The 50,744-nt window shown below is 38.8% G+C and overlaps 1 long non-coding RNA gene across 2 annotated transcripts; it reads right to left on the reverse strand.

Moving 5' to 3' along the window:
• Positions 1–14,992: 14,992 nt before the first annotated feature.
• On the reverse strand, positions 14,993–35,340 carry LOC123806886. Of its 2 annotated transcripts, XR_006783543.1 has the most exons (5): positions 35,041–35,340; positions 34,423–34,486; positions 26,732–26,827; positions 24,476–24,597; positions 14,993–17,113 (listed from the first exon to the last, which is right to left on the reverse strand). It is a non-coding gene; the product is annotated as an uncharacterized LOC123806886 (long non-coding RNA). The 2 variants fall into 2 exon arrangements; XR_006783544.1 differs by lacking the exon at positions 34,423–34,486.
• Positions 35,341–50,744: the final 15,404 nt, after the last annotated feature.

The following is a 50,744-nucleotide window of genomic DNA, read 5'->3' on the forward strand; positions in this document are numbered from 1 at the left end:
ATATCAATATGATATATAACACAGTCTTATCTCTTATTTTCCCTTTCATTGCTTTCTCTAAAAATGGCAAATGCAATTCCAGAGATGAAGGTAGGTATGTGCAGTATTAATATTAGGTAGTTTAAAAGAAATTCACTGTAAAATTCTTAGAGTCATATGTACAAGAATTGGTAATGTAACTCTTCTTTTGTTTTTACTTTAACAGCATTACTTCAGGTGCTGTGTTTTCCAGAAATATAGTTATATAGAAAAATTATAATTTATTTACAAAAGGCAATTTTAAAGAAATTGAAAGACATGGGGAGGGATGATACTTACAGAGACATAGGAATGTTGTATTTGAATCAATATAACAAATTGATTATAAGGAAACATTAGTGAAAAATAATTTTCTTTTTTTAAGTGTATCTTATTGATTATACTATCACAGTTGTCCCATTTTTTTCTCCCCTTTATTGACCTCCATCCTGTACTCCCCTTCTCTCTAGCATTCTGCCCCCTTAGTTCATGTCCATGGGCCCTACATATAAGTTCTTTGGTTTCTCCACTTCCTACACTATTCTTACCCCCCCCCATCTATTTTGTACCCACCATTTATGCTTCTTATTTCCTGTACCTTTTCCCCTTGCTCTCCCCTTCCCCTCCCTGCCGATAACCCTCCACATGATCTCCATGATTCTGTTCCCGTTCTAGTTGTTCAGTTTATTTTTGTTGTTGTTTTTTTAGGTTCAGTTGTTGATAACTGTGACTTCCTCATCATTTTACTGTTCATAGTTTTGATCTTCTTCTTTTTCTTAGATAAGTGCCTTTAATGTTTCATATAATAAGGGCTTGGTGATGATGAACTCCTCTAATTTGACCTTATCTGGTAAGCACTTTATCTGCCCTTACATTCTAAGTGATAGCTTTGCTGGATAGAGTAATCTTGGATATAGGTCCTTGTTTTTATGACTGAATACTTCGTTCTAGCCCATTCTTGCCTGCAAGGTTTCTTTTGAGAAATCAGCTGATAATCTTATGCGAACTCCTTTGTAGGTAACTCTCTCCTTTCCTCTTGCTGTTTTAAGATTCTCTCCTTGTCTTTAATCTTGGGTAATCTAATTATGATGTAACTTGATGTGCTCCTCTTAGGATCCAGCTTGTTTGGGACTCTCTGAGCTTCCTGGACTTGTGTCTCTATTTTTTCTGCCAGTTGGGGAAGTTGTCTTTCATTATTTTTTCAAATAAGTTTTCAATATCTTGCTCCATTTCTTCTCCTTCTGGAACCCCTATGATTCAGATGTTGAAATGTTTAAAGTTGTCCCAGAGGTTCCTATGCCTCTCTTCAATTTTTTTTTTAATTCTTCTTTCTTCATTCTGTTCTGGTTGAATGTTTATTTCTTCCTTTTGCTCCAAATTGTTGGTTTGAGTCGTGGTTTCCTTCCCTTCACTATTGGTTCCCTGTATATTTTGCTTTATTTCACTTTGTATAGCCTTCACTTCTTCCTTCATTTTGCAACCAAAGTCAGTCATTTCTGTGAGCATCCTAATTACCAATGTTTTGAACTCTGCATCTGATTGATTAGCTATCTCCTAGTTGCTTAGTTCTTTTTCTGTAGTTTTAATCTGTCCTTTCATTTGGGCCAAATTTCTTTGTTTCAGCACACCTGTTACATTATAAGGGGTGGAATCTTAGATAATAGCCAGGGTGGAGAAACTCACAGTTGCTGCACTGTGGTGCTGTATGTAGGGGAGAGGTCAGAGAAGGACCAATACCACTTGCTTGGCTCTTGCCTTGCTTTCAAAAGACTGGCAGTTTCTCCCACCACCACAACCCCCACAGGTTTTTATATCCAGAAGTTCAGAGGCTTTATTTTGCCCATGCTGGAATCCTGGGTTTCATGGTCTGTCTCGCTCCCTAATTGTTCTCCCTCGTTTATCTGCACATGAATGTGGGACCACTGGGTCTGCCTGCTACTGGTTTGCACACCTGGTCCACCAGCTCCTGCCTTCCCTCATGTCCTCTCTGCCTGGCTGCCCATCTCTGCCCCTCCTACCAGTCTGGATGAATGTCTCTTCTTTACTCCTTGGTTGTCAGGCTTCCATACAGTTTGATTTTCTGGCAGTTTCTTTGAAAAAATTATTTTTTTCCTTTTTTTGGTTTTGTGAGGAAGTGAAGTATATCTGCGTACGCCTTCATCTTGGCCAGGAAAAGATTTTCAAGAGTGATAAAAAATCACCTGTGACAAACTAAAAATCACATTTCCAAAGTCAGTTCAAAGAATGATAATGCTACTCCTATTATAATCCCCATGTTAAACCACAGGAGGGTGACTCAATTCATTTACTATAGTTCTGCCTAAAAACAAATTCCATAATAAAAGATAAAAAAATACACTACTACCATAGGATTTTAAACAGAAACAGGGATTCCTAATTCAATATGGTGAATATGAATAGATGTATCAATTCCATTTTCTCTTGAATGCCTATAAAATGACAATACTAATATTTAAAATGTATAGGCCTTAAAGATGTCTAAAAAAAAAAACAGAAAAAAAACCCAAAAGGCATAGGAAATATCAACATGTTTTGGAGGGTAGACAATTTATGACTTGGGAAAGCAGAGGAAACTGAACCTAAGTTTCTTCAGAAGAAGGAAGATTCTGCAAAAGCTCAAAAAATGGGCTTAATATTTTATAAGTAGGCAAGACAGTGGTGAAGTAGGAAGATCTGTCTCATGCTGCATCACAGGACCAAACTGGAAATAAAAATAAAGAAGGGAACAGTCACTCAAAATAAACAACTGAAGACTACTAAAGAGGACTCTCTTGATTAAGGATGGGCGGAAACCATCTCAAGACCAGTAGGAAGGGGAGGATGCAAAAGAGTCCAGCACTGATACTATGGACAGCAAGCTGAGGTTACAACAGGGCTGTGGGAGCTTCCCCGCTGCTCAGAGGAGTGAGGTCTGGACCCCAGGCAGGGCTCCCAAGCACAGAGCAACAGTGCTGGGATCAGTTGCCTATTTAGCAACTGACAGTGAAAAGGCTGTGGAGTTTTTCTGTGCTTGGGAGAGAGGGAGCCTGCTAGTGACAAAGTCACTATTTTTTTCTTCCTAAGGGGAGAAAGCAGAGGCTTCTTATTCACAGCCACTCATCTTGGGCTAAGGCAAAGCCAGGGCAGCATGGACTGGAGTCATCTAAGGATAGTCTGGAGTGGGAAGCTTTGGGGAGAGACTTGGGGGAATGGCTGCTGGGTTCCCTCTGCCAGGATTTACCTCAATACCACAGCAGCTACTTTTCTTGAGAAGAATAAGCCTCTCCCAGGGGAAAAAAACAATTAAACCACCCTGTGGGAAACCACTCACCCCACCCTCTGGTATCCTGATCTCTCCACCCTGCATCTATTTTTTTCTTACTTTCCCTTGCCCTGCTTCTTAACCCTTGCTGAGGAGACAGCATAGGCAGACAGAGGGGGTGTCAGAGACTGGCTTTAGGGTACTGCCATCCCATACACTGTCCTGGGAATGAGACTGGCTCTTTCTCCTCACAGGAAAGCCATAGAAACACCCTACTGTTTCTAGTAGACCCAAATTCTGGGCTCTGGTGGCCCCACCTGCTTTCCTACAAGGAGTGCTGCCCTGCCAAATTCAGGGCAATAATCTGGGACAGACTCAGACTTGTAGCTCAGGGACAGGGGAACACATCCACCATCTTTCTGAAGTCTGAATGGCACCTCCCATGAAAGACCCAGGAGTCCATCATCCTGATTCCATCAGAGTCCCTCTCAGAAACAGGTTAGTGGCTAGACTAAGACTAACAGCAGTGGAGGCAGATCATGTAGTGCCTTTGGTCATTTGCTGACTCATCCCTGGACTCTGTGCTGATAAAAGCCAGCTTTGCAGTGTAGTGAGGCCCGTCCTGGGTGCAAATCAAGACTTGGGACAGCCACAAACTGTTGTAGCTTTGAACAGACTGCTGAGGGCTGGACATGGATAACATCTGACATTGGCTTATACCAGCTCCAGACAACATAATTGCCTCATCCAAAAGGAGAACTCCACAGGTAAGCACTAATCTCTGCTGAGACAAATTCCACTTCGTTCTTTTACATTATTTAATTTTTTCTTTTGCATAGCTTTTTTATTATTTTTTCTTTTTCTTCAATTTTTTTTGTTTTTTTCTCTATTTTTTCTTTCATATCTCTTATGATTTACTCTTCCTTTTTCTTCCTTTTTTCCTTCTTTATTCTTTTTTTGTTTATTTATTTTTTCTTTTTCTTTGCTCTTTTTTGGTGATTTTCTCTTCATATTCCTTACTCTTAATGTTTCTCTTCCTTCTCTTATAATCATTTTTCTTTTCTTTGGTTTTCTCATATTCTTTTTTCTTTTACTATTCTATTTCTCTTTCCATTCTTATTATTCTTTGCTCTTTTGTTGATTTTGCTGTTGTTATTGGAGATATTTTCTTTGCTTATTTTAATACTTTTTGTGTGTGTGTGGTTTTGTTTTTTCTGTCAGAACCTGTATGACAGCATATGAGATACTGTGGGGGTGGAGCCTCACAGTTAGCCAGCCAGAGGGGAGATCCCACCAAGGCACAGGACAACGGCAATCAAAAGCCAGATACAATAGGACAGTCCATATAACCCAACAAGGGACATTCCTAGAGCATCCAGCTCAGGAGACCAAGGAGACTGTACCACTGAGTCCCACAGGACTCCTACCACAAAAGGCCACCCCACAAAGACAGGGAGTCAAAGCAGATATATCTAATACATAGAAACAAATAAGAAGAGTCAGCAAAGATAGGGAGAGAAAGAAACAACTCAAAATGAAAAAGGAGGAATCCCCAGAAAAAGAGCTAAATGAAATTGAGACAAGCAATTTATCAGACATAGAATTCAAAGTAATGGTTATAAGGTTATCAGGGAACTTAGTGAGAGCTACGAGGAACTTTGTGAGAATTACATCAGCAGGAAGAAGGACATAGACACTATGAATAAGAACAGGTTGGAAATGAAGAATGCAATATCTGAAATGAAGAATACACAAAAAGGAATTAAATGCAGACTAGATAAAGAAGAGGACTGAACCAGTGATTTGGAACACAAAGCAGAAAAAAACACCCAATCAGAGCAACAAAAAGAAAGAAAGGCTTAAAAAGAATGAGGATGGTTTAAGGGAACTTTGGGACAACATATAATGTAATAGTATCCACATCATAGGGATACCAGAAGGAGAAGAAAGTGAGCAAGGGGTAGAAAACCTATTTGAAGAAATAATGAAGGAAGTTTTCTGTAACTTCCCTAACCTGGGGAAGGAAAAAGTCATACAAGTTTGGGAAGTACAGAGAGCCCCAATCATGATGAACCCAAAGAGACCCACACCAAGACACATGATAATTAAAATGGTGAATTTTAAAAACAAAGAAAGAATCTTAAAGGAAGCAAGAGAGAAACAGTCAGTTACCTACAAGGGAGTCCCAAGAAGACTGTCAACTTATTTTTCAACAGAAACACTTCAGGCCAGAAGGGATTGGCATGAAGTATTCAAAGTAATGAAAAGCAAGGATCTGCAACCAAGACCACTCTATCCAGAAAGGCTACCATTTAAAATTGAAGGTGAAAAAAAGAGCTTTTCAGACAAATAAAAGGCTAAAGGAGTTCATTAACACCAAACAAACATTGCAAGAGATGTTAAAGGGACTGCTTTAAGGAGAAATGTTGGGGGGAAGGGGGCATAGGTATAAAGAGATAAAATGGCAATGAATAAGTAGCTATCAATAATAACCTTAAATGTAGATTTAAGTGTAAATGTAAATGGATTAAATGCTCTAATCAAAAGACATAGGGTAGATGAACGGATGAGAAAAGATGACCCATATAGATATGCTGCTTACAAGAGACCACATCAGAACAAAAGATTTACACAGCTGAAAGTGAAGAGATGGAAAAAAATGTTCCATGCAAATGGAGATGAAACTAAAACTGGGGTCTCAATACTTGTATCTGACAAACTTCAAAACAAAGGCCTTAATAAGAGACAAAGTAGGTCACTACATAATACTAAAGGGATCAATCCAACAAGAGGATATAACCCTTGTAAGTATATATACACCCAATATAGGAGCACCTAAATATATAAAGAAAATCTTGGCGGATTTTAAGGAAGAGACTGACAGCGATACAGTCATCACAGAGGATTTTAACACACTACTGTCACCAATGAATAGACCTTCTAGACAAAAAATCAACAAGGAGACAGTGACCTTAAATGACACCAGATCAAATTAATTCAATTGATAGTTACATAACATTTCAGCCCAAAGCAGCAGAATATACATTCTTACCAAGTGCACATGGATCATTCTCAAAGACAGACTATATAGTAGGTCACAAAGCAAGTCTTAACAAACTCAAAAAAGTTGAAATTCTGTCAAGCATTTCCTTAGATCATGGCATGAAACTAGAAATCAACCTTGATTTAAAAAAACCTCAAAAACATTCAAATACATGGAAGCTAAATAGCATGTTATTAAATAATAAATGGACCATTAATGAGATCAAGGAAGAAATCAAAAAGTAACTGGAAACAAATCAAAAGGAACACACAACAACCTATAACCTATCAGACACAGCAAAGGCAGTCCTAAGACAGAAGTTCATAGGATTACAGATCTACCTCAAGAAGATAGAAAAATCTTAAACAAACAACCTAACTATACACCTAAAAGAACTAGAAAAACAACACACAAAGTCCAGAGTGAGTAGAAGGAAGGAAGTAAAAAGATCAAAGGGGAAATAAATTACAGAGAGACTAAAAAAAATTTTTAAATCAATGAACCCAGTAGTTGATTCTTTGAAAAGACGAACAAAATTGATGAACCTTTAACCAGAATCATCAAGAAAAAAAGACAGAGCCTCCCTCAAAAAAAGTCAGAAATGAAAGAGAAATAACTACTGATACCACAGAAATACAAAGAATTGTAAGAGATTACTACGAACAACTATGTACCAAGATATTGGACAACGTGGGTGAAATGGATAAATTTCTGGAAACATACAATCTTCTAAAACTGAATCAGAAAGAAACAGAAAAGGAATAAACCAATAACAACTAATGGTATTGAAGCAATAATCAAAAAACTCCCAACAAACAAAAGTTCGGGATCAGATAGCTTCACAGGCAAATTTTACTAGAACTAACACCTGTCATTCTCAAACTATTCCAAATAATTCAAGAAGAGGGAAGATTTCCAAGCTTTTCTTATGAGGCTAGTATTACCCTAATTCCAAAATTAGGTAAAGACACAACAAAGAAAGAAAAGTATAGCCCAATATGCCTGGTAAACATAGAGGTTAAAATCCTCAACAAAATATTAGCAAACTGGTTCAAACAATACACTAAAAAGATTACACTATGATCAAATGGGATTTATCCTGGGAATGCAAACTTGGTACAATAGTTGCATGTCAATAAATGTAATACATCACTTAAACAAAATAAGAGATAGAAACTACATGGTCATACCAATAGATGCAGAAAAGCATTTGATAAAATACTGCACCCATTTATGGTAAAAAACTTTCAGCAAAGTGGGAACAGGGATATACCTTATCATAATAAAGGCTATATATGAAAAACCTAAAGCCAACATTATACTCAATGGGCAAAAACTAAAAGCATTTTCCTTAAGTTCAGGAACAAACAGTGGTATCCACTTTCACCACTCTTATTGAACATAGTACTGGAAGTCCTAGCCACAGTGATCAGACAAGAAGACATAAAAGGCATCCAAATTAGAAAGGAGGACGTAAAACTGTCATTATTTGCAAATGACATGACATTGTACATAGAAAATCCAATTGGAGCCCCAAAATTCTACTAAAAAGTGAATTCAGCAAAATAGCAGGATACAAAATCAATACTCAGAAATCTATGGCATTTTTGTACAACAACAATGACCTATCGGAAAGAGAAACTAAGAAAAAAATCCCATTTACCATAGCAACAAAGAAAAAAATTACCTGGGAATAAATTTAACCAAGGAAGTGAAAGACGTGTACTCAGAAAATGATAGGACACTGAAGAAAGAAATTGAGGAAGATACAAATGAGTGGAAGCATACGGATGCTGATGTTCATGGATGAGAAGAATTAGCATCATTAAAATGTTTATATTACCCAAAGCAATCTATAGATTCAACAAAATTCTTATTAAAACGCCAATGGAATATTTCACAGATCTAGAACAAATATTCCAAACATTTACATGGAACCAAAAAAGACCCCAATTAGTCACAGCAATCTTGAGAAAGAAGAATAAATTTGGAAGGATTGCAATGCCTGATATCAAACTATACTATAAGACCACTGTAATCAAAATACTCTGGAGGGGCATAAGAACAGACTCATAGATCAATGGAACAGAATAGAGAGCTGAGAAATAAACCCATGCCTTTATAGTGAATTTATATTTGACAAAGGAGAATAGAGCATACAGTGGAGTAAAGACAGTTTTTTTAATTAAATGGTGTTTGGACAACAGGACTAGCACTTGCAAAAAAAAAAAATTAAACTAGACTATCAACTTATACCATACAGCACAATAAACTCAAAATAAATAAAATACTTAAATATAACTCATGATACCATAAAAATCCTATAGGAAAACATAGGCAGTGAAATTTCACGTATCTCATATAGCAATACTTTGGCCAATATTATCTCCTAGGGCAAGGTAAACAAAGGGAAAAAATAAACAAATGGGACAACATCAAATTAAAATCATCTGCACAGCTAAAGAAACCATCATCAAAATGAGAAGGGGAACCTACTCTATGGAAGAACATATTTGTCAATGATACATCGGACAAGAGTTTAATCTCCAAAACATATAAAGAACTCATATGACTCAACACCAGAAAGACAAATAATCCAATTCAAAAAAAAAAAAATGAACAAAGCACCTGAATAGACACTTCTCCAAGGAGGACATACAGATGGAAAAATGCTCAACATTACTAGCCATCAGAAAGGTGCAAATTAAAACCCCAGTGAGATATTACCTCATGCCTCTCAGAATGGCGATCATTAATAAATCAACAAACAACAAGTGCTGGTGAGGATGTGGAGAAAGGGGAACCCTACTGTACTTTTGGTGGAAATACAGCCTAGTGCAAGCACTCTGGAAAACTGTATAGAGTTTACTTAAAAAATGAAAAATGGAACTGCCTTTTCCCACTGATTTCACTTCTGGGAATATATCCTAAGAATGCTGAATAACCAATTCAAAAGAATACACGCATCCCTATGTTCACAGCAGCACTATTTACAATAGCCAAGACTTGGAAACAGCCTAAGCGGCCATCAGTAGATGAGTGGTTAAAAAAAAAGCTGTGCTGTACTTATACAATGGAGTACTGTGCAGCAGTAACATAGAAGGAATTCTTGCCTTTTGTGACAGCATGGATGGAACTGGAGAGCATTGTGCTAAGTGAAATAAGCCAGTCAATGAAAGACAAATACCATATGATCTCACTTGTAAGTGGAATCTAATGAACAAAATAAACTAACGAGCAAAATAGAATCAAAGGTAAAGAACCCTGGAAGAGACTGACAGCTGTAAGAGGGGAGTGGGGAGGGGGGACTGGTTGGAAGAAGGTGAAGGATCAAAGAACAAAGATGCAGGACGCATGGACATGGACAACTGTCTGGGGATCCACTATGGGAATGAGCGGGGGGCTAGGAGGAGGGGAGCAAAAGGGGAAAAAACAGAACAACTCTTATAGCATAAACAATTAAATAAATTTTAAAAAAACTGAGTTTTATAAAAAGGGAGTATAAGGCAGAGATCTGGAATTAAGAGAATCATTTGAGAGTCTGCATAAGACACAGACCTCAAAGAGTTGGTGACATTCCCTCCCAAATTCTCAGGCTTGGGATTGATTCCTTGTAAATATGAATCAAAAAGTTCTTGGGCTTAAGGACAATGAGTGCAGAAAAGCTCAAATGCAGCTAAAAATAAGGAATGAAGTGCAAGTTTTTATATTCATCAGAAAAGCACATCCCCATCATTCATCAGCTCTCTTTCTCTGTCCAAGTCCCCAAGCACCTACCTACCTGCAGTCAGGCACAAGACTCGAGTGTCTGAACAACCCCTGAGAATACTCTGCAGATTCAAAGCCATTTGCAGGCATGCAAAGTCTCAAATTGGGAGAAAACGAGTAAAAAAGAAAATATGATTCAGGAAACAAGGGACCCAACAAAGAGAGAGAGTGAGGGAAGTTTCCAGGATAATAGCAAAAGAAAGTGACAGAATGACAAACCATACATGGGGGTAGAAAGTGACCAGCTGAGACAGGAGCAGGAGAGCAAAGGTTTCTGGAAATAAATTTAAAATGGAACTCAGATTATCTGGAAAGTCATGGGTTATGTGAAGACTTATTTAAAAGACTACTAAATTAATAAATCGACACAATTATTAACTCCAAGGAAAAAGAAAGAAAGCATAATCACGGTATACTACTAGATCAGCAAGGAAATATGTGTAGACAGTCTCAATCATGTAAATACAGAATAAAACTTAGACAAATCTGTGATTTAATTACATTGGGAAGCTAGAGTGAGGGGAAGCAGGGTGTATGAGACAGCTAAATCTTTATTTACCAATGTGAAAGGTCAATAGATCATGTATAAAATTGATAATATCAAGATATAGTAGCATAAACACATAATTTTTATATATGAAAATAAATACCAGAAGACACTGGAAACAGACTAAAGCTTGAGGGGTGAAACTGGGCAAAAGGAAAGGTGGGTAATTTTTTTAAATTATAACTGTTTTGTTATATACCATTATTTTAATTAAATTAGCTTATAGTCTGTGTTTCTCAACAATTTTTAAGCCACGACTGCATTTGATAAACAAAACCCCAAAATTCCTATATATTCTTTTAACATTATTTGAAGATTAGAATAAAGCAAACCTTGTGACTGAAAACACTTTAAATCAATGAGAAAAAAATGCTGTTTTGTTTTCAAACTGGACATGCCCTTTCTTCCCCCCACCCCAGAACTAGATAAGAACACACCTCCCCATCCTGCTGAAGATAACAACTGTTCACCTTTTCTTAACTCTTGGCTGAGGCTGAGAATCTTAGAGTGTCTCCTTATTTCAGTTAACCGCATTGAATCCAAATTGTTTTCTGCTTGGCTTTCGATGCCTACCCTTCTCTCACAGCCATCTGCCTAGCTAACCTTATTTTCCATTACATCACTACGGGCACTCTCGGATCAAGTTGGATAGATCCCTTAGAGCCATGCAGACCCTGGGTCATAGCTGCTGTTATCTTTTGGTTCGAGCTGTTACTAAATACCTGGGTTCATTTCCTCTGTACCTGGCCAAAGCCTTCTTGTTCTTCAAAGCCTGTTTCAGGATTAGCAAAGGTATTTCTTATCATAATTCCATTTTATCAACTTAGTAACTTTGTCTTTATTATTGAAACTTAAAATACTACTTAAGGAGAAAAAATTAGTGAAAGATACCCTTTATGGCATTTCAGGCAAAAGAAAAATTTAAACATACGAACACTTGCTCAAATTCAAGAGACTGTGGTAAATCTACAGGGTGTGTTAAACCAGTGAGTTTCACAACTTATGTGCCAATAGTTCTTTCAGCATTTGGCATTCTCCATTAGAGAAGTTTCATCTTTTGCTCTGGCTGGTGTGGCTCAGTGGACTGAGCTCTGGCCTGTAAACCAATGGGTCACTGGTTTGATTCCCAGTCAGGGCACATGCCTGGGTTGTGGGCCAGGTCCCCTGTTGGGGGCTCTCAACAGGCAACCACGCATTGATGTTTCTCTCCCTCTCTTTTTCTCTCTATTCCCTTTTCTAAAAACAAATAAATAAAATCTTTTTTAAAAAAGTTTCATCTTTTTAAAGCACTTAGTCCCCAAAACATGAACACACAAATCATTTTTTTTGTTTTGTTTTGGTTTTTTATTGTGTTTATTGAGTTAATTGGGGTAGCATTGGTCAACAAAACAGTACATGTTTCAAGTATACAACTCAACAAAACATCATCTGCATACTGCATTGTATGGCCACCACCCCAAGTAAAGTCTCTTTTTATTCCCATTTCCCCCTACTTTGCCCTCTTCCATTTCCCTTCACCACCCCCCCTTTCCCTCTGGCTATCACCATACTGTTGTCTGCATTCCTCCCCTCTGACAGCTGTTTGTCTCTTCCATGAATTTATGCTTCCGTTTCTATTTTGTTTGTTAAATTATTTTGTTCAGTCCCTGGTTCAACCCCAGGTTTCAACACACACACACACAAATTATTTTGTTCATTAGATTCCACACATAAGTGAGATCATATAGTATTTTTCTTTCTCTGATTGCTTATTTAACTTAGTATAACCTTTTCCAGTTCCATCCATGCTGTCGTAAAAATGAAGATTTCCTTTTTTATGGCCAAACTGTATTCTATCATACACATCATCTGTCATTGTCTGTTTGACAGATAAGTAGCAAATCGAGGCTGGATTGAGACAAGCCAATAAATCTGGTAAGTATTTTTATATTGATCTTTCCTGTTTATTACTTAAAGATTACCATTTTTATTGTATTTATGGCACAAACAATATAATAATAATATCAAAGAACAAAAAGAAAAAAGTTATCTCTACTTCTACCGCTCAACCTGTTTTCACTTTTCCATGTATTCTTTTATTTCTCATCTCTAGACATACATAATTTTACATGCAAAGCATTCTACTTTTTATTCTTGGTACTATGCTATAAACATTTCATGTAAAACCTCCTTTATACTTAACATTTAAATATTATAAAATAAGCTGTCAATTAATATCTTTATAAAATTGGTTTATTGCAGTACCATAATTATTTGTGTTTCTGTCATTAATCATTTATAAATCTTTCCAATTTTTTTTAGTAGGCTGTGGACAAATAGGCACTCATGCAACTGACAATGCTTATCAAATTTAAAAGGCACATGCACTCTGACCTAGAAAATCCATCTCTTGGTATTTATGCTTGAGAGGCAATTATGGAAATGTGTAAACACACATGTACTATTTGCTGTATTGTCTCCAAGTAAAAATACAAGTTGCCCAGAATTATCAAAAATAGGGTACTAGCTAAATAAACTTTGGTATACTTATATATTACATATTATATGGTCATTAAAAATAATGAGTTAGCCCTGGCTGCTGTTGCTCAGTGAATTGCACAGCAGCCTGTGAACCAAAAGGTCACTGGTTTGATTCCCAGAAGGGCACATGCCTACGTTGCAGGCCAGGTCCCCAGTTGCAGGTATGTTGGAGGCAAAAGATCAATGTATCTCTCACACACTGATGTTTCTCTTCTCTCTTTCTGTCTTCCTTACCCTCTCTCTACAAGTAAATAAATAAAATCTTTTTTTGGTTAAAAGGCATATTAACATTTATTAAATAAAAATTTAACTACATGTATATCTATTACAACATGTACAAGATCTATATGAGGAAAACTACAAAACTCTGATAGAATATATAAAAGAATAACTAAATAAACAGAGAGATACTGCATGTTCATGCATAAGAAGACTCCATATTATCAATAAAGACAACTGCTAATGGAGCAGAGATAATGTTTTCAGCAAATGGTATGGGGCAACTGGTCATTGACATGCAAAAATGTGTCAGACACAGACTTCTCACCCTTCCAAAAAAATAGATCATAGACTCAAATGTAAAATGCAAACTTTAAAACTCTTAGAAGGTAAGATAAGAGAAAACCTTGCTGATGCTGGGTATGGAAATTACCTTTTAGATAAAATACCAAAGGTACAACCCATGAAGAAATAATTGATAAACTGGACTTCATGAAAACTAAAAACTTGGACTCTGTGAAAGGCAATATCAAGAGACTGAGAAGACAAGCAATAGTTTGGGGAAAAATATTTGCAAAAGATGCATCTGATAAAGGACAGTTATCCAAAATATACAAAGAATTCTTTTTTTCTCTCTCTCTCTAGGATTTTTGGCTCATTCATACGTGAAAAAACTTAGAAACCATTTGATACATCTACAACACAGATACCCACACACTGTAAGTGAAGCATCTATCTTTAGAATTTGAAATATCAGCTGCTGGATAAGGCTATAGCTATAACTATAGATAGCACATCAGCTCCCAAATTGAAAGATTCCCTTATTTATCTCAGAATTGGAGTGGGAAATGCTACTAGCACAATATTAACCATTTCTCCTAAGGGAACACTGTACCAATCAATGCTTACACATTACATTGATCTTCATTGTATACATATCCTTTGCCAAGCCCATTTGAAAAGCCATTCAATTGGAAGGTTTAGTTGATCAATCTACTTTGCAGTCAAGACAACTTCCAGTTCTGCAGTCAAAATATTTTCAATCCAAACTGGATCCCATATATAAAAAGATAACTGTGAACTAAACCTTATGAAAACAACCCATAGCAACCACATAATCAAGATGAAATCTTCACTGCTCAGCTAGGTTAAAATTATGTTTATATAAAGAGCACAGAAAAAAATTATCTTTATGATCAAAATAAACCAACCAAACTGTTTAATTTCCTTCCTTCTCTTCAATTAAAGAATTTCTCTGGTGTGGGGGACAGTTTAGTGGCTGAGACTATAGGTTCTGGAGTCAGACTTCCTGAATTTAAATTGCATTTCCCCGGGCTTACTGCTCTGCACCTTGGCCAAGTTATTTAACTCTTTTAGGGCCTCAATTACACCTATAGAAGAGGGGAAGCAAAGCTGCTAGTTTCATAGGGTTGTTAAGATTAATTAAAAAATAGAAATAAGGTATTTAGAACACCACCAATAGCTAGTAAACATATGATAGTTATTATAATTACTATTTAATAGTATCATAATTCCTCATTGAGTTTCCATTTTTCTTCTAAGTGATCCAACTTAGAATATAAAATTGTCTTTAAGCAAGGTCTGTCTTCCTCCTGTCCCCAGACTTGACACAATACACATTGCATAGCATCAACTCACTACATGTTTTATGGAAGAAGAAAGGGAGGAAAGGAAAGGAAGAGAAATGAAGGAGGGAGGAAGGAAAAGAAGAAGGGAAGAGGGGAGGAGAAAGGAGGAGCCAATGAAAGAAAAGAAAAGGATTAAAACTTAAAATTTATACTCAGGAGTAAAAATCCAATAATAACATGTCATGGGAATAGAACTCCCCCATTAATTTCACAGGTAACATGGCTGTTCTTTTTCTAAATCTACCCATTTAATACTTTTGTTATACATGTACAATCACAGCAGTGTGAATACATGACAGCAGACATGCTTTCTGGTTAACTTCCCAAAATTTTTAAAAATTTAGTTCATTTACTTTATGTACAAACATTGCAATTAGGAGGAAAAACAAAGAATAAAGCATAAATTCATGTAAACAAACTAATTCAATCTTTAGTTTTTAAGTTTGTTTACCTTCAAGTATTTCCTTGGGTAAATATTAACCAAACAACTAGGTAGTTTAATGTGTTCATTTAAAAATTTTATAATCTTAACAAGAAATAAGATATTTCTTATTTAAGTATACTTTTAAGTATACTTTTAAATTTTGAAATCAATTATTTACTGGGCAGTGACACTATAATTATACATAGTAATAAAAAGAATGATGATAATATGATAAAATGTAAAAATAAATTTAAAGCAGGTAATTATTTTGCTAACTTAAATTCAATTAAGAGTACATCTGAGTGATCTGAATGATGTAGTTTGACTGATTTATTTTCCCTTAGCAAAACAGTCAAGTTTTCTCTTTATTTTATATCTAATAAACTTATTACATAGGTATTTGTTTATAATTTGAAGTGAGATATTTTTCATGCTTTTCTAGGAATGCTAGTTCCTCTGGAACAAATATTTTCTCAAATTATATGTTCTACCGATAGAGTATTTTTATTCACTAAATTAACATTTTCTTGTTTATGTTGTTGTGTGGGACAATTCTTTTTAAAACCACTCTAATTATCCATCTATTTATCTTACAACTGGGATCATAATTTTTGAGGTTGTTTTATTTACTATGGAAAGAATACAGTGTTTTACTACAAAAGAACACCAAAAAGGCCTTTAATTCTGGTAGTTCTTACCCATGAGTCATAAAAACAAGAAAAAAGATTAAAAAGCAGTGTTTATAATCTTAGGCAAAACTGTACCCTAACCTAGTTATAAAAGTATGTCTTTTTAAAAACATCACACTCAGAACTATGATTTTAAACCCCTTAATTTAACTTTGCTTTGCCTTTGAAGGCAAAAACTCCTTGAACTTTAAATAGCTTTTAAAATTAACTCTGCTCTCTCATTGAATTTTTCAAGTCCCAAAGCCACTGTTTGTTGGATTACAAATAGCATTTGTAAGAGAGGCCCCTCACTAACTGTGTACATGTACTTGCCAGCTACCATTTCCAGGGCCAATTTCCGTACTAGTGATTAAAGGGTTAGGTTATAATAAACCCAGTTGGTAGAACAAAGGCTAAGAGAGCAAAACTTCATTACCTTCGAGATCTCTATCTTTCTTATATTGAATATTAAAATGTACTAAATAAAAGTGGAAAGGAAAAGAAGGTAAAAAAAATTTGGAGAGAGGGGAGAAGAACTACCAGAATTATAAAAGATGGGCAAATGCCTGCATTAAATCTCATAGGAAGGAAGCCTAGGTTATTTGATATTAATGTAATGACTGTAAAATGAAAAAAATTAATTAGGGAAAAGTTAGAAGAAATTTACTCCCCCCCCAAAAAAAAATTTGACCTGCCTGAGTGGTTCTCAGCCCCAGTACACAGTAGAATGATCTGGAAAACTTTTACAACATAGGCAATTCCTGGGCCCCAGCCCACTGAGATTCTCACTTGATTGTCCTGCTGTGACACCTGAGCACTGGCATCGCTTTAAATCAGCAAGATGGCTCTAATGGCAGGAGGGCTGACAACGCAGATCCACGTCTTACCACATCAGTACTCCACAGGTCTCTCACCAAAGGCCCTGGTCGCTTTAGCACCAATGAACGCTCACCGCTCACTGGGGGCCTGCACAGTGCCAGCGACTGTGCCAGGCTCTGAGGAGACAAACATGTTTGAAAATTAAAGACTTCATAGCACACCTGCAGTTCATATTTCTAAAAATGTGGTCTTTAAAGTCTTCTGCCTTTTTTCCCCAGAGAAGATTTTTCCAGGAGAAAGCTATATACATCAACATGTATTTCTAATGACACAAACTCTTTTAAAACCCCAAGACTGATTTGAAAACAAACTGTAATTTGAAAAATAAGAACACAAATGTCAATAACAATTAAAACATTTACTAACAAAAAATAAGGACTAATGCCTCGAGTTCAGGTCAAAACTAGAATCATGAGTTTAAAGTAGATGGCCAAAAACTTCCTTTCAGATTTATACACATCAATTCTTCTGGAATAACATTTTTATGTAATAAACATTTTACAGCATTTTATGCATTGCCAGTCAAAGACCACAGATCTTTTAAATGTTTATAAACAATTTCATAATAGATTTTTAAAAAGTCAATGTACAAACTTTAAAAATGTGTTTTCTGTATCTACAGTCTTACATATGGCTATGGTTTTCAGTGATACTCAAATATGAAGTCTTTAATTCTCTAAAAATCTATGTGCAAAAATTTTCACCATAACATTACTGGAAATAGCAAAAAAAAACAAACTTCAACACTGAAAAGAGAGTATTATTCTGAGACTATTTACAAACATGGAGAAATTCCCATTATACAGGGTCCACGAGAAGTAACATCTGCTTGAGTGTGGTTGGTAGGGTAATAATATGGGTATAATAATTTGTAGCTTTAATTTGAACACTTCACGTAAAATGTCATATGCTGTACGTGAGTGCGATATTGTCATGTTACAGAATTATATGCTTATGACTTTGTAATAAAAAGGGGTCTTATTTGCCCTGGACCTCGTATAATTAAGTTAAAAGATTATTTTTTTTTACTATAATCACAAGTTTGCTTTTAAAAAGTGTATATATATATGTGTATATATAAGGACTAAAAAGGAAAACACAACATTAACACTGTTTACATATACAAATCCATTTTTAGTGAAAAATCCTGCGTAGTCCCTCGCTTAACTATGAACAAGCCCAGAGACCTCTCTCCACACAGAGGAGATGACAACCAAACACGGCAGGCCAAAAACAAGAGCATGCAGAGAAAGCACTTCAGGCTAGGGCTCTGTGATTGTCAGAGAGGAGGCTTCTTCCCACCAGTAGAAAAATTGAAGTGATGGGATGATTTGAACAATTAATATTAAGTAAAAGGATAAAAGCCCCTTTTTCAGGCCCTCTTTGCCAAAGCTAGCTGGATCCCCTAAAGCATGACGGACTCTTGTTTCATGAGTCTCTGTTGTCAGGACTAGAAAATTACTGGAAGCGCCCTGAAGGTGCGGAGGTCCAGGACAAGACTGACAGAAAAGCCTCAGATGGCGTCCAAACAAGCTGCAGCCTATAGGAGACCAACGGGAACATCCTGCTCTACAAACGCCCCAGTTACCCAGCCACAACCCCCTTGCCCTTTATAACCCAATAAAAGCTCAAATCCCTAACCCCTCAGGGCTGGTGCCTTTCTCCAGGCCTATCCCCTTTCCTTCCCTGAGAAGCAAGTAAAACTTTGCTCTCTCCATTTCCCTCTCATTGTGAATCTTTCACAGCCAGTGGTCACTGGCCACCCTAACATTAAGAAAAACTCCCCAGCTTCCTCAGCCATAAATTTAATAAAGTTTTTTTTCTCTTGATATATGAATACTAATGAATAACAGTCCCTACTCTGTTGTGAAAACAAAAACATAATCCAAAGTTAAGTGAAATTATTTGTAGATTATTAATAAATGAATTTAAAAACCTGAATTTGATCCATAAAGAGACCCTTTCACAAAATGTGAAAGATGATTTTTAAAAAGTATAAACAATATCTTGGATTTTATCTGAATACCCAAATCATAAACATTGGTGCTAGCATTATGACCCCCTAGTCATATATATGGGCCTGATTCCAAGGTAAGAACTAATAATTATGTTTCATGAGGAAAATCTGGAGAGTATATGTCACTATAACAAGATATTGATTAAAAATACATGAAGTTTTCCTTAGATTTAAAGTGAATCTCTATTCAAAGGCCATGTATAAAAAAGCATTCTTTTTGAGAAACCTGTAGCATTTACTTTTACTCTCCTGTATTTGATTTCCTGAGGACTGCAATAGTTTTTCAATTAGGAGTTATCTGAAAGAGTTCTTACCATATAATATTATTGAAATAGTTCACTACATGTATATATAAGGTGTTTACTGCCATCACCACCGCAAGTAATGATAATGATTATAATGATCATACAATTCATTGGGCTCTATTATATACATATCACGTCCTTAATGGGCGCTAAACACTTTTTATCTCACTTAATTCTCACAATTACCTATTTATTCCTATTTTAAGAATGAGAGGACTCTTGTTTTGTTCATTTGTTTATTTTGTTCATTAGATTCCTCTTATGGGCAAGATCATAATGGTGTTTGTTTTTCACTAACTAGTTTATTTCACTTTGAATAATGCTCTCCAGTTCTATCCACGTTGTCACAAAGGGTAGGAGTTTCTTCTTTCTTTCTGCTGCATAGACTAAAAGTGACCAGAGGAGAAGAGGAAAAGAGATAATGGTGGAAAGAAGGGGAAAGGACCAGACAAAGAACATGTACAAATAACCCACAGACAAGGACAACAGTGTGGGAATTGACTGTAGGAGTGGGGGGTGGGATGGACGGAGAAGGGAAAAGGGGGAAAATTTGGAATAACTGTAATAAAATAACAATTTTTAAATGATTTTAAAAAGGAATGAGAGGACTATGACTAAGCACAATTTTAAAATTTTCATGAGGTCACAGAATTAGCAAGTGGCAGAACTAAAACCAAAGTCCTTTAGTTTTTTTTTCTCTTTTAAATTGGAAATCAAATACATTCCAACAACATATGCTCACTGTAGAAAAAATTTTAAATATAAAAAAGTCAGAGAGAATGAAAAGGCTTAGCCCTGAAAGATAACTGTTGAAGCATTTTTGTTGCATTTCCTTCCTATATTTTTGCTGTGCCTTTTACACCAGGGCCTGTGATCTTATGTACCAAACTCTGTAACCCTCTATATTTCCTTCGGTGTATATTCCAAACCTGCCCTTCTAGAGATTCCTGGACCCTGCTCTGTCCCTCACTCCTGTGCTCTAGACACAAGTATACAGAAATGCACAAGGAATTACACCCCCCATCCTACCTCCCCATGGTTATCATTTCCTGGACCAGGTCTTTCCCCTATCAAAAAACTGGCAAATGAAAAGAAGCAAAACACAAATGACCAGACAAACCAAGAATTGCTTCAAAACAGACCAAAGTACATAATCAATCACTGGGAAACAATGTCTCAGGTCTCAAAAAATAGAGATAGAAGTTGTCATCAAGGCAGAGAAAGGAAAATATTGTATCATTTCATTGATATGTGGACTTTTAAAAAATCAAAACAAATGAACAAATAAAACAAAACAAAACAGACTCATAGAACACAGAACAAACTGATGGTTGCCAGAGGGGAGGGGGGAAAAGGAATGGGTGAAAAAATGAAGGAGAATATAATCAACAATAATGTGATAACTTTGGTGACAGATGGTTACTAGGTGTTCACATCATAAAATATATAAATGTCAAATTCCTATGTAGTACACATTAAATTAATATAATATTATGCATCAACTATCATTTTTAAAAAATGTGTCATCAACCCATGTCTCTGGAGAACAGACAGCATGCAAAATGGAATCTTTAGTGTTCAACAGGAATCTAATAAAGTGTGCTCCAAGCTCTGATACACACAGAGACAGTTTACAACTGTCTCCTTAGTGACTGTCTTCATGAGTCAATACTTCTGAAACACAAATTGCAGAAAGTGTATATTGCTGTGACTTCTTTGAATGGCATTTTGGAAATAACTACAGGTGTGTAAAATATACTTACTCTTTTATTAAAAGATTTTATTTATTTATTTTTAGAGAGAGGGGAAGGGAAGGAGAAAGAGAGAGAGAGAAATATCAGTGTTTGGTTGCCTCTAGCACACTCGCAACTAGGGGCCTGGCCTGCAACCCAGGCCTGTGCCCAGACTGGGAATTGAACTGTCAGCACTTTGGTTCACAGGCTACCACTCAGTGCACTGAGGCACACCAGCCAGGGCAAATATACTTATTCTTTAATCAGAAGTTTCATTTCTAGAATTTTTTTCTTCAGACCTACTCAAGTACACAAAAAGTATGTACACTAATATTAGTAGATTATTGTTTGCAATTGAGAAAAATTAGAAAGCATGTGCATATCCATCAGTGAGGGATTGCTATAGGTGCTGGGGATACAGAAGGTGTCCTGTCACAGAATGTCATTCCAGCGGACATCTGACTTGTCCTGCCATAGCAGTCTTAGTGTAAAGCACCCTCTGTGAATCTGCATCCTGGAACTGCTTCATCGGTACCTCAGATAATATCAATGAAAAATGATAAAATTAACACTTTTTTTAATGTGACAGAGCCAGACAACTAAATGGAGAACCAGCTAAGAATTCAACAGACTGGTTATAAGGACGTTCAGGGAACTTAGTGAGGACCTCAACAGAATCTTAAAAACAGCAAGAGAAAAGCAGTTAGTCACCTACAGGGGAGTTCTCATAATACTTTCAGGTAATTTCTCAAAAGACACTTTGCTAGAAGGGACTAGCAAGAAATATTCAAATCATGAAAAGCAGGGACCTACAGCCAAGATCGCTCTACCTAGCAAAGTTATCATTTTGAATTGAAGGACAGATAAAGAGCTTCCCAGACAAGAAAAAACTAAAGGAGTTCATCATCACCAAACTATTAGTACATGTAGTGTTAAAAGGGCTTATTTAAAAAAAAGTAGAGGATCAAAACTATGAACAATAAGATGGCAATAAATACATATCTCTGAACAATTGAATCTAAAAAACAAACTAAGCAAAGAAGAACAGAGACAGAATTATGGATATGGAGAATAGTTTGATAGTTTTCAGGTGGGGGGGCAGTGGGGGAATGGGTGAAGAGTTGAGGGATTAAGAAGTACACATAGATAGTTACAGAATAGCCATGGAAATGTAAAGTACAGTATAGGAAATGGAGTAGCCAAAGAACTTACATGCATAACAGATGGACATGAACAATGGTGTGAGGATTGCCTGAGGGAGAGGGAGGCGGTAGGGGGCAAAGCGGGAAAAACTGGGACAACCGTAATATTATAATCAATAAAATATAATTAAAAAATAAAACCATGTTGCTAAGGCAAAGGGAAATTTCAGCATAACCAAATCCACTGTATTATCACAAATTTAGAATTAGTGAAAATGTAGAATTTTATGGTTGGATGAGATCTCAAACTTTATCAGGTTGAACCATGCAACTTTCCATAATATCCCTACCAGTCATATACATATATAGGTATGTGTTTGTTGAGCATATACTATGTGCCAAGCCCATAGGAAGTGGTTTCTAGCTGAAGAAAATCTCAAGGGGCAATTCCTCATCTCCCAAAGCAGTCCTTTCCTCCTTAGGCAGCTCTAACAATTAACCCTGAACTGACAATGTATCCTCTGAAGCTATTACTACGTCTGCCAGTGACCCCCCCATTGCAAAAATCACTGTCTTATTTTTAATTTCATATTGCTTGAACTAGCTCCAGCATTTGACATGAATGACACCACTTTATTTTGAACTTCTGATCTAATTTCATGTCTTCCCCCTAAATTAAATTAGGTCCCCTCATTAAAACCTGTTACAGCACCCTATACTTTCCCTATAGAGTACTTATTAGAAGTTATAAATAAATGCTTCAGAACATGGACCTTGGTGCTATACTGCCTGGATTCAAATCCTGCTCTAACACACACTACCCGTTTTACCTTGGGCAAGTTTTCTTTACACTCAGTTTCCTCAACTAAAAAGACAAGAATAATAACATCACCTATCTCACAGGCTATTGTGAGTAGTAAATAAGCTACTATTTACGAAGTGCTCAGAAAAATGTAATTGGCAAAATACTAAGTAATATGTGTTTGTAAGTTAAAGTTAAATAGATCATTTGATTAAAATCAGTGGCTCTACTAGATTATAAATTCCATGAGGATAAGATGAAATCAAGTCTATTCTGCTTACCATTTTATGTCCACTGCCTAGTTCTGTATCTTTCACATCAAAGTGTTTGTTGAATGAGTGAAGGAATAAATGTAAAAGTGGGACAGGCTTATTGTTTCATATGAAAACTACGCATCAACCCAAGGACCATCCCACGATGGTTGGTCACTGTCAAGCACCTGGACAATTTCCCTGGAATGTTCTCTCCTTGACTGCACTCAACGACTGTCCTTGGTCTCTTCTGACTCTCACATTTCTGGTTACACAAGCTGACCTTTGTGAAATGCTTCTGCCTTTTAACCTTGGCAACCTGAATGGACACCTGATGCGTGGGTCACTGGCCAGCAGTGATCACGGAATGCTGCGGATGGCTTGTTGAAACACGAGAAAAACATACACAGAGACAACCATGTCCTGTGGGGGAATAGGAACAGCAGGGCCACTCCTCACGTGGGGAGAGCGCTCCGTTTCCCGCTCCGGAGAGGTTTTTTATTGGTTTCGTTTGAATAAGAATTCAGGTAAAAGCTCATTACTCATTTCTAGGAAGTAAGGATCAAACAATAGATAACAAGGAAGTCTGAGGGTCTATTTTGAGTCAGGGTCAAAGAGGTGTAAGACTTTAAGGAACAAACTAACTAATTCCTTGGACCCTTATCATTCAACTCAGAGCATTCTAAACAAAGGAGGTTTCACAGGATTTTTCATATTCTTTCTTAGGCCTGATCACCCGGGAATCCGCCCTTTTCAGCACAGAGCTGCACCACCCTGTCATTGTTTCAGGCTTAGGTGGAGCAAGGGAAGTGAGGCAACAAAGAGATAAGGAGATTTTCTCCCAGACGAAGAGGACTCAGGCTATGTCAAAGCCGAGGAGTGAGGGTCCATCACCCCCTTTTGCTGTAGCCCCTAAAGTCCTTCTTTTGGGGCCCTCCCACGTGATTGTGCCTGTCTTAGATCGTTCCCCCCTTGGGGAATCTTACCGGTCATTGGCTAACCAACCAAGCTTTGGGGTTCAGTTGTGAATGAAGCAGCAGAAGCAGCATTCCTGCCAGGGAGATAAGCTTTTGTCTCCTTGCTGGCTTAAGGTTCCAAGGGCATTCCCTTAGCCTTAGCCTAGGTGGGGGTTACAGCATCTGATACCAGGCAGGGTGGTTCCCAACAGATATCGTTTCCCTGCATACTGAATGGACACCCACAACGGCCTTCAGTTTTGCTTACTTACTTGATGTTAGTGTTTTTCTGAAGCCAAAGGTGCGTGGCTGGTGTGTGTTGAAGCTGACACTGGAGCCCAGGTCTTCTGACTCATGATACATGACGTCATTTAAACTCTAGCGACCTACAGTTCTTGGATAGAAGGTTAAGAAATTTGGCAATCTACTAGTTAGAGTACTTTTTATTTTCCTCTTTATTTCTCTGTTAGGATCTCTCCATTTTGACCAGATCTAAATATGTAGCCCCTATTCAAAGTTTGCCTGCTATACATTTGATACAGTCAGCTTTGTATCTGTCACTTCACTTTGTTTTGTTCTCATTGTTGTTGAGTTCTCTGTCATCTTTTAAAGGGAGCATTTACAGCATTTAGATCCTGCAAAACACTTGGACAATGCTAGAAATTATTTGGCATAAGAGAAGATTATGGGGTATAAAATCTATACTGCTCTAAAATAGTGGTAAAGATCCTCATAGTCTCTAGGTTAAAAGATGATAATAGGATGTGGAAGGAAAAGCATAACAGCAAATACAACTTTGCCTAAAAATCATAGTTTCCTCATGTAATATTTAGTCACTGGGTTGTGAATATGTGCCTATTGTAAAATACCTAGTCACAGAAATAAGATTTGAAAGCTACTGCATAACAAACTCATGAGTATCACAATGAGTTTATCTTTCCATGTTCATTTCCTTTAGGCACAACTATTAGTAGAACTTGGTCTAGAAGGCAGACCCCTTGGCCCTTGAAAGTCAAGAGAATTAATGTAACAAAATCATAGGAAAACTAAGGTCAAAGATCACAAAAAGGACTCTACAATAAATTATGTCTTACCCTCTCAATTTTCCCTCTGGATAGTCTCAAGAAAATAAAGGCAGAAGTGTTTGTTAGGTGTAGATAATAAACCGAGAAACAAGTCCTTCTCTAAGGCTAAGACCAGAAAAGTGGTAGTAGAGTCAACTGAAAATTGTGTTTTTTAAAAAAATTGTTAAAATAATCAAACTCTTCCAGACACATATACTTGAGCATGCACACACGCATCCCACTTGTAAATTAATATCTGATACTTTTTACAAATGTTAATTTTGTTGTCATTGAAGATTTACCTGGTAATACTATTTGCTATTTACCTGGTGTTAGGGTAAAAATTTAAAATTTTGTGTCAAAGAAATAACACTTGAGTGGACAAAAAAATAATGAAGTCTATTTTTCTCTCATTTAACTGTCCCACAGGGTGAATAAGTAGGCTGCTCGCTCCACCTAGTAACTCAAGGATCTGAGTTCTCTCCATCTTTCTAGCTTATTTCATTTGCCTTTCAGAACATCACACTCAGCTGATATACTGCCTATCTTTTTGTCACTCCTCTGTTTTGGGAGAGCTGGTTCTCCCTCATCTATCCCACTTCTGAAGGTAGGGGAGAGGGTTGAGCCCTTGGATTGTTCCTTTTTTTAATATCACTCACTCTCTAGGTGACTCACCCAGTATTGTGATATTAAATAATAACTACATTGATCACTTCTAAATGAGTATTCTTAGTCTGGATTCCTCTTCTAACCTTCAGACCCATACTTTTACTGGTCACCCAACACCTCAGTTGAAATGTAATAGGCATCACAACCTTGTCTAAAACTGGGTTACAGATATTTCTCTGAGTTACAGTAAATATCTGTAAAGCTGAGTTACAGATATATTACCCTCCTATAGTCTTCCTAATGTAAATTATAGAAACCACATCTTTCATATTCCTCAAGCCAAAATCATGATGTTTTCCTTGACTCTCTTTTTTTCTCTTTCACACCCCATATCCAGTCTCTCAGCAAATCCTACAGGCTCTCTACTTTCTTTATTTCTTTTTTATATTTTGGAAGTTCTCTTTTTATAGTTTACTTTTTATTGTGTATTTTCCATTACCATTTATTTCACTTGTGGCTTTCTATTCAACATTCACCCAGAATGCAAAAGCTCCTCATCTCATTACTTCATCAAGACTGTTCTTTGGTCCCATAATGGTCAATCGGCATTTCACTTCTCCCTTCCTGGGCTAATTTTTCTCCTTAGCATTTATTTCTAACAAACTGTACATTATATTTATTTACCGTTTTTTGTTGTCCATTTGAGCTCAAGAGGGGGAGGTATTTTGGTCTTTCTATTCACTGACGTATGGCCAGCATTTAGAATGTTGCTTGTGTGGAATAGACTCTCAGTAAACATTAGGTGCAAAATGAATGAATCTGGCTTCTCCTCCATATTCTAGGGTGTTTTCTTACCTGCTTGGTTGAGACTTGGTCCAATGATGGTTCGTGTTTAGCAACCAGAAGTGGGAGAGAGCACTGAGGAGTGTACACATAGTTCAGGGTCTGCACCTGGAAATGGCACACATCAGTTCCATTTATGTTCTACTGCAGAGAACTTAGAAACCTGGCCATATCTAGCTGTCAAGGGTTTGGAAATGGCACTCACAGCTTGAAAGTCATGGGCCCACCTACAACTTTATAATTTAGAAGAAGGATGGAACAAAATTTGGTAAACAGCTAACAATCTCTACCTTACCTACAATTTACAGCTTATTTCATTCAGAATGACAACTCAACACACTTTGGGCTCCTAGAAGTAAATTACAGGCTGAAGATAGACCTGTTCAGTAGTGTGAAATCCAAGAGTATTCCATAAACAATTGATACCAGTTTTCTCATTAAAACATGGCTGAGGCAAATCCCATTTGAAGGCTCTGCCAAAAAAGTAAAAAGGCTCTGCCAAGTCCGATACTCCTGCTACTTGCTTTAGACAGACACTCCGCAGAGCATGTGGCCCATATTGTTACCCTTTTATTGTTTTATTGCTCAGTGCAAACTTCAGAAGTTGTGCAGAAATAATATTAAGAATGAAGGGAAAAAAAGAAGTTTGGCTGAAAACTCCTGAAACAGTAAAATAAAATAAACTTATTTCTGAGTTTTTTATTCTTATCTCCTCAATTACTAGAACTCTTGAAATAAAACAATAAATGAACTTTCCTCCTTCTAATAGCAATCTATGAAATGACCTTCAGAGAACTATATAACGTAGATTTATGTGGTATGGAAAATCTACAATCCAAAGTCCAAGCACAGAGCTTTACAGCAAACATAATTTCAGGTATTGAAATTAATCAGTAAACCAGAAATCACATTATTGTGCTTTATCTAAAGTTTTAAAAATCCTAAGTCCTTTTAAGTCTTGTAAAATTAATGAATTGAAGTTAATTCCCAGCTAGCAAATAGAGTTTATGTTCTTATGCTTCAGGATAGAAACAACACAAAAAAGACATTTGTTAATGGTGTATACCCTTTCAGCAAATAAAATGTATTAAGTACTTGAAAAATAATCATGGTTTATATCAACAAGGTTTATTAGTGCTTCACTGAAAGAACTTATGACATTTTACACAGTGAGTTTGCTTCTCTGCCAAAGAATCCAAAGAAACAATTGCAAGTCAACACCCTCTCCTCCAGGTTTCACTGTGCTCCATGCAGTGTATTCAGATAACGGCAGCTGGCGGGAGCGTGACATTTTCACAGCTGAGAAGTGCACATTTTCCTCGTACTCTTGGATGAAATCATCTGAATTTTTTAAAGGGGACTCAATAGGCAGTCAAGGATCAGTAAAAGTAATGAAGTATTTATATAACACTGAGTCTGTAGTGGTTTTGTTTATGTAACATTTTATGGTTAAACTGTCTAGTCTAGCTGGCTATAACCACTCTCTGTGGTCCAAGACTAGCTCGAGGATGAGAATAGCCTAGCTGTGTCCTCTAGAAGCCAACTTCACAATCCTGTGGCAAATAGAAATTGAGAGATATTTGTTCAGTCCTCATACTCCTCAGTTCTGTGAATCTAGCCCCCATTTGCCAATGGCTTTAGAGTCATTTTTCTTCATGACCATACCCCTAGCTGTTAAGTAGGTTATTACTATATTTCCACTTTTCTTAAGATTATACAAATGAGACAGGAATTTACTGTTCTATGAAATCAAACACATAAGAAGAAAAGTATTATTTCAGATTTACTTCTTCAGTATACGGAGTTCACATATGTTGTGCATTTCTAGTACATTTTTGTTCTCATTCTCAGCCTTTTGAAACAATTAGTCCATGGCCTCTTCAACCTGCTCATATTCATTCTGTAGCAGTCATAGTTGTGATCTGGAGTATTTTCTGACAGCCAAGAATTTATTCTTATTCTGACCTAATACATCTGTAAACAGTAGATCATATAATTCATCTGGTAGTCTATAAATAATGCTGTTAACCAACAACTTTTTTTAATTTTTGATGGTTAAACTCATGACAACATAACTTGAAATGGTAGCCTTCTTTCTACCAATCCATAAGATTACCACTGGATCATTGGGGTTGTAGGTTTTGACACTTAAATTGCACATATGCTTCCCATGCACCAAATTTATTTGTTTTTATTTTTTTCCTTCTTGTTGTTAGGATGCAATTTTTTAAATTAATTTATTATTGTTCAATTACATTTGTCTGCATTTTCTCCCCACTACTCCCCCCCACCCCAGCAAAACCCACCTGCCTCCCTTGCTTTCACCCTCCCCCCTTGGTTTCCATGTACCAAATTTAAAAGAAAAAGAAATCACTTCTCAGATGAAATGCAAAACGTGTTGAATTACATACTCCCCAAAAGCACTTTATAAGGTACATTCTCCTTGGGATTATTATTAGGATTTTAATAAAAAAAAAGAATCCTGGCCCAGACGTTGCCAATGTGGGCGGCACCAAGGGCATTCTTTGTACTGTTAGAGATTTTGCAAGTTGGTATTTTTGGGTGACTGTTTCCTAAAACACATTCAGGAAAAAAATGTCTAACTTATGAGAAGGAGCCAGTGAGTGAGCTTACTTAAAGTCCCCTCCTATTTCTTGAGCTGAGATGCAGTAGGGAGCAGCTCACAAGGAGATGTTCTGTAAGGGCAGGATGTTGGGGGAACAATTGCCATCAGATCCCCCTTTCTGCAGGGACCCTCCTTGTCCACCGGCTCTGCCTCCGTGGATGTTTGCACCTGTAATCACGGTGCTTGAGGCTTGGGGCTGATCCAGGCAACATGAAGTATTTTCCTGCATGATTGTACAGCTCTCTCACAACCTCGATAAAGCGTTATCGCCAACATTGGTAACCTACAAAATGTGTTATGAAACGTGACCCTGTTTCTCTGGCCTCATCCTGAAGGTCACACTCCAATCCCTGTTTGCTCTAAAGAGCTGTTGCCGATAAACACTGTCATTCAGGCCAGAAGTCACGGTGGAAACCCCAGTCCATCTGTCCACAGCAGGTCCCCAACACAGCCTTCAACTCACAGCTTAATGTCATTTACTCAAAATATGGCCTTTCCTAAACTCCAAATCTAAATTAGTCAGTCCTATAACAATGGCTCAAATTATCCTATATTTCTCTTTTATGTCACTATTTGAAAATATGTATTTGTGACTTGGTTTTAAAGTTGTTTTTCCCCCATTAGGCTAATAATAAACTCCATCCAGGTAGTCTGGGTCTCTCACCATGGTAGTCCTGACAACTAGCATGTAACAAATGCTCAGTAAATAAATGTTAGTTGAAAGAATAAACTTCACTTCCACATTGCCTACCGGAAGGAAAGGTCTCAGAATATTGGCCAACCATTTCCCAGATTCTAGGTCCTTGTCTTATGATGAAATTTTTGAAAAGTACCCAGATGTGTCTTAACTGTCACAAAGCTGGCTTATGTCCAGAGATTGCTAACCAGCTCTGGTTGCTCAACTATCCTTCGAAAGAACAGCTAGCTCATTCCCTGGCTGGTTCTGGCAGGAGAAGGCCAGGTGCAGGCAGCCACAAAGTCCCTGTGCATAACAAACAGAAGCTACTTGTGTGCTTCCCTATGTTCTCCACAAAGATTGTCCAACCACTTTCCCTACTTTCTTCTGGACATCTTCCTCCACTTGCACAGTTAGAAGGCATGAAAGCACTCTCAATAACTGTTTTTATGTCTTCAAATGTTGTCACTTAAAGAATATTATCTTTTGCAATTCCTCAAATTAGATTGCCATTATTGGTTAGCCTGAACACCAAGGAGACCTGATTATATAAGTGCTAAATCTAATCCTGTATCTCCAGAGTTCTCTAACTAGGAGAGCTTGGTGTGTATGCCACCACTTTTCGGCCAGATGGCTATTGCCTCAAGACCTCCTTGTGCAGCTATGGGACAAACCATTGCTAAGGATGTTCAAACCAGCAGTGTCACTGGACCTGATATCAAACACATGCAGCCTCCCATGCTCCTCTATTACTCCTGTCCCTACCATGACATGAAGAGAGTGCTGCTCAGATATAAAGGATGCAGTCTCATGAGAGGAACTTGGTGACCATCTGTGGGCAGCCATCTGTGAAAATAAGCATAGTCCCAGAGCCACTAGACATAATAACTTCTGGTGATAGGCAGTCACCAGACACTGAGTGCCCTCTCCACAGCTTGCATCTGACCTATGCCTGTAGCCACACCAGAGACCCTCCTTAGCATCCTCCAAAGCCATGAACATGACTAGTAGCGGTTACAAATAAATTATTGTTAGAAATTCTTGCTCTAAGCCAGCTGACTTTACAGTTCTCTGCCACCAGTTGTTTTGAGTGTGGTTCCCTTGCAGTTCCTAATAGGTCTCGGCCATACATAATTTATGGCTTCTATTTTAAAAGTTCTATCAGAAATCAATAAGAATATAAATACACCCACCATTATGAATGTCCTCGCAGCAATCGTCAGCCCCTGCCATGCTATTCTTTTCACAGAGGCAGCCAGAACAATTGATGCCCTTTTTATGTCAGTTGTTTTGCTCAGGTTGAGACACAGCTGAATGGACCATCAGCTAGTGTTAGGGAAGCGTATCCTGCCTGGAGACCTTTAACTATGAGCAGTCATTTAAAGCACAGTTAGAACTTGGCCGCACAGTGGCACAGTTGACGTTTTAACACATTTAAGAATGAATACTGTATAGATTATGTTGGGAATGTTTTCCAGTCAGCCAATCTAACTAAAATCAAAGTAAATTGCTGTCATGCAAGTTACGTTTTGGTGTTTATTGAAGTCTTTGACTGTATTATCTATGTTGGGTAGTTTACATACAATGTGATAATTGTTTAATTAATGTACGACCAATAATTTCATTAAGTAATTCAATAAATCTTTATTAACTGCCTAATATGTGCCAGTCACCACATCAGGTATTGGTGTTATCATGATGAATAAGTCTCTACCTCTGCCTTCACAGTGTGTTCAGCCTACTCCATGTCCACGTTTAAATTCTTCCCAACACTCTGAAGAATAGGCAATAGGTCTATTCATCTGTATATTCTCCATGTCCTACTGAGTGCCTGGCACACAGTAGGTATGAAATAAAATTCTTGTTAAATAAGTTAATTAATAAATGAGGAAAGAAAGAAAGAGAGAAAGAGAGAGAGAAAGAGAGAGAGAAAGGAAGGAAGGAAGGAAGGAAGGAAGGAAGGAAGGAAGGAAGGAAGGAAGGAAGGAAGGAAGAAAGAAAGAAAGAAAGAAAGAAAGAAAGAAAGAAAGAAAGAAAGAAAGAAAGAAAGAGAAAGACCACTAAACAAATATTTAAAGATCAAGGCTGCCAAAGACCAACCACCAGAATGAGAAGCAACATCAATTTTCACTGTTCTTTGGGTTTAGAAAACAGAAGAGACATAGTCTTTGCCACCATTTCTACCATTTTGACTCCCATACAGCCTTCAATAACTCTTTTACTATGAACACATTATTTCCCTTTGTTCTTCCTTTGTTTTTTATAAAAAAAAATGCCTAGAGTAACATAAGGACTAGATGTTAGGTTTAATAAGCAGCTAATTAGCTGGGGCTTCCTCCCCTTCCATTTGCCAAAGCAAGTTACAGATCAGTTATCATTAGGTTTTGATTTGAGATTTTCAAATATATGCATTTCCTTCTGTGACTTTATTAGACCAAGCCTGGACTTCAGGAGGTCCAGAAATCAGGGGATTCCTAAGGAGTAGAATGTAACACAAAGCTCAGTCAACACCTCCTACTCCAATATCCGCTATGTAAATAAACTCCAGGTTTGAATGAGGCACCAGGCTAGTCTGCTGTTCTCTACCAACCATGGCCGAGAGTTGCATATCCCACCAGGTCTAGGAAGAGTCTTTGTAAGTGACCACTCAGTAGGTTCCCTGAAAACACTAGCCAATGAGCACTGAGCACCATTCCCTGCATATTTCCACAAAGAGTCCCAGAAATAAACTGGGCTTTCTCAATCTAAATGGTGGGGAAAGTTCTAAGTAATGAAAAACAATTGTCAAAATAGTATCACATAGATCATTAAGCCTAAACATTTTTGTTTCTGGGTGTGAAAAAATCACAATTCACAAATCACAATTCACAAATCATACTACTCTCAAGGCTGTTAATAACTGTGGATCAGAGAAATCTTCAAAGGGCTCTTTGGTAAATATATATATATATTCATTCATTTAACTAAAAACTTACCTACAAGGTGACAGGTAGCAAATTAAGTGATAAAGGTGAGTATGAACCAGTTCCTGTCTTGGAGGAGTCACAACCAAGAGAGGGAATAGTTTCAAGTATATTGAGTGCTGTGAAAGTATTTACACAAACTGCTCTCAGGGCAGAAATAAGAGCAACCTCCTTAGCTCCGCACTCAAGGGTATAAACTCTGGCGACAGATTGCCCTCCCCACAACCCAGCATCAAGCCTCACAGAGTGTGAGGTTTAAATGAGCTAATACTTGCCAATCATTTGGTAAATTCTTAATGCTTGTTAGCTTCTCTCCCCAAACTAAGATACCCGGCTTGTTCTATCCATTGTTATTTGAAACACTATTTTTGTCTCATGTGTAACTTCATTTTTTGCCTCATTATTGAATGACTGTTCCTCTCCCCCAAATCTTTATTAAAAACCTAAATACACATTGTTGTACATTAGCTGCTAAAAGCTGCTTTCAGAACTAATGAAAGTAATGCTCACCCACCCACCTACCCCCCAAAAAAGATCAGGCTAGAAAGAATCCAGGTCCCAAGGGCATAGCCAGTTGGAAGTGGCCCCAAGTACAACACCAAGGAGCACTCAAGTCTCCCAACACTTAGGTAACCAATTTACTTAGTACACATAGGTATACCATGAGCTCCAGGAGAAACGAAGGGACGCTAGCTGAAAAAATTTAAGGCACAACCATAGAAGTTTTAAAACCCAATTTAACCCTCAGGCTACATTTCCTCAGGCTACATTTCATGGTTGTTGGTGGGGATGTTTCCCTGCTTCTTCATTTTCCAAATGGAGAGAATGAAATTTCTAAATCCCAGCCCTAGGGGGAGAGAAAGGACTGGGAGCACTTCTGGACTTTCCTAGCCCCTCCTCATAGCTTCCCAAGTAAAGAGGGATGACGTCTCTGATTGGTGATGTGGGGAAGAAGGGTCAGAACTTGTCTTCACTCCCTTTCCCTCTACTTTAGAGGGCCCAGTCTCAGGATATTATGGGTTGAATTGTATCCCCCAGAAGAGATACGTTGAAGGCCTGACCTCCAGTAACTCTGAACATAAACTGATTTGGAAACAGGGTCTTTAGAGAGGTAATCAAGTTAAAATGAGGTCACTGATGTGGTTCTTCATCCAATATGACTGTTGTCTTTATAAAAAAAGGAACTTTAGATGCAGAGGCAGACACAGGTGGAAGGAGGACCATAAGAAGAGGTGGGGGAGAATACCGTGTGACCATGAGGGCAGAGACAGGAATTGTGCCGCGCGAGCCAAGGAGCACCTGGGCCTGCCAGCAACTGGAAGAAGCAAGGAACAGCCCCTGTCCTACAGGTTTCAGAGGGAGCCTGGCCCTGCCGGCACCTTGATCTCAGACTTCTAGTCTCCAGGCCTGTGAGACAGTATCTTCTGTTCCCAGTCACCTTGTTTGTGGCATAGTAAATCCTCAATGTCGTTGATAGGTTCTCGGAACTGAAGCTAAGTGACCTATAGTATAACAAAATCAAATTTACCATAGGCTAATTGATATACACAAAAGTTAAATTCCTACTGCATCTCGTCAGCGTTATAAGGAAATGCCTTTGAATGAAACATTATTCGAGGACATACTGTACTTTGTTACAGTAGTCTACCAAGTTAGTACACAAGACATTTTCTCTGCTCTGCTGCAAATGACCTGCCCCTGCAGAGAAAGCCTGCATGTCTACCTCGGCTTGTGTCTCAGAGGCCTGACACAATCCGGGGTGAGGTGGGTGAGGCAGGGAGGTAATGGGTCACACTAACAAACCCATTAGAGAGGCTCCTTCTCTAAATAACTTTTATTAATAGTAAAGCCAGTAGTTTGATCACTATCTTATTTCTGTTATTTCTGAATTTGAAGTAGGGAGACAGGCCTGATGTTTTGACCTAAACTCCAAGTCCAGTCTAGACACATAGTATAGGCATTAACTCATTTAACCTTTATAGCAGCCCTATAAAGTTACGTCTGCTATTATGCCCACCTCGCAGAGGAGAAGGCATGAGGAGGTCAAGTGACTCACCTAAGGGCAATGAACGCTGAGGCCTGGGGGCCAGAGTCTGTCCTCGCTGATTCTGCAAAGGCTGCGTTCCAAGCAGCAAGCCATTAAGTGGTCCTATGAAGAGAAATCCTATGGCCTAACCTGTATGAAGAGAAACCTGGGTTAAAAAGAAAAAGTAAACTTCTCCTTAATCTCTTTTGATCTTTTCAGAGCCTTTCCCCTGCCCAGGTGCCTTGTCAGTCTGTCAGGACAGGGAGTGCTGCATTAGACCAAAGAGCCCTTTTCAGGGAGTATCTCTTGGGACTCATGTCCTTAGGCACACCAGCTTGAGAAACAGGGAGAGAATACTTTGGGTGGCAGGAACTCTTTTGTTTGAATGTAGTTATAGAATTTTTTATAATTTATATATGCCAATCAAAATGCTCAGAGATTTCTTTATTTGAATTTTATAGACTGATATGCATATGCTTAGATAAGGCTTGCCCTTGCCATCCAGGGGCCCAGGCTGGCACATTCCCAAGCCATTGCAACACGAGATAATGGAATTGCTGCAGCAGAACAAGGTAGGCCAAAGGTGAGGCCCCGTCTCAGCGGGAAAAAGAAGTGACTTATGGAAGAGTTTGGGTTTGAGCAGGCCTTAAAGGATAGGTAGAATTTCAGACAGTCATTTTGAATTAACTTCTTTTGCCCTAAATTCATTCTATTCCAGTATAAGGTCAGAAACCCTGAAGATTCTAGAGATGGGTTAGGATCCTAGAGTTTGTATAGTGATATTATTTCTACAGCTAAGCAGAGATCACAAATTGGTAGCCCCAAGGAAGGATGTGACTAACAGACTTTTATTTGGCTGTTTGTATATGATGAGGCCTGTCCGGAAAGTATCCAGCCATATAATATGAAAGATAGAGACATTTATTGAAGAAGATACAAGATATAAGAAACATTGTATATAGGACAATGATGCTTCACTCCCCTTCAAAGTAGGCACCTTGGGAACCTCATACAATTCTCCCAATCGCCATCAGCTGCCCCATTGTATTATCCTGAACCTCATTGATGGTCTGAAATCTCTTCCCTTTCAAAGGTGATTTTAGTTTTGGGAAAAGCCAGAAGTCAGAGGGCGCCAAATCTGGGTGACTGATTTGAGTCACCTGGGTGACTTGATGTTTCACCAAAAAATTCTGCACAAGGTGTGATGCACGCATGAATGGGTGTGTTGTCGTGATGAAGCTGCCAATCACCAGTTGCCCATAGCTGCGGCCTTCTGAATCATCTGAATAGTTTCTGTGGAAGAATGTTCAAGCTTAATGCAAAATTTGATGCAGATTTGTTGCTTTACTCGCTCAGTCATTTTGAATGCGATGGCCACACAGTATATATGCTCACTCAATGGTGTCTACCACCCCCTCTGACTAGTACGGTGAAGTCATCATTGTTCACACATGTACATTCCAGTCCACTCTCCTTGGCTGCCAGGTTACATCCATGCTGTGCAAACCATTCTCATTATATTAACAATGGTTGGACTTTTTCCAGACAGACCTCATATGTATACATGCACATATAAATGTAGGTTTAATTTAATCCATGCACTCTTGGGTACCACTATTATTCCCATTCTACTTACTGTCTGATCACTGAAGGCATTTGAGTTTCCCTCTTCTAAGATGCTGTAACAACGTGACAGAGCTAAGTGATGTGGCAGCTTCACTCCCCTATGCACATTTCAGGACAGTGGCGGACAGCATCATGGAAGGCATCAGGGAGTTAAGTTGGCGAATACTTATGAAATATTCCTCTGGAAGTGATTGGATGATTCTTCCCAAGGTAGTTACCATGACTTCCCTCTAAAATGAACTCCCAGTGCAGGGCAATAGCATATATTTATGTACTAGTCCTGCCTATAGCATTCAAGTTCAGTAATTTTATAATGGATTATATTACATCAAACTCAGCAGATCTGTCATTCTCTTAAATATGCTAGGAAAAAGAGGAGGACAGGATACCAGATAATTTAAAATGTAATCTTTAAAAATCATTAAATAATGATCTGCAAGCCAGCTAAGTCATTCTCCTTGGAGGCTTTTTATGTTTGCTCTGAAATCTTTCATAGTTTTAGTTGTTTCCCTGTACTAATATGGTTGTCTCATCAATGTTCAGAAAATAAACACTGTAGGTTTACTTTCAAAGTATGTTTACAAAATACCATTATTGTTAGAGGCACTTGAGTACAATAAAACTCATCCCTACTTACATAACTCTTAGTAGAGGTGTGGTCACAGGAACTATTCCATGCCTCTTCATAATTATGGTGACACAGGGTCTGGACCAAGATACCAACAGAAAAGCTTTTGTAAGCCTCTTCTCACCTTTTCTTCTCAAGGAGTGCAGAGATAGGAAGCACTCTCTTTACTCCCTCAATTGCTCCTCTAAGCTGTGCTGCAAATCCAACTGTTTTTTTTTTTCTTTCCTCTTTGCACAAGCATTTTTCTAAGCACAGAGAAGACACCGTGATTCCGAGAGATCATAGGCTTCTGAAAAGCAGCGTCACAGATTTGCCCTAACTGTGCCTTATTAGCTTCCCCTCTGGGCAGTCCTCCGTTTGAAAGGGCTGCTGGTGGTAAGACCTGGGCGGGGCAGTCAGCCAGCCAGAGGGCTGCTCAACATCCTTCTCCCTTTGCAGAATCCTGTCTGTGCCTTCTCTCTCAGGGCTGGACACTGCGCTCCCAAGCTCAGGCTGCTGCAGAGGAGGAGCCATACATTTAAATGCTTATCAGTGAATGAGGTTATGAGTTGGAAAGGGTTGGTCAGGAAATTTTACTTTTTATGATAACCCAGCATTATTTGATTTGCTAACTAGGTATTACTACTTTAATTTTAAAAAATATTTAAATCCACCCTTGAGTGTTTGGACTGCTGCCCCTCCCTACAGACAGATTTCCTGAAAGAGCTGCCTTCACTTCTTGGCTCCTATTTTTCATCTCCTGTACAATATATTTAAACAAGGAATAATGTGTAACTGAATTTTATCCAGTATAACTTTTACTTTTTAATTTTTTTAAAGATTTTATTTATTTTTAGAGAGAGAGGGGAAGGGGCGTAGAAAGAGAGGGACAGAAACATCGATGTGAAAGAGAAACATCAGCCAGCTGCCTCTTGCACGTGCCTGGACCAGGGACCTGGCTTGCAACCCAGTCACGTGCCCTGACCAGGAATTGAACCAGTGATCTTGCAGGCTGATGCTCAACCAACTGAGCCATACCAGTTAGGGCTCCAGTATAATTTTTAAATGTTCAACTAGTACTAAAAGGTTTTAGTAAAAACTAACACTCCCCTCCTCAGTCTATAATCCTGCTTCCCCAACCCCTCTCCTAGTGGGAAACACTCTCAATTTTTATACTGTGTCTACTGATAATTATTTACATGTCTTAAAATTATAGAATTATACTGCTATTTCTTGATATATTTTAAATGTTTTCTATGTACCTCCTGTTATCAAATGTAAAGTATATCATCATACACACACACACACACACACACACACACACACACACACACACAACTTCCCTTTCCTTCTTCATCCTCTCAATATAGCTGTGGGAGCGCAAAAAAAAAAAAAAACCTTTCTTCTCACCTTTCTACATTCTTCTGCTGGGTTAATAATCCAATTAACAGAGACAGATCACCAAGAGAAAACGTCCAATATTTATTATGGATGTGCCTGTGAGGGTTCTGTAGAATATGAGACCTAAGGAGGCACTGGGCAGCTGAGGCTTATATGCCAATTCTGGGCGAAGGAGAGGGAGGCAGGAGTCTGGGATTTGAACGGGAAGAGAGGCCATCTACAGGTAGATGAGAAAGAGCAAATGTGGTAAACTAATTTTTGCCTGGGCCACCCAGAAACAGTGGAACTCGGAGGGAACCCAGGATTTGCTAGATGTCTCCCTGTCCGCCACATTCTGATTACAGGATGATGCGAGGGTGAGGCTCCCTTCCTGTAACCACGTTTTTTCTACCTGAATGTCTTTAGGCAGATAAGGTAGAAAAGTGTCCAAGATTCTTTCCAAGTCTTCTGTTTCTTAATAACCAGCTTAAAATCAATATCACAAAAGGCATATTTTGGGAGTGGCAAAACTTTGGTCCCCTTCATAGCCTCGTTCTAAGTTTTGGCTAAGTCAGCAGTCACTTACATTACTATGACCAATGGATATTCACTGTTCAACCCAAGTTGCATGTTTATGAATATTTTCTTGTCATACAACATTTGTTTTTTCCTGGAATTGAAACTGCCTTTGCTTGGCTTCCCATGTGTCTATCACTTATTTTTTTTTTCTACATGTTTCATAGATCTGCTGAACCCTTACCAATAATTTTTCCCAAACATTAAAAACCATCAGCTCTCTTCTCTTCCGGGCAGGAGAGGTTGGTTGCCTTCTAGAGAGGCCTGGCGCTGTCTGTCTCATCGCTCTGTCCCTCTGCTGGATCCCCTTGTATTAGTGGGGGCGGAGGGGGGGCAACTGCCATTGTAAAAAGATCTCCAAAAAGATCTCCAAATGTCTAAAAAGACACACTGTTGAGGTCTCTTTCTTGCCCCACCCCACCCCACCAATTGGTATGTTGAAACTCTAACTCCAATGTAACTGGATTAGGGGAAAGAGCTTTAGGAGGTCATTAAGACTAAATGAGGTCATAAGTGTGGGTCCTAATATAGTAGGCTTGGCAGCCTTAGAGGAAGAGGAAGAGGAAGAGGAAGAGGAAGAGGAAGAGAGAAAGAGCTCTCTCTCTCTCTCTCCATCATGTGAGGGCACATGAAAAGGCAGCTGTCTGCAAGTCAGGAAGAGGGCTCTCACCAGACATTGTACCTTTCAGCACCTTGATCTTACACTGTCCAGCCTTCAGACTGTGAGAAATAAATGTCTGGTATTTTGCCCATGGTGTTTTGTTATAGCAGCCTGAGCAGACTAAGACAGTACCTTTTTACTGGTCCAATCTGACTATATCAATTATCTGTCAGTCTTTTCTCACACATAATTTAGATTCTGCAGGGAAGTCTTCTCCAATCTACTATCCAATCTTTTGAAATAATTCCAGGAGTCCATCAGGGGAAGAGAGTCTAAGAACTATAATTCAGTACAAACATTTTTACTTAATCCCCACATTTCTGACTCCATGTCCCATCCTACGCTTATGCCAGACCCAGTGTCCAAAAGTCAAGAATCTCTCTCTCTCCAGAAACTAAAACTCCTTGAGCAGGTTGGAGGTACACGGAGTGTCATCCTCTGGCTGGGTCATATTAGGAAGGGGTCTGTGAGCTCAGTCATTCTAGAAACCTGTTCAACCACCATCTCTGTTTCATCCAGTCATGTCACCTCCGCCTTTGGCAATATCTGCCGAATCCAGATGCAGAACTTCTGCAAATTGATGTGTTCCTCATCAAAATCCCTCAACCCTGCACTACCCCCAGGTGCAGAGGATCCCCCTGCCCTGTAAGTTAAGTCAGCTTCTACTTCTGCTCTCCACCTTCTAAAAATGCATTGGCATGGCTTATCTGCTGTTGCCTCCTTTTCTATTAGTGTTGACTTCATGAGTTATTATCTCTTGCTATTTGTTCTTATTTAGTGAAGGTATATTAAAGAGCAGACCCAGTATCTCCTTAAGCCATTTTGGCAAACTCCACCTCAGTCTTCATCTCCCCAGAAACTGTTTTTGCCAAGGTTGGCAAAGATCCCCATTTTGCAAAGTAATTGAGGCTTTTCTACCCTCTCCAGGCATCTCCTGGTTTTCATTTATACTATTGACTCTAATTCTGAATTCTTTATTGGTTTCTCCATTTCTACATGGTGTTGCAATGTTGGCATTTCCCAAGTCTTAATATTGAAACTTCTCTTTTCTAGTCATTTTTTTTTCACTTAGTAATTTCACCTGTCTCATAGGTTGAATTACTACCCAGTCCCAGATTCATATTTCTAGACCTCACCTCTCCTCTGAGCTTTAGACTTACCTAGTCAACAATCTATTTGACATCTCTCAGACATAGGATAATTATTCTTACTCATTCAACCAATATTTGTTGGGTATTTACTATGTGCCATGAAATATTCTTGGTTCTAAGGATATATTAGTATCAAATCTCTCTCTTTCATGATGCTGATATTCCCATGGAGACAGAGATTAACAATTGACCATAAAGAGTCATAGTATAATGGAAGGTGATGTGCTACAAAACAGAAGAGAAGAAGAGAAGAGAAGAGAAGGGAAGAGAAGAGAGAAGTGAGTGCTGGGATGGAAGAGCAGTTGTGATTCTAAGCAGGTCAGTACAACCTTACTGAGATGATCAAATCTGGGCAAAGGTTTGAAGGAGGTGAGGTCAGGAAGCTATCTATGATATCTGTAGGAAGAACATTCTAAGAAAAAGAAGAGACACTACAAGGGTCCTGAGGTGTCCGTGTCTCTCGAGTATTCAAGGGACAGCAGGGAGGCCAGTATAACTGGAGCAGAATGAGCAGGAGGTATGTAGAAATAAGGTGATGACTTTGGTTGGCTTTTACTCAGAATTAAATGTGGAGTCATTGGGTTCAAATTATAATTTGAAAGAATCCTTTCACTGTTGCACAGTGAATAGATATTATAATGCATGGATAAAACAAGGGAGACAGGTGGGACCCTAGTGCAGATATTTCAAACTTAACATGTACAAAATAAAATTTTTAAAAAATTTCCCCTTAATCTATTCTTCTCCAGGGACTTCTCTATTTCAAAAATTGGCTCCACACAAAAGCTAAGGTCAGAGATCTATGAGTTTCCTTCTTTTCTATCACCTGCTTCTCCCTAAATCCATTAACAAATCCAATCCCTACTCTGTGAGCTCGTCCCCATCTCCAAGCTATCATTCCTGGTCAACAACTGTTGTCTCATATCTCTGAAATAGGCAGCAGCCAAGTCAAAAAAGCTTCTGGCATTTGTGGCAATTATTGGGGTCTCCTGAACTGGAGCTATGAAAGCTACAGGGACATGTCTTCTGGTGACAGGGGGAGAGCTCCGTATTACTTACCAATCCTCTTCCATCACACTCTGTAAATCGTCATCCTCCACCTATCTTCCAAAAAGTAAAAAAAAATTCCTGTTAATTGTTCAGATTTTTTCCATTTTAGAATAAGGAAAAAATGCCAACATGGCTTTTTAAAACAATTTATTATGGAAGAAGCCACGAGAACAATACAGAAATCAGAAGAAACAGCAATAAAATTTTCCATTTGGGGAAAGGAGAAAAAACACAATTCTGAAAGTGATCCTTTGCTTTTTTCTCTCTGCCACCCAAGTTCTCTTTGTACTTGACAAAGCCAAACTAAACTTTTTTTGCCTTGTTTGGAACTGCAAGGATTTTTCCATTCTTCTTTTTTTCCCAGACCACAGCAGTTCTCTTCTAATATAGCTGGTTTTGTTCAACTTTTCACCATAATCCCATTGGATTTCTCTCCCCATTTTCTCTAGAGAATGTGATTTGAGTACATATTTCAGTGCCAAAAAGGAAATTTTAGTTGAATCTTTTTTTATCACTGATTACTACTCAGTGAAGTTGGAATGCTCCCAGATTAAAAAAAATGATTCCGACATGTTTTCATTTGGCAGGAAGTATGCACCCATCCTTCTGTCCTGTGTACTGTGGAAGAGTTCACAGGAGGCAGTCTGAAGGCCTAACAAATTGCCTTATTAAATGGTGATTGCACTTTGCTTTACTTTATTGACTTGTATTTGTTTCCTTAGCACCTTTGCAATTTGAAGCATTTTTGCTCCTGCAAGGGGAGATCAGTACAGTGGGCAAAGTGCAGCGGTTCTGAAGCCAGCTGCTTGGGTTGAAATTCTAGCCTGGCTACTTCTTAGCTATGTGACCTTGAGCAGGTCACTTAACCTTTAACTCACTCAGTTTCTCCATCCTGTTACATAAGATTAAGATATGTCCAGCACATTCCAAGTGCAATATAAGTGCTAGCTCCAGCTAAGGACTAGGTATGCAATTGTCACTGGATATCTATCAAGTGATAGGCAAGACTGACACCATCTTGCCCTATGGAGTGTTCTAGCGGTAGGACATAATCAAGTGACTTAACATAAGCCTTGGTTTAATTTTTGTAATCAAGTGTCTCTCTCACAGGATCCTTATGGGAATCACATGACATATGACAAGGAAAATACTTCATCAGGATATGGTGACTATTAAGCATTCAATGTGAACCAATATTGTCCAGCAAGACAGGAGATAATAAAACAGCCTAAGAGACATACCACCTTATGCTCAGAGAAGTTTAAGGTGCTATAGGAGCACCCACTAGGCTATCTAAATTGAGTCTTGATAACTAAGAAAGAGGTAGCCAAAAAGAAGGGGAAGTGAATTCCAAGAAGAGGAAACCAGAGATCTTCACTGGTTTTAAAAAAACAGACATTTAATGTATTGGAGAATGGGAGCTGGAAGTGGCATAATTTAAAAACAAAGGGCTAGGCAGAAACTAAGTTATTAGACATTTTTAGCCATAATTTTATGTGCAATTTTACTTGATTGTGAGAGATGGGAGAAATGGGAAGCCATGTCATGGGCTTAAGGAAGAGAGTGATAAAACCAGGATGGCATTCTAGAAAGAGCTCACCGGCTGCAGGACATGGACGGGCATGGAGGAGGCCAAGGCTGGAGGCAGGGCTCCTTTTGGGGAACTCCCGCCTGTTCCAGGTTCTAAATGAGGGCTGTAAGGTGGTGACCTGCACAGAGCCGTGACAATGGGAAGGGGAGACCTGGTATCCTTCCCCAGTTCTGCAGCTTTGGTGAGCGCTTCAGGCGTTCACTCCGGCTTCTTCTTTCTTTCCATGTAGATGCCAAGGTGACCATTTTTTTGGCTCACCTCTTCGCACCTATAGCAGCAAGGGGTATTATTTTTCCTTCCAAAACTTTCCCAAACATCCTGCCATGTAGCTGGAGGGTTCACCAGTGCTTGCTGATTTGAGGGCTTATTGCCTCCCTTGAAGAGAACAATTCTTAATTCAATATTGCTTGGGGCTTGTACCATTTGTCTGACATGCTGCCATTTGCAGCTGCCCCCTGCAGCTGCCCCAGACATGCCACATGACCCAGCGCCTCCAAGATGACAAGAATGGCGGTTTCCAACCAGAAGGTTAATATTTACCTCACTGGGAGAAGGAATACAAGTACTTCTTCATAAAATAATGAGTTTCAAGCTTCTTCACCACTTGAACATACTTGACCCAACTAGTCTTTGGAAAGGATGTGGCTGTTGGGCAGTGGGGAGGGTGGACATAAACTCTCTTCTGGGAGCCCAACCACCCCTAATCACCTGTCACCATCGGAGCTCAGTGGGACTCATAACCCAATATAGGGTTGTGGGTTGTGATAAAATAAATGAGCAATAAGTATCTTCTTCAAATAAAAAAAATGTCATTTTAGAACTCATTGGCCTCTCTATTTTCCTCCTAAATCCTTATGGTATTTGGGGTATAGGGAGTTTTATGGAGTTTGCTGTTGTCACTTTTGCTCAATAGAAGCCCTGATCAAAATAGCCTCGAGCAACATTATAAGTAAACAAGTTGAATTTAAACAGCATTTTCCACATTTCACTAATCTTTCCATTCCCAACCTCTCACACTCTCTTGAAAGCAGGAAAATGAATTAACTAATTCACAATCAGACTTTAGTGTGAGTCTGTTAGGGTAAGGTGGGCCCAGTCCCATAGAAGCAAAGGTGGTCTCAGAGGGCCCGAGGAATTTTCTGAAAAACATGAATTTAGGGTTATGAAAATAACAGGTAGAAGCGCAAGTCAGAACTGGTTCAGTTGAGATCCGTGTTCAATCTGAGAGCTGCTAACAGCAAGTCTTCCTCCCCTCCTGCCCCCTGGCCGTGCCCTGTGCAACTTGAACATTTCGCCTCACAACATCCTGACTTCAGATCTTTAACTGCCACTATGGGAGCAAGCTTCAACCCCATGGCACTCAGGCAAAAATCTCTTGGTCAGAATTGGGGAAAAAGCTCTTAGACTTGTGCCCACTCCAAAACAATAAATGTATAAATTCTCTATCTTGGAAAACAGTGGCTTCGAACCTATACTTCAAGTTCACAGAGACTTCTCAGTCTCAGCCCTTCCTAGCTTTAGGGTCGGCCCTTCTAACCTGACCTGAATTCCATTCCCTCATTCACTGAACTCAATTGACTAGGTTTCTACTTCATGCTAGACACTGTTCTAGACCAGTCATTCTCATTCCTGGTTGTATACACTGGAATCATTCAGAGACCTGTAAGAAATACAGTGCCTGGGACCCACCTAGAGGTTCCAATTTAATTGGTTTACTGTGCAGTTTAGGCACCAGGAGTTTCTGAAGCTCTCCAGGTAATTCTAATCCACAGATAAAGGTAAGGATCACTGCTCCAAATACTGGAGATACAGCAATGAACAAGACAAATAAAGGCAGGGCTTGTCTTAAACCAAGTTCAGATTCTATTCCGCCTCTGAATTCTCTTGCCAGTTGGTCCTTCTACTATACCTGCTCTTCCAGGCCTTGGCTCTAGATGAAACCAACTAACCACTGTCTCTACTCAAGCACGCAGGTGTCCTGGCACAGTTGTACTGAACATATAACTCTGCTGATTAGTTCCATTATAAATTTATGAGCTTCATCCTTAGTTTGACTCTCCTTGCTGACAAATTTTTACTTATCTTTGGCCAGCTTCCTTTCTCATTTCTGTTAGCAAAAATTTCAAGTCCTTATCTTTCTCTTAAAACTCTCTATCACACTCTCACTCTCAGCCAATGATCAACCTCTTATTTAACAAAGAAAATAGTAGTCATTGTAGCAAACTCTCTCAGCAACCCTCCTTTCCACCTTAACATTAAATATCTTTTCTCTCCCTTATATCTTTAATTTCTATTTATGGCCAGATCCTTCTCTCCTCTCTACAAATGTGCTCAAACACCTACCCATTATAACCTCTCAGAATTATCTATTCTCTCTCTCCTTTCTTTCACTGACATATATTTTGAAAGAATTCTCTATGCTTGCAGCCTCCACCCCATTTCCCTACTTACTCCACCTGAATTTTGATTTGACTTCCACTGCCATCACTCTTCAGCTGTGCTTTCCAAACTTTTTCATGTCATGGTAACCAAAGAAAATTAATATATTTATTTGGCACCTTGAGTACAGTGATCAAGGTCACTCTAATCCTTCTTGAAGTGTCAGGAATTTAAGCGGCTTATTCTTCAGCTCACATGCAATATTCATGGCTCACCAGCCTACCTTGGCATACCAGGTGGGAAGCTCTGCTCCACTAAAGCTGCTTTGGCGAAGGACACACCAGCGACTTCACTGACAAATGCAATGTTTGCTTCTCTGTCCATGTCCATTCTATAGCAGAAAGTATTGATCATGGGGATTCTTTACTTAAAATGACCACAGTTTGACCTCCGGCCAAGATGGAAGCATAGGTAGACACACCGTGCCTCCTCACACAACCAAAAGAAGGAAAACAATTTAAAAACAAAAAAAACAACCAGAACTGACAGAAAATCAAACTATACGGAAGTCCAACAACCAAGGAGTTAAAGAAGAAAAATCCATCCAGACCAGTAGGAGAGGCGGAGACAGGCGGCTGGGCAGAGAGGACCTGAGACAAGGCAGTGGGCTGACAGACCCAGTGAGACAGCAGATTGTGGAGCGGGGTATGCATGGCTGTAGCTGGTGGACTGGCAAGGTGGCATCTGGTGGAGTGGGTGGTCCCACATTTGCATGCAGATAAACTGGGAGAAACAACTGAGAGTGAGATGGACTGCGCAACCCAGGGCCCCAGTTCAGGGAAATAAAGCCTCAAACCTCTCAGTGAAAACCCCTGTCGGGGTTGTGGCAGTGGGAGAAACTCCCAGCCTCACAGGAGGGTTTGTTGGAGAGACCCACAAGGTTCTAGAATGTACACAAAACCACCCACATGGGAATCAGCACCAGAAGGGCCCAATTTGCTTGTGGGTAGTGGGGGAAGTGTCTGAAATCCAGCAGAGAGTGAAGCAAGCACCATTGTTCCCTCTCTGACCCCTGCCCTACATATAGTGTCACAATGCAGAGACGTGGATTACCCTGCCCTGGTGTGCACCTAAGGCTCCACCCCTTACTACATAACAGGTGCACCGCAACAACAAAAAATGTCCCAAATGAAAGAACAGATCAAAGCTCCAGAAAAAAAATACAACTAAGTGACGAAGAGACAGCCATCCTATCAGATGCACAGTTCAAAACATTGGTAATCAGAATGCTCACAGAATTGGTTGAATTTGGTCACAAATTAGATGAAAAAAATGAAGGATACGCTAAGTGAAATATAGCAAACTGTACAGGGAAACAATAGTGATGGGAAGGAAACTGGGACTCAAATCAACAGAGTGGACCAGAAGGAAGAAAGAAACATCCAACCAGAACAGAATGAAGAAACAGGAATTCAAAAAAATGAGGAGAGTCTTAGGAACCTCCAGGACATCTTCAAACATTCCAACATCTGAATTATAGGTGTGCCAGAAGGAGAAGAGGAAGAGCAACAAGTAGAAAATTTATTTGAACAAAAAATAAAGGACAACTTCCCCAATCTAGCAAAGGAAATAGACTTCCAGGAAGTCCAGGAGGCTCAGAGAGTCTCAAAAAAGTTGGACCCAAGGAGGAACACATTATAATTACATTATGCAAGATTAAAATTAAGGAGAGAATTCTAGAAGCAGCAAGAGAATATGAGACAGTTACCTACAAAGGAGTTCCCATAAGACTGTCAGCTGATTTCTCAAAAGAGACCTTACAGGCAAGAAGGAACTGGAAAGAAGTATTCCAAGTCATGAAAGGCAAGGACCTACATCCAAGATTGCTCTATCCAGCAAAGCTATCATTTAGAATGGAAGGGCAGACAAAGTGCTTCTCAGATAAGGTCAAGTTAAAGGAGTTCATCATCACCAAGCCCTTATGTGAAATGTTAAAGGGACTTACCTAAGGAAAAGAAGATAAAAAATATGAACAGTAAAATGACAGCAAACTCACAGTTATTAACAACCACACCTAAAACAAAAAAAAAAAAAAGCAAACTAAGCAAACAACTAGAACAGGAACAGAACCATAGAAATGGAGATCACATGGAGGGTTAGCAACAGGGAAGTGGGAAGAGGAGAGGGGGGAAAAGGTACAGAGAATAAGTAGCATAAATGGTCGGTAGAAAATAGAAAGGGGAGGGTAAGAATAGTATGGGAAATGTAGAAGCCAAAGAACTTATATGTATGACTCACGGACATGAACTAAAGGAGAAGAATGTGGGTGAGAGCATAATCAATAAAATATATTTAAAAAATTGACCACAGTTTGTTCAATATAATGTGCAATTGGCGGCCAGGAAGTATTTGGAGAGAAGAGCAGGCTACCTTCCTTTCATTGTCTGCTGGGTTAAAGCCCAGGTGTTTAAGAGAGTTCTGCAATCAGTAGGCAATGCCCAGGCTCCAGAGTCAGAGTACATGGCCAGTCAAGGTCATTTGCTACAGTCCAAGGACACCAGAGTCTTATTGACTAAGCAGTAGGTAAATTGTGATAGTCAAGAATCATTTTGTGTATTAGTGTACCCCTAGAATGTTTTCACAAATTAATTCTAATTAAAATCCTAGGCATGGGTTATTTGCATTTTTCTTAGGACAGGCCATTTAGAGAGTCTCTGCATGACAGACGTTAGGGTGGTTTTGTCCTGTGTATGGTTTCACTTGGGATTGTTCAGGGCAAACCTGCGTAAATGTTTGCCTTACTCACATTGGCCTCTCTTTTTCTCCTACTTGACCCTTACTATAAAGATAAGGTTTGGCCTGACAAAAGAGCTTTTTTTCTCACCAGAATAAGAGAGCATGGAATGTTAACACCTTGGCTACACCTAAGCCTTGTAGTAGTTTGGAAACAATTTGAGAGAGTGACTGATTAAGCTAAACTTTGAGGTCACTGGTGTCTTTAATTTGCCCTATTATCATGATTTCCAAATGGGCTGTGGATGCTGACCTTCACGTCCTTAGAAAAACCTTATCGCAAACTCACCTGTAATGGACTCTCAAAACTCTACAGAGACCTGGGCTAGTTATTCTCCCTTTGCCATTCCAGATACATTCTGCCCCTACTCAGCCCTGTTCTTTACCCCTGGACACTAACTCTCTACCCATGCTGTCATCGGGGCTTCCTCACCCATCAGCTTTGGGTCAGGGTCAGTCATCAGCAGGAAATCTGAGGGCAAGAGGAGGGAGGTCAGAATCATTGTTTTCACTCTCTCCCCTCTTGCTGCATTCTTGCTGCATTTCACTCTCTCCCCTCTTGCTCCCCTCTTGCTCCCCCTAAGGCCACAGTTCCTTTTTGGTGGCCCCTTTCCACAGTGCTAGCTCCTCATACGGCCCTGGAAACACCTTTCCCTTCCCCCTTCAGGCCTAGAGGTGGACATGGCTTCCCAGGGTCCCTGGGTGCTCCATCTTTCTTGTTTTATCTTTGTACTCACCTGTCTGACTAGACTCTATAAATAGTTCATTCATTAAACTCTTTCTAGTTAAACCCTTTCAGGGAGCACCCTTCTAGTTGCTGGATGGGATGCTGCCTGATTCATCAGTCACTTAAGAAAGCCAATCAGATCTTTAACAAAGACAAACTCTTGGGTATGCCATCCTTTTCCTGCTACAACCTTGTCTATATAAGGAATGTATAGCCATATGCTTATGGTTTAGCACTTTGGTAAAAACCATTACTATTATTATTCTATGCTTTTCTCTTAACCTTTTCTATTTCTTTAGTTACCTACAACTTAAATTATCTAGCATGTGTCAAAGGGTGTTACCTTAGGAATGAAGGGGCAGCAGGAAGGAGGAAGGTAGTCTGGTGACAGGGTTCTAAGCAGATAGGCTCATTGTCCATTAGTTGGGTGAAAGCCCTTTAAAAGTAAATGTAAAATAAGTGCACTAAGTTTTAGGTTAATTCCAGGTAAAATATGATCACATTATGAGGATGTACTGGTAATGTGTTTGTTTATTTCCCCAGCTGTGTTGAGAATACTCTGAAATCAGGGATATGCACTACACCTCTGTCTCCCTTGCAAGATTCAACAAAAAGCAGGCAGTACTTGATAAAATTTATGGGATACGTGGGCCCAAAATGGGTGCAAATACAATTAATCAAATTTATTTATTGAGTAGCAACAGGTTGCTAAGTGGAGAAACATAGACTATATACAATAAAAATAAATTCTTTTCTTCAACTTTAATTAGAAGAAAAGTCAATCTAAGAAATAAACTAAACCAAAGGACGAGAGGGTTAAAAGGACAAGATTAATTTAAGAACTGAATAAAAAAGGGCAAGGGCAAGAGAATGAAGAATGCCAGGTTGGGTGTGTGTGTGTTGGGGGGATGATGTCAAGAAATTAAATAGAAATTTATTTTGTGAACACATCTTCTGAAAACACACCTAAGATTAGAAGAGTTGAAAAAACTGAGAAGTCGAAGATTTTCATCTCATTACTACTTATGTTCTATGTATCTTTATCCCTGACTATATTTAACTACTAGGCAGCTGTAAAGGTGATTGACATAGTATTTATTATATGTTTGATGCCATTGACTGTCCGGTTACTACCTCGCCTTCATTACAGAAAAGGCTTAGATCAACAGACGGACTTTGTACTTTCCTCGTTA

The sequence above is a fragment of the Phyllostomus hastatus genome, unplaced genomic scaffold (genome assembly GCF_019186645.2).
Source record: "Phyllostomus hastatus isolate PE091 unplaced genomic scaffold, TTU_PhHast_1.1 phas_scaffold_39, whole genome shotgun sequence".
NCBI lineage: Eukaryota > Metazoa > Chordata > Mammalia > Chiroptera > Phyllostomidae > Phyllostomus > Phyllostomus hastatus.